General features: G+C 28.8%; 5 protein-coding genes across 7 annotated transcripts; 1 reads left to right on the forward strand and 4 right to left on the reverse strand.

The window, feature by feature from the left end:
- Positions 1 to 1,188: 1,188 nt before the first annotated feature.
- On the forward strand, positions 1,189 to 3,698 carry LOC126907488 (uncharacterized). Of its 3 annotated transcripts, none has more exons than XM_050688816.1 (2): positions 1,189 to 1,306; positions 2,255 to 3,697. In XM_050688816.1, the coding sequence occupies exon 2, from the start codon at positions 2,289 to 2,291 to the stop codon at positions 2,997 to 2,999; it is 711 nt and encodes a 236-aa protein (XP_050544773.1). In that variant the 5' UTR covers positions 1,189 to 1,306; positions 2,255 to 2,288; the 3' UTR covers positions 3,000 to 3,697. The 3 variants fall into 3 exon arrangements, with proteins under 3 accessions (XP_050544773.1, XP_050544775.1, XP_050544774.1); XM_050688818.1 differs by lacking the exon at positions 1,189 to 1,306 and adding an exon at positions 1,307 to 1,409 and having other exon boundaries at positions 2,255 to 3,698; XM_050688817.1 differs by lacking the exon at positions 1,189 to 1,306 and adding an exon at positions 1,380 to 1,484 and having other exon boundaries at positions 2,255 to 3,698.
- Positions 3,699 to 30,335: 26,637 nt separating this feature from the next.
- Positions 30,336 to 52,174, reverse strand: LOC126906669 (uncharacterized). The gene is made up of 3 exons (XM_050687379.1): positions 51,598 to 52,174; positions 32,803 to 33,196; positions 30,336 to 31,774 (listed from the first exon to the last, which is right to left on the reverse strand). The coding sequence occupies exons 1-3, from the start codon at positions 52,097 to 52,099 to the stop codon at positions 30,931 to 30,933; spliced, it is 1,740 nt and encodes a 579-aa protein (XP_050543336.1). The 5' UTR covers positions 52,100 to 52,174; the 3' UTR covers positions 30,336 to 30,930.
- A 2,912-nt stretch (positions 52,175 to 55,086) lies between these two features.
- LOC126906670 (uncharacterized) lies at positions 55,087 to 57,018 on the reverse strand. The gene is made up of 2 exons (XM_050687380.1): positions 56,110 to 57,018; positions 55,087 to 56,012 (listed from the first exon to the last, which is right to left on the reverse strand). The coding sequence occupies exons 1-2, from the start codon at positions 56,985 to 56,987 to the stop codon at positions 55,166 to 55,168; spliced, it is 1,725 nt and encodes a 574-aa protein (XP_050543337.1). The 5' UTR covers positions 56,988 to 57,018; the 3' UTR covers positions 55,087 to 55,165.
- Positions 57,019 to 57,547: 529 nt separating this feature from the next.
- Positions 57,548 to 60,594, reverse strand: LOC126906671 (uncharacterized). Its single transcript, XM_050687381.1, has 2 exons — positions 59,510 to 60,594; positions 57,548 to 58,553 (listed from the first exon to the last, which is right to left on the reverse strand). The coding sequence occupies exons 1-2, from the start codon at positions 60,412 to 60,414 to the stop codon at positions 57,749 to 57,751; spliced, it is 1,710 nt and encodes a 569-aa protein (XP_050543338.1). The 5' UTR covers positions 60,415 to 60,594; the 3' UTR covers positions 57,548 to 57,748.
- A 5,473-nt stretch (positions 60,595 to 66,067) lies between these two features.
- On the reverse strand, positions 66,068 to 67,305 carry LOC126906672 (enhancer of split mgamma protein-like). The gene is made up of 2 exons (XM_050687382.1): positions 67,033 to 67,305; positions 66,068 to 66,928 (listed from the first exon to the last, which is right to left on the reverse strand). The coding sequence occupies exons 1-2, from the start codon at positions 67,129 to 67,131 to the stop codon at positions 66,440 to 66,442; spliced, it is 588 nt and encodes a 195-aa protein (XP_050543339.1). The 5' UTR covers positions 67,132 to 67,305; the 3' UTR covers positions 66,068 to 66,439.
- Positions 67,306 to 68,276: the final 971 nt, after the last annotated feature.

The raw sequence follows: 68,276 nt of genomic DNA on the forward strand, positions 1-68,276 counted from the left end.
AACTAAGCACATAAAACTTTGAAGAAAACTTGATTTTTATCATTAAAATACTTATAGGGTGTACAAAATGGACCATAATGTCTAAGTTCATAAACGGCGTCTATTTCCATATTTCTAATAACTAAAATTAAACTAAAAATGATGAGCCTATACTTAATACTATTAAGTATAGAGGAAATCATTTGCATTTGAAAGTCATTACTCCCGAATTGAAATCTTAGCTTCATGCCTAGACAAAATTAAGGCCATATTATAGTAAATAAAATTTAAAAAATTCTATGAAAAAGTACAATAAATACTATTTTGTGCTTTCTATAGTTATTTTTTCTTTAAGAGACCAGTTCGTGCACTAAATATGATAATATTTTATTATTAAATATGTAAACGCGTATGGTAGAACACATTTAAATAAAACAATGCAAATAGCTACTAAATTTTGAGTGCTAATTCTTTTTAATGAAATGTTAATAGCGGAATTTACAAATAAGAAGATATGAAAATATTTAGTTACTTTAATGATTGAGTAATTTATAATTATAAATATGAATATTTTTCGATGGCATTCATTTTAATAATAACCAATTGAATTTATTTGTCACATTAATTGATAAATTATTATGTTAGGATTTGTATTGATTAAATTTTAAAACTAGAATTTTTACTCGCATTTTATTTTATAAACTTGAAAAATAAAAAATAATTAGTAACTGTAATTATATTTTGTTGATAGTTAAATAATTTATTATTATTGCATTAATCGTAATAATTTAAAAAGTATTTCATTCGAAAAATAATAAGTCATCAGTAGATTGTAACATTTATTTTATTGTAAAATTGAATACTCATAATATTATACATTTGCTAATTTTTAAATAATTAATAAAATACTTTTTCATCTTAATTATTGTCAAACCAATCAAAACATTTTTTTTTTTTTGATTATTATTTATCAATAAAATTTAAAATTTCATATTTTCATTGAAATTATCTCAAATTTCTAAATCTAGATACAACTTTAGAGAAAATTATAAAAACTTTATTTAATATATTTGGTTAATTTATCATAAGTAATAAATCATAAAAAAAATGAGGACACATAAATCTTTTAAATTAACCACTTGGGTCAATAAATTGTACTTTATATGTTGTATTTTTTACGAAAAAAATAATTATTTATCAGACAGTATATTTACTTTTGAATAATTGTATTTTTCTTTTATGAAAACGAACGAAATTATTAAGGATAATATCATAAAATATAAATATATTAATACAATTAATTGTAATACAAAAAATAATTTACGTTGTGAGTATTAATTAAGATTATATGTATTCATATGATTTAGTTTTTAGATTTTTTTAATTAAATATTTTTTTGTATTATATAATGCGTTTTATAGAAGTTTCTGGTAAATATTTTAGCTTTAATGCGGAAATCCATTAAAAATGTTAATTTTACTATTATTTATTTATGCTAACAACATGTAAGTTGACTCGTATACTAAGTTATTTTCTCTAACCGTGTGTTTGGTGATTATTTTCGAAAATATTTATTTTAAAGAACTTTAAAAAAAAAAAGATAATTATCATTCTAATTTATATCATGATGCTTAATATTAATTATTTAGAACATTTTTGGATCCTTAATATTTTAATTTTATGTATATTTTTTAAGGGACTACATATTCTAGATTTAATTTTTGCTGTCCCAGGGGTAACAATTTATTGAATTAAATAGCTCATATAACTTGATTAAATTATCTGACTACCTGTATACTACGGTCAAAATAGAAAACTATTAGTTTTTAATATTTACAAAAAATAATTAATAGACTAAAAATAATTATATACTAGAGTATAAACATAAATTAAATATCGTTAAAATAAATACGAACTAATATTTTATATTTCAAATAATATTTCATTTATATAGATAAACTTAATCAGATCCTATTTATAAATTATCGAGAAAATTATTTCTAGATTATAGGTGATACATGAATATATTGTAGCATCAGATAATTTTTTTAAAAACAAAATTTACGAAAAAGAACATCTGCCTTTAGATAAACATCTTAAATAAAAATTTTCATTTATCATTTAGATAAAATTAATTTTTTGTAATAGTTATAACAAATATTCGATCAATTTACACAAACTTCCAATTGAAAATTTCATTTTATTTGTATTTCTCATTTAAATTCTAAGGTTTAAAAACACAAGCGTCAATTTTTATTTATTTTTTTTTTTTTAGACAAAAACTTTTCAATCAAAATAGTGTCTAGGAAATGTGCATCATGGAATTTAAATTATATGCTTTTGTTATGTTAACTGTATATATTCAAAATTCGTGGACAATTGTTAATGAACCTTCTTATTGGAACTATATAAAAAATGAAATATACACAGACAATAATAAATCAATAACTTTAGAAGAAGCCTGTCATGCCGATGACTCTAGTGCTGCTTTAAAAATTTATTTTACAACGCAGAAAAGAGTGTTTAAGAATTTGTTTGTATTAATATTTTACTGTACATTAGTTGCTTTTAAAGATGAAAAAAATTCCCAAAACAAAGTATTTGACATGATAAAAACATCGTTTAATCAAATTCATTCATTTATGATAAAAAAACGCATTGGTACTGTTGAATTAGAAGATTTGGAATCAATTATTACAGGTATTGATAAAAAAATAACTAAAAGTAAACGAAATATTTTGGAGATTTTTATAAGTATAGTTCAAGTTGTTAAAAATGAACTTGGCGAAAAAACCAAGATTTCCTATGAGTCAAGAAAAGAAATAAATTCGTATGAAGAAATCATTAGACAAAAATACAATTGGAATTTGTACAGATCAGTAATACCCGAAAGCGTAAAAACTTCTTGTTACCTCAATAAAAATGTATCGTATAATGAACTACTTAACGTAGCGGATAACATTTATAATAGTATAAAAAAAGAATACAATTTAATTCATCACCCGTCTTCCAACCCTTAATATTCCTCCATCTGACCTTATTTCATCCCTTAAGAAGACGATATTTCAAGAATGGCAAAAATATCGGTCTTCTCCTTTCACTCTCATCGCAGCTTGACACAAATCAATTTCACCAACTATTCCTAATCACACTTTCTTCCATAAACTTCCACTCTCACGGTTTCATATATTATCCTTTTCTCGGCTAAGACTTGGTCATAATCGCCTTCCTTTTCACGCGTACAAAATGTCCCTTAACAATCCTCCCAATTCTTTCCCAAACATGATGATGAAGTTCTCTGCGATTTTTTATTAATATAATTTTTGACTGCTGTGCTTTTGAAAGAAATCGTTCTATTTTATTTAATTATTTGTCTCATCATAATATCTCTCATATTAATTGTTACACTATTCTTAACTCAACTTCTCTCGATGTAATTTCTTTAGTTATTTCTTTCATTCATTCAGCTGGTTTTTTAATTTAACTATTTTTACTGTAATTTTATTGTAATTTCGTTGATATAAGATCAATTGTACTTTTTTTTTCTCTTTTTAATTAATTGTTAAGCTATAGTAATACTTTGTATTGAAAGCTAATAAAAAAAAAGAATATAACCTTTGATAATTAAAACTATATTTTTGAAGGCAATAAATTTCAGATTTTGGCCTTTTATTTACTATTGTAAAGTTCATAAAATAAAAAATATGCATGTCATTTATTTTTATATTATCGTAGCAATATAACTATTTTATAATCATAATTTTCTTAAGTATATATAATTTAATCATTTAATACTAAAATGTATGTTATAATAAAAATCCTCATATCTACTTTATAAATGAATAAAAATTGAATTTCATAAAATGCAATATTATTATTAATTATTTTCGGTATTTTTACTGATTAATAAAAGAATAAATATTTAATTATAATAGCAGCTTTATTAGATAGATTGACATAATCAGACACGTATTAAGGGATCCATAGGGTTTGCCCATTACCCGAAATTTTCATAATTACATTATACTTTTCAGACTTAACTCGATAAATATAGTTGGGTTAACACACAAGTCTGAACATAAAAAAGTAATTTCATTTTTGAAAATTAAGCAATTGTTAAACAAAATATTATCGTGGTAATCGGTGCAACTAGAATCAAAAAATATTATGGTGTTTAAATTTATTTTTCTCCATACCCAAATATAAATTACATGATTTCCAAAAACTGTAAAATACAATTATTATTAAATATCATTATAATACGTTTAGTAAAGCTAATAACAAAAAATTTCTATAAAAACTAAAAATTAATTTTTAATAATTATAAAATTATTTAGCTCAATAAATTTTAACAATCAATACTTGGAGATTTATGTTTTTAGTAACTTGGTAATAGGTTATAATTATAATTAAATATCATATATAATAAAACATTGAAAGTGGTCGACTTGTCTTAGTGAGTAGAAACGAATGTTTCGGCGCATGAGGTTCCATTTATTTCAAGCCAATGGGGATAGTTTTTTAGACACTATTTTATGTGTGAACAGCACAATTATTGTGATACACACACATATTTACATAAATAGTCAATACATAAATGTTAAGTGCATACTTTTTAAAATATTACTATCGACCCTTTTTAAATTTTACTCATTTTAATAATTAAATGTTGACTATATTTTTGTTATGACGATGTGAAGTAATACTTATTGTGTAAAAAACTTATCCTTAATTAAATCTTAACCGACCTTATCCTACAGGAATCTGTGATCTACCCGTAAGAACGGGTTGTAGGGCCTCGGGTATAGGCTGCAGCCACCCCAGTTAGACGAAGCTTAGTAATTTCTATAATACAGTTAATTTACATGTAAAATAAGTTTAATGAGGATAATGATTTTATTTAGAGATATGTGAAACTTATAGTAATAGTAATAAATTAGAAACGTGTAAAATTTCAATAAATATTCCTTTTCACGCGACTTAAAAGTTTTTGTTCTGCTACAATATTGACACCGAAATATATTCAACTTCGAAGTTGTGCCAATTTTGTGAATTTCATTATGAAATATAAACGAATGCGACTCATCTGTTGATAATGTGACTCGGCAGTACCCACTAGATAATAAACTCGAGTTATATAATGGGCAATGGTTCAAAGGTGAAATTAGGTTAATCGACGACAATAGAAAACTGACGAATTCGCTGTGCCATGTAGCTGATGTGTCACGTGTATCGATTCTGCCTGTTGTCGGGTACTTGAGCTACCAAACCGCGTAAACAACGGACCGACGGAATATTGAATGGCGCACGCCAGTGAATGTGTGTGGGAATTTCGGGCATTTTCCGGCACGGGCGGCGTGCGCGCCTGCCTTCTGTCGGACGCTGCGCCACGATCGTTGACCCTCTTTTGGCTTGGAGGGCGCGAGGCAGTAGGGGACACGTCGGAATTTAACGACGTCCGTGGGAACGTGCGGCGGTCGTTTCCCGTGTAAAACAATTAGTCGGCGCACGCAGAGAAACAAAACAACAATAATATTATTATCGTCATTATGTATATACTTTATACAGTCTCTACGACCAGTGGCATTTGTCGAGGGCAACGTGCGATTCCGGCAATTGACCGATACGCGCGAGCCGCCAACGTCTGGTCACTGGCAGGTGGAATACATTTTGTACGATATTTTCTGATAAATGATAACCGAGAAAGCAACGGAAAGAGTGGGTTGACACATTTTCTTAGATCATACACGATAACATATCATACTATGATTTTGTCACAAAAACGGTCATTTACAAACAGCGGTACCGAAAGTATAAAGACCACTTGACATAGCCTTGAAACTTTATTGACGATTTAATAGATACCGTAGTGTAAATTAAAAAATTATTAAAAGAGTACGAGTAAAAATCTAACACCAAGACTAGAATTGTATTAATATAAAGTATTATATAGCACAGATTATTATTACAGTTATATTGTACTATTGTGTTTTAGTATATGGTATTATATGTAATACGATCAATTGGTGGGCACAGAGAAATTCTGAACTGCTAAGTCTTTCATGTCTAATGTATTATAAAGCAAAAATGTGATGCATATTTCCAAAATCAAAAAAAAAAAAAATGGAATATGTTTAGCTGTAGCAAGATAACTTATTGCTGAATCATCACAAAAGTAATATTAAATCATATCTAATGTTAGTTTTAATTTATTGCTAATCGATGTCTCTATACATTTGATAATTGGCAGATATACGGTTTACACAGTAAATTTAATTGTGACTTTTTTTAGACGGTCAATAATATTGTATTTATATTTTAAAACAGATGGCCATACTATAAAATTCTGTTAATTTGCAGTACAACGTCATGTTCTTTTCTTATGAATCAATATTAAAATAAATTTAAACACAATAAACTAATAAATATTATACATTTTCTTTTAATATTTGATTACCATTCTGTTATAAATTATATGAAATGTTATTTTTGAATTTTATAACGTTTCAATGTAATTTTTGTTTAATCTCTTTATATATTTTTGAACATTCTACGTCAAATAAATCTTTAGAATAAAATAAAAATACATAATTTAAAGATACTTTATTAATTTTCAGTTCATATATGAACTATTTTACTATACTTTAAAAATAGCTTAGCTCTTCGCAATAGATTAATAAATTATAAAAACCATTTAAAATCATTTTACAGGTTAAATTAATTTGTTATAATGCTTTAAAATAAAAAAAAACTGTAATAAATTACTCCTTTGACTCATAATGTTAATTTTAAAAATAAAGATGAAAAATATAATTTTTAATCATTATTAATATCTTATTCTAAACTCACTTTATGTAAAAATAAAACACATTCAATACATATATTTTTATTTATCAAGAGTTGGAATCAAATCATTGAACGCCAATCAAGTGCACCATTATTATAATAATATTATCAGAGCGCTTACTACTTAAAACCACTAAAACTTTTTCAAAAATTTACTACTTGTTTAATATTGTAAGTAATAGAATTGTACCAATAAATATTAAAAAAAGTATTTGTAAAATTTCTGTTACAAAATTAAATATTTAATGATGATTTTTTTGAGTGTTACAATTCATTTTAAGATTATCACATGTATATGATTTATTAACGAAAATTAATAAAATAAAAAAAAGGTACCTCATATTAACATAAAAATTTAAAAAGGTTAAAAATGACTAAAAATAGGTTACTACCTAAATAAAGTCCATCATTATCATAAATATAAAAAAAAAAAAATAATAACTTGAATATGAAATATTTATAAATTATTACAAATATATGCATATTGTTTTACTTCTCCATCAAAAAAAAAAAAAAAACAATTATTTTGAACGATTTCCTTGGTAGAATAACAAGTATTTATAATAAATTGTAAAAAAAATTATTAATATTTTTAAATATCATTATTTTATATAAATAAAAATGGAGTATTATCTATATATATTGTTATCATTTATTATTTAATTAGATGATTGTATAATTAATTTCGATTTTATCACTTTACCAGTGTCAATGATTTATATTTAATTAAAATTCTATCACAGTTAATATGATAATTTAAATTTAAAATACTAAAAAAGCATCTGTGCAAATTATTAGTGGATAAGTTGTTTACTTTTGGGAAATTATTTAATGTCGAGACTCAATAATAAATTTTTAAGTTCTAACTGTCGATTTATTAATATTAGACATTACAGAGTACGTTTAACCGATACGACATGAGACCTTTATTTTGTATTATCAGTTTATTAACTATTTGCGATGAACTTTCGTTGGCATTACAGATATTTGATTTCAACTGGGATATTGTAAAACATGAAATTTATCCTACCAATGGAGGGGAACTCACGGTGGAACAACTTTGTGATAATGATGATAAATACAGAGCATTTTACTATTACATCGCAGTGTATGAAAGAATTATAAAACAAATGTTTTTGCTCTCCTATTATGGCACATTAATAGTTTTTAATGACCAAGGAAAAAATCACGAACAAAAAGTTTTTAAAATGATAAATAAAGCGTTTAAAAGAACTAATAAGTTTATAAACAACATTTTTAGCAGTCCATTCGATTTTGAAATTTTGAATTTTATTATTGAGGAAGTCTCCAAAGATGTAAATAAAGAAGGTATTCTAAAAATTTTTAATTGTATAGCACGAATTGTAAAATGTGAATTTAATGACCCAGAAGAGACTATTAATTCGTATACTCAATATTCGTTTGATGAAATTATAAAAAGAGAATATAAATGGAATTATTACAGATCAGCTATGCCTTCAAATGTTTTGATGTTTTATGAACCAGTTAAAGAGTTAGCACCAAGTATACTATTAAGTACTATGATAACAATATATGATAGAATAGTAATCGAATACGGTGAAGAATATTGGAAAACCCCATAAGAATATCATTAAAAATTCTTAATACATTTTATGTTTTTCGTTGCCATATTTTGCCTAAAATATCTACATTTTTTTTTTTGTTTTGTACGTAATACTTACAATATGATATAAATAATTAAAAGTACATTATAGAATATACTATTCTATTTTTAATACAAAATAAATAAAGAATATAGAGTCAAATGTATATGATTTATGTTAATTATTAAAATATTTTAGAAAATGTACATGTTAATGTAATAATAAAACTCAGCATAAAATTGTTTAGTAACTGTATAAAATATATGTAGTAATTAAAACAATCGATCAATAAAGAGATAACAGTAATTTTTGTGACACTTCATGCATATGCAGGTAACTTTGATTTCATATAAATAGCATTTAAAATTTCATTAAGCTGTTTTGTATAATCTATTAATGACTACTAGCTATACTAATACTTGCACTTCTGAAAAATACAATTCATACACAGATATCCATGGATATATCCATAACACTCAAAATTAAAAGTTATAACAAGGATCAATTATTTTCTAGAACACAATTTAAAAACAACACATACTTACATTAACCAAAAAATTGATAAGGTTTAGAGTTAAGTATTTTGAGTACATAATTTAAATAGGAACGAAAAAAAATTAAGTGGTTATCTAAAACAAAGTATTAATTCAATTAATTAAATCAATAACGTTTGTTCTTAGCCAATCGGCATAGTCCAATCTTTAAATAAAATTGTCTGTTTGGGCACAACAAAAAACTAAACATTTTCTTAACATGTTATATATTTATGTATAGTTTTTTCTACTCTACGCAATATATTACTAACACTACTTCACAAAGTCGACCCAAGCTTACATAATATGCTGGTACTTGTGGTGTTAAAGAAAGACTTATTAGTCATAATATATTTTATATTAAGAAAGAAAGATTATTGTTTTTCTATTTATTTTTCGTTTATATCATTCTAAAAAAAATCTCGTAGTTACACTCATTTGATGGCTATTTTTGATAACTTTTTGATAAAGGCAACTAAAAAATTTGTTTATACTACATAGTACAGTATCTTATTGGCGAATAAAAATGAAGAGAAAAATTAACTCACCTAGATATCTGAAAAGATTAGTAATGCTTTTATATTATAGAAAAATTTATTATGATAGTTTAATTGACACAGAAAAACTATCCAATAAAAAAAATATATATAAAAAATAATTCTGAAAGTACCAATAATAGTAGAATAAAGTTCTTAAAATTTTTAAAAATGTAATACCACTCCTTAAACTTGAAATTTTATTTTACTGGTATAAAACCAGTAACATATAAAGGCTATGTGGAAAAGACAAATTAAATTAATTTTTTTCAAAATTGGGTCACAAATTATTTAATGTGTCTTATTGTATCATTTAAGCCATCATATTAATGAAAAAAGTGGACAATTCGAAAGTAATAGATCTCAATATTTATGGTGTATTTATAAATAACATGATATTTTTAAATTTAACATTTGTTTTACTCAGCTTACAAAAAATAGTCTTAACATTTTTTTATCGTATACCCTTCATATATAGAAATTATTGATGTTCGCGCTTGCCATCGGTGCTCAGATGTCGGGCCTTTGTGCTGTTATCACTCTAGCCGGCGGACCAGACGATGGATAATTATGATTATATAATTATGTACTAGCATGATAGTGAGCCCTTTTGCTTTTTTATTGGTTATTCCTTGTTTATGTATTAATGTATAGAATTAAAGTTCTTGTTCCTATTATTTTTCGCAAGGCAACTTAAAAAATTGCCGAATTTGGCGGTCAGATAATTATGAATGAGAAGAATTATCGTACTTGACGGTAAATTGCGTTTGTTGTCTAACATTAACACCAATTGTATGTGAAGACAACTAGTTTTACTATTGTAGCATCATACATACTATTTCAACCTTTTCCAAAATTTATATTCAGTAGTTTTAAAATATTACTTGTCATAATCACGTTAATAATTTTGATTAAGTATAATTTTTACAATGTACTGATACAAAAATTATAAATAGAGAAGGTAAATAGTTCATCGAAACTCAAAATACACAGTGTATAACATTATTGGAAAAATACTCATACATTAAAAGAGGTCTCAATTGTTTTATGAACATTTTCTATTTGTCGTTAATTTTCACCTCTAATAATTATTATTTTTGTACTGTAAAAGAGTTAAGTTTAATATGGCATACATTGATATGATTTCTTTAATTAAGAATTCTAGGAAAACAATGGTTTTAATTAGGTTAATAGCATATTTGTATTTAAATTATGTAAATATTTCTCCAGTTAATTAGTCAATTTTCTATGAATAAGATTAAAATTAAAACTATTTCAAATGACTATTATTTTTTTATAGAAAATAATTTGTAAGATAGGTAAAACACATATTATACATTTTTTATATACTAAAAGTTTTTTTAATCATTTTTATTGATTAAAATTTAAACTAGTTCCTTTAATATTTATGATTGTGATTAATTTTTGTAAATTTTATTTTAAAACTAACGTCATCAAATAAATCAAATTTGATATATTATTATTTTACATATTCTTCAAGTAGAAATAGAAATGCAAATAATACATTTTTAAATTATAGACTACATTTCAATAGATAAATCAAGATTATAACGAAAATTATTTTTAATAGTCAAATAAAAAAGAAACCCAGCACAAAGGGGTCATAGCACAGTTGTGACGTGGCATATTTGGATCAAGTATAATAATATCTGACAGTGATTAAAATCACTATTATAAAAAACGCTTCGATGTAAATCTGTAGATAATGTTTAATTTTGAAAAATTGGTTGATTATAACAAAAGTTACATGATCTACTATTTCCTTATTTGTATTCTGATTAAGATAAAGTATGTCGAATGAAAGAAGGATAAAAATATTATTTCTCATAAAAAATTGTATTGATCCATAAACTTTATAATAAGTTAAAGCATTATACATTTAAAAATGTAAAAAATAAAATCGAGAATTTTCACACAAAAACAGCATTCAGTAATCATTTTCATTTTCCAGTCCAGAGGTCAAATTTTTTTTCTATAATAAAGAAATTACATTAGCTTTAATTTAAGATATATTTAAAAGTGTCAAACTTTCCGGAACACTTATAAAAGTTAAGTTGAAAAAGTCAATTTTTTGTAAAAAAGTTGCCCTTTTGAAACCCCTCCTGTGGGCAGATTAAGGGTAAAATTTACATAAAAAATATACCAAATGATAAGTAAAAACATCAAGTATCTATAAAAAAAAAATTATATTGATATGTTTATTTTTGAAAAAGTTACAGCAGTTTTTAGTAAAAAAAATTGAAAAAATTGAAAAAATTAGCGATTTTTAAATTTTTAATTTTTTTAGAGATTTCCACCGTTTATGGAGAACGAGGGAATTTTTTTCAATTTTTAAGGGTAACGTCTTCGACAAGAAACAATTTGTGATCTTTTGACGTATCGTTGAAAGAAATCGGTTCGGTGAGAGCTGAGAAAAAGTGGTAACAGACACAAAAAAAAAAAAACACATAATAGTAAAATCAATACCTTCTCAGCTTCGCATCGAAGCTAAAAAAAAAATGGCAATGAGTAACTATAAAATTATATTGTATAAATTTCAAAAGTAGTTCATATTTAGTTACTGTGTGTACTATTTATTTCTCTTTCAATGAATCACTTGGAGTTATGTACTATTATATACAGTACTGACATCGTTAAGGCAAATTATTTATTGAACTTAACTAATTATTAATTATTTTGTTGTTTAATGAGTATTTGTATGTTTTACATAGAAAAAATGGAAAAATTATAGCAAGTACCTGAAAAAGTTAAATGTTATAGATAACAATTACGACGCTAAATTTGTCCAGATTGTTATTTGTATGTAAAATATAAATTAATGTACAGTATTTTTGTAGAAGTTCCAATGTGGTAAACAGTTGAACTTCAATGGCACTGCGAATGGACACGATCCAAGGAATTAAAAATTTAATTTGAATCGTAAAAGATTGTCGTTGAGATACTTAACAAATAAATAGATCGATCTCTAAACAATATAACTGTGCAAGTGGACCACCTTACAAAAAAGAAAAGCGTGGCCGTATTAGAAAAAAAAAGCAACGCGAAATTGGTCTAGAGATCACGTTGGGAGACTACCGTATAAAAAACGCTGGCCTCCTGTTATTAAAACGTGCTCTTTACTGAGATTAAGTTCCGAAATTTTCCTATACTTGCACGCCCTCGTAATACAATGTTATTATTTTCACTCGGACCATATATGTTGATGGTTATCACGCGCCGCGATGTGACCGAGCCAAGTGGATCATCATCGACCAACGGTGGTGGCCTTGAAGGGGAGGGGGGCACTAATAATGATTTAGTGTCGTGAAAATCGTTTGGAGAACCGAGAAATAGAAGTGCCGCGAATATTAGTAGCACACAGACGCGCCGTGATCGATAAGGCTATGGGTTCGTGGGGGCGGTTCTCTTTTTTAACGTTGTAATTGCTATGCACACGGTAGCCGACGTGGCTCATCTCCCGCACGACGTTAATAATTGTCGTAATAACTACACACCGATACGCCATTGTTGTTGGTACCTTTGTGTGGGTTTGCACAATTCGTGACGTGTTAATAACACACAAACGCGCAATGTAATGCACTCGGCACGCATCGCCCGTACCACATACACAAACGCATTGGCTCCATGGGAACAGCCGAAAAACGTCGGGTTCCCATGACGTGCTCCGCACACAGCCGATGCCGCTCACGGTGCGCGTTAAAAACCACTTCACCGGACACGTACAATTATAATAACATTACAATTCGTGTTACCGAACCATTTTGCCAGCGCAACCGATTAATTGATTAATTAGAAGGCGCGACCTCCAGACCAACGTGTAACAACCGACAGCAACAAGAGGAGGCGTCTACATTTTTCTTACAGTGCTCTTAGGTGTTTACGACAAATTGTTGGCTTCGCTTTGGACACTCGTAAAAGATTTACAGTGCCGTCTTACAATATAAGTGTACTAATGAGTAGTGTACACATAAAAAAAAAAAAATGAATTACCGAAAATTAGTTGCTGCTGTTTTTGAGTACAGCGTTGCTACAGTGAAAAATGGCTGCTAGGTCTAAGATAATGTATAAAATTTCCTTGGTTGAGTTTAACAACCAAGTTTAGTTTTTTTTTTATATTTAAGATAATGTACCTTGTAAAAATGAATAGATTAAAAAAATCAAATCTTGTGTCTCCCGAGATATTAGTTATTGTTATTTATTTAATATATTTAAGAATAGATGACCATAGAATGTTTTGCAATAGCACAGTCATAAGTTTTAGGATTATCAATAAACTAGGGGAGTTAAACATTTTTCAAGTGTCACATAACCGGCTCTGACCTCAATAAAGAGCCCCCAATGGATTATAGCCATAACAATGAACTTAATGTTAATATTTCTTCTGATTTTTTATTCAGTTTCAAAAACCGTTAAGTAAATAACATTTGTTTATCTTAAAATATCAATATATGTTATAAATGAAACCACTAGGAGACTTTAACGATGAGTGCCATAATTCGCTAACTGTTACGAGAAATTTAATAGTTACGATAGTTTTCAGTATAAAATATTTAAATAAATTATAAACAACGGGAAATTTAACATGTATTGATAATGACAATATTATTTCCGAAATACATATCCGCGATTTCTTAGTGGTTTTTGTGGCGTTTTGAGTTAAATAATTTTTAGTTTTAAATTGATAATTTTCATTTTAAATATAAATTCTACATATTATTTATTATAATAGAAATCGAGATAATATGTGCGCACAACACGAGTTTGCAAAACGCTACTATTTAAATAAACTGAATAAATTTGTTTAAATGACTATCAACTGTTTACGAAAACAGAAATTTTCATGATTGTATTGTATTTCTAAACTCGGAAACTTTTTCCTAGAATAATGTCTTTTGAATACATCGATTGTTTAATCAAGTTTCAAGTGAGTGTGATAACAATAGAAATAATTGTTGCGTTAGTGGCGTGTGACCCAACAACTGAAGGCACACGACGTTCCCTTATTGCATTTTACCTGAGATTTGCGAATGGCGCACGTCATCCGAGTCATTTATCACGACGAGAGTGTGTTAGACACGAGGAGGGCACGTTTCTTAGATGATAGCCTGAGAATAACGAACGCCCTACGGTCGTATAATGGGGCGATGGAAAGTGAAAAAAGACATCGGGATACCCGTACGCGGGACGGGTCCCGTGTCGGAGCAGTGTGCCAAGCGCGTGTGATGCTCGCGCCTCCTAGTCGGTGGCCGTTTTTTCCAATTTTGTCTCGTACCGTTTTTCCTTTTAGCCTATACCCTCACTCATATTCCATTAAGAGCGCGAGCCTTAATCCACATAGGTGAACACGCATAGCTATTGTATTATTTCGCCGTCCCCTTTCCCCGCCGTACACGCATTATATAGTTATCGCATGTGTGTGTGTGTGTGTGTAACTATACGGTACCTATGTATAAGAGTGGAACGGGACAAGGCGAACAGGTGGCCCATTATCAAACGGCAGCAGCGGTGGTGACGGTTCTCTGCTGACCGTGGGAAGTCGTGGACCGGCATTCTCACACACTACCTACATGCGCGAGACAACCCCCTGGTACACGCACCACCACCGGTAAGGAACGTATTACGGATACAAGACGCATATGTGCACGTTATACGCTATCTTAGGGGAGGGGAACACCGTTGGTGCGTTGCATAACACACACGCCGCTTACAGGCCTACATTTGTAGTAATAGTAATGATAATAAGACGAAAGGGAACGCGTACCTTAACCCTCCCGCGCGTCCTGCAAAATCCGACCCAGATACATCCGGGTGCACTCTTTTTCGTGCATTCAACCGGATTTCATTATTTTTAAGAGCGTTTCTCCCCTCAGCGTTTCTCGTATCGCCCACGCAAAAACCTCCCCCACACTAAAACATTTCAAATCACAACGGTCCAGCTCTACTTGATTTTTTGTCTATGTCCGCATGCTGTGTGTCATGTCTAATAACAACTGGGTTGCCAAAACTGGACTGCGGTTTTGAAAAACTATGTTCCCACGGATCCAGTGCAGTTTGCGAGGCTTGAGAATTTTTTTCGGTACTATCATGAGGTTAATAATAAAGGCTTCGACTCGTTCTATAATTTAATGGGCTCCAACCGTTCATTGAATCAATTATATTTTACTTTTGCATCATAAAACATTAGCAACTGAGCCCCATAGGAAATTTTCATAATAATATTATTTTCTAAAACTTTATAAACTATTTTAATTTTATTATACCAAAATAATCTATTTTTTTAACGCGTTTTATTTTAATATGTTTTAAACTGTTTCAGTGTAGCAAACTTAGTTATTTTATAACCTGTACTTATTATAGAGTACAAGTAAACTATTAATTTTACACACTAGTAACTATAGCAAAATTTAATGAATCACCATCTTTTTCGATGAGATAATAAAAGTATTAATATATTTTTTGAATTTCTTTTAGATACATTCTTTCCTTAATTTATCATTTATAAAATATTTTTTATTTTCATGCCTTTTTAAAAGGCGTCGCCTTTATTCTTTCAAATAGCAACATGTATAATGAACTAGATTATTATTTATACAATGATCTAATTATGAAAATTACTGGTCGATAACAATTTTTGGACCATTATTTTAGAAGTTATTTACGTTTTCATATTATCGGGCTAGGAGTAGTACGGTCAAAAAATGTTTGGTGATAAAAATAGTAGCATCGCGTCTCAAAGCAAAAAATCTAAAAGAAACCAAAAAAATGATCAATATTATTATTTTTTTGTCTAAAACTCTGATGGTTCTGTTAACATTGATCATCCTGTATAACATCCAAAATATAGTAATAAACTTAAAATACTTATTCAAATGTTGAAAAATAATTTTTTCAGTTGAAATATTTGAGTACAACTTAACTAATAATAGAAAAATTCGATTTATAGAAATTTAATTTATATGCATTAATAGAATACTTTTATTAACAATTACACTTTTAAATATTTAATGAACATGTATTTGAAGTACTTGTAATATTGAAATAAATCATATTAAATTTTATTAAAGTTTTTTCACTATGTCACCTTATCTATTAAGCTAAAACAATTTGCAAAAAGCTTAAATTAAAATATCTGTATTTTTAATGTTATACTATGTTAATATATTTTTATAAATAACATAGTCCAATAAAAGCTCATATAAAAAAATAGCAATTTTTTTTCAAAAAAATAATTTATAATTCAAGATTTATCAATTGTTAGATTTTAAATTAGCAATAAAGCTTTTTATTTTGACTATCTAATTACTATGAGATTACGGTTTTATGAAAACTTATTTAAATACTTATTAGTACAATTAGGCAACCAAATTACATTTAAACGAAAGCAGTAAACAATTTAGGCGTTCATTTAATTTTCTCGACATATTAGTAAATGTCAAATTATTATATTAAATTTATAATTTTTTGATTAGAATAACCCATAACAATAGAAAAACATATACCAAAAAAATATTAATATAATATTTATGAGAAAAATATTTCTAAAATTACATTACACTTGTACCATTTTTTAATTAGTAGTAGGAATTCCTTCTTATTAAAAAGCAAATATACTTAAGTAATAAAATTACTTTTTGAATTTGCATTAAAAACCATTTTTAATATATCAAACAGCATCAGCTTCGCACGATACGAATACTGTGAATGGCTTTATGCAATATTGTTGAACTATAAAATGTCAAAAATGTATCCGGCATTGCTGTTCGTGTGTAAGGAGAACAGATACTTTATCGGTGCTGTGCTGTCGGTAAAAGGAGTCTGTCATTAATTCATTTGGTTTCTAATAGTGTTATTGTGAAAGACATAAAAAACAGAATCTTCGGCGGCGACACGGTTATTGCTGGCGCAAGGCTAAACTATTAATGATAATAATAATGATAGCCATATAAGACATTACGAGACTGTGCCGGGACGCCCAGTAACACCACCGTCGTCTCGGCCGCCAGTGGCCACCCACGGAGACAATACCCTGGCTACCGGGCGGCGACCGCTTTAGTCGTCCTGGAGAGCTGTTATTGTTTGGCTTCGGGATGTTCATTAACCATCGGCGACGACTGCCGTCGATAGCGCGTGCATGGCTACTTAGCTCGATAATTAGGAGCGCCCCCAACGTCAACAGGCAGTCCTTTAACAATATGAGTAGTACTCTAATTGTCAGTGAACAATATATAACATTGCGTACACACCGAGATGACATGGAATAGTACCTGACATTTTTAATGGTTTTTCTTAGGTACGTTTGTGATTTGGTTAAAACAATTATCTTTAAATACATATCGTCAGGGATAGTTATGTTCAGTATGGTTGATTAATTGAATAACAAAATCGATCAGAACTAATATGAGCTAAGGATAAAAATAAATCATAGATCTACTCGCAATAAAAAAAGAGCGATAAGAATGTATAAAAATATTAATCGAACATTCAAAAAGCTCGAACAAAAGAACTATTCAATGCCGACATTCATCATATTATTCCATACACATTTATATGATACAATTTCCTTCTCACAAAAGCGAAACCTTATAACCTATTAATTAATTTAAGTAGGTAAACTGTCTAGCGATGCGGTAGGTCTTGTACAAAATCAAGTATGTTATTTTACACTTATCTGTGTATAGGCAACATAGCTCTTGTAATACTATACAAAGTGATTATTTTATCATTGACCATTAAATATATCCTAAAATAACAATAGTTTTGTTTAGAATTATTTATTTTTTCATTTATATATAATTAAATATTCCCTCATCTTATATAATGATAGTAACATTATTTTATTAAATGGTAACATACGTATTTCAATAGATTTAATTAAAAAAATTATTTAACTAGAAAATGGCTGTCCGATAACAGTGTTTGAATCAGCAGTTCTTAATATTTTTATACTTAGATGGCAGAGAAAAGTATAATGATAAAAATAATTTAACCCGCACCTCCTTTTTTTTTTTTTTTTTTTTTTTTTTTTTCCTCCGACCGGCGCAACTGTGGACCGCCCTGGAACTACCGTGAGGTATTACTTCAGGGCGGCCCACGCCGTCTCTAAAACTCACACCACCACGTTATGAATCAGCCCGAAATTAATCAAGAGCTGATTCACAACGTGGTGTGGCCTCCTCCGTTAAAAGCGAAGGGGCAAAAATAACTCACAAAAACATAAAACATATAAACACTAGTACCTAAGGCACCGGCCTAAACCAGCGCCTTAGGTCCTCCTGTACCGGGCGGCGCGGCTGCCTCTGTCTCAGGCGTTCAGCTTCCTCCTTCTTTTTCAAGATGGATTCGGCGAACACCTGGACGAGCCTCCACGCCTCCCGGCTCCTCAACATCAGGTCCACCATGGACCCGACTCGGAACGTGGACCCTAGTCGAGACTCCAAAGAGTCCCGTTCCTGGGCCCACGCCTCGCACCGGAAGAGGGTGTGCAAAGCGCTATCAGCCTCTCCCGGGCGATCCGAACAGTGGTCGCACGTCGGCGCGGCTGCTTTACGAATACGGTGTAAGTACTCGTTAAAGCAGCCGTGGCCGGACATCACTTGGGTGAGACGATAAGTCATCTCACCGTGAGTCCGGTCCACCCACCTGTCCAGCCGATCGGGTCCTATGAGGGACCTGGTCCACTCGCCTCTCGTTTCCTCCGAGAGGCGAGTCCGCCACCGGAACATGGTCATCCGCCTGAGCGCTAGCCGGTCCTCGGGTTCGAGGGACCGGTTTCGCTCTCGGCGGAGCTCATGCCCGGCGGCGCGTTCCTCGGCGAGCAGATCGGCGGGCGGCAATGACGACAGGATACCCGCCGCCACTCCGGACACCGTTCGGTAAGCCGAAACTGTCCGGATCGCCGCCCGCCTTTGCACCCTGAGCAGGGCTTCACGGTTTTTGGACGAATACTCAAGAGTATCCGCCCAAACCGGGGACCCGTACAGGAGAACCGAGTGTACGACGCTGACTAAAAGTCTACGCCGCATCTCTCTCGGCCCTCCCAGATTGGGCATGAGTCCCGCCAAGCAATTCATGACTTTCTGGGCCCGCTGGGCCGCACGAGTAATGTGCGGCCCGAACTTTAGACGTTTGTCTATGACAAGGCCCAGATAAGTCATGGAGTCCTTAAGCGGGATCTCCACCCCCAGCACGGCGAGCCGTGGAGGAGTGAACTTGTACCTGCCCGTGAACAAGACCGCTTCGGTCTTGTCCAGGGCGAGGCTAAGTCCGCTCCCCTCCTGCTGGATGCAGGCGGAGACTGCACTGAGCGCGCAGTTCGCCCGAGATCCAGCCTCCTACGCGTAGCAGACGACACACACGTGCGGTGGTAGCGGAACGCGGAACACCGCGTCGTACGCGATGTTCCACAGCAGAGGCCCGAGAACTGACCCTTGCGGGACGCCTCCCGTAACAGGTAGGATTCTCGGGCCCGCGGCGCTCTCGTAAGAGATGACCCGATCGCTAAAGTACGACCGGATCATCCGCCCGAGGTAAGGAGGCACCCGAAACGCGTCTAGCGCTCCGAGGATGTGTGACCATCGCACGGAGTTGAACGCGTTTCGGATGTCCAAGCTCACCGCCACCCCGAAACCCTGCTCAGTTTTGGCCTTGAGGGCCAAGTCCCTGAAGAGGGAGGCCGCGTCATCCGTCGACCTCCCCCTCCGGAAGCCGAACTGGCCCTCGGCCAGTCCGCCGACGTCGGCCAGGTGGGCTTCGATCCGGGTGACGAGCAGCCGCTCGAGGATCTTCCCCAAGTCGTCCAACATGCAAAGCGGTCGGTACGACGAGGGGAGACCCTCGGGCTTGTCACCCTTTCTCAGAAGTACCAGCCTGGCCTTCTTCCATTTCGTGGGGAATTCACCCTCCGAGAGGCAGAGGTTCGCGACGGCGCGTATCCAATCCGGGGCGAGGTCTTGGACCAATCCCCACACCCGGTTTGGAATCCCGTCGGGGCTGGGAGCTGTGTTCCGGCCCCGCACACGCGCCACCGCGTCAGCTACTTCCTGGCTGGTGAATTCCACCACCGACACGTCGTCCCCAAACGCCGGGGGAGGCAGGGGCAGATGTGTCGGAAAGAGCGTGTCTACCGCCCTTTCCAGCACTTCCGCCTCCAGCTGACCCGAAGCCGGTGGACCGCGGAGCTTCCGCATTACGACCCGATAGGGTTTCCCCCACGGGTCGTGGTCCACCGACTTTACGAGTTCGGCCCAGCATTTCGCTTTGGCCCGCCTGATGGCGAGCTTCAGCTCCTTGCGGGCCAACCTCAGCGCCTCCCTCGGGTCCGGGGAATCCAGGTCCCGCGGCCAACGGTTGGAGCGTGTCATCGTCCTCCTGACTCTGACGCACTCCTCACGCCTGGCCGCCACCTCGGCGTTCCACCAGTGGACTGGCGGTCCGCGAGTCGACGGCGGTCGTTTGGCCGGAAGGGCGAAGTCGCAGGCTGCTACCACCCTCCGGTCCAACTCTTCCGCCGAAACCCGCATCTCTCCACCAGTCAAAATTTAAAAATAACTTCCGAAATGATTGTTCAAAAGTTATTAACGCCAAGTTTTTTTTTTATTGGATTATTTTCTATTATATCAAAAAATGTATATCAAATGAAAGAAGAATACCTAAGGTTCTTATATAAAAAAAACTGTATTGATCCATACATTTTTGAAAAAGTTATGGCAGTTTGAAGTAAAAAAAATTTTAAAAATGTCAAAATTTACCAATTTTAAACATTTAAATTTTTTTGAAGATTTCGTCCATTTAAAAGGGAACGATGGAATTTTTTTCGTTTTTAAGAACAATTTCTTCAACTAAATACGATTTGTGATCTTTTGTATCGTTGAAAGAAATCGGTCGGGTGAGAACTATTAAAAAGTGGCAATAGATAAAAAAAACAATTCATAGTTGAATTAATACTTTCTCAGTTTCGAATCGTATTTAAAAAACAAAATAATTTAATATGTTATTAAGAACTGATAAATACATTAAAAACAAAAATATATTTCTTTTTACAAAACATAATGTTATTTATTATTATTGTTCTTAAAAGTTTATTTTATTTAAAATTTTTTCAATATAACAAATATGCAATAAAAAAATTTTATAATTTTTATCATTTCCTTTTAAGATATAATTAACATTTAATAACCCTAATAACGTCAGTGTTAGTTTTCTGCACTGCATATTTTAGTATTGGTTTACTGTTTTACGTCTTTTATTGTATCTATGGAAATAAAATAAGAAAGATTGATATAATTATAAAATATATCACTTAACTCGAAAGGATAATGTGCTTAAAAAAAAATATATTTAAAAAATATTTTATATATAAAATAAGTGTATAAAGCAAAATAAAAAATGATTTTATCTTCTAGCTTCAATAAGGTACCATTACTGGTTGGCCTTTTTTATCAAACCTTTTGTCTCTATTTATTATTTTTTTGTATTTGCTTAACATGAACATCACTTGTGCCTATCGTAATTAAATTTATTACAGATTGTATAATGTCAAATAAATTAAAAAAAAGCTTAAGTGCGAATTTGAAAAGGTATTAATTTACTATGTGTTTATTCTTTTATTGTATTTTTTTGTGTCTGTTCCTTTAACCAGACCACAAGGAGCAATTGAAATTAATAACTTAAAAGTTAACGTTTTCAATTTATCTTTTGAATATTTTCATGAATTCACCAAGCTTAAAATATATGTTAAATTAAAGTTTATTTATACATAATACATTTATTCTACCTAAAAATTGTCTTCTATACATAAAAAGTCCCACAAACTATATAAAAAATGTTGTTTTTGTATAAAAATTACTGTTTTTTTGTGTTGTGATAGTTTGTTAATTTTACATTTTACATTGTTTTTCAATAATTTATGCCTATATTTTAGGTTAAACAGTATATATATATATAAGAGATGAAATGGGAAGTACCTTCCTTCCACAAAAAAAAAAATATATATATATAAATAAATGAGAATTAAATGTTAATTATAAATATTTTTTTTTTATAAAAATTATTTTTTGGATTTTTAATGTCTATCCAATAAGTATATAAAATTAAAAAGGGCTGCCATTTCCTAAAAAAAAAAAAAAAATGTTTGATTTATCAATAACTTATAATAAATTACAGTTTCAATTTCATAACTGAAATTATTGTGAATTACCGAAGATTAGTTAAATCATTAATAATTTAATTTTTTAATTTTTATATTTTCGTAGTATGAAAGTTATCTAAGTTAAACAACTCTGCCCTCTATTTCTACCAAATAAATACATCACTAATTGTTTCACAATTACATTAAAAACCTAGCACAGTTGGGATGTGGCATAAAAGACATTAGTATAGATTGATATCTCAGAATTGATAATCGATACCCCAGTTCCCCTCTCTTGTTAGACCTGTCATTAGATACTAATTTTTACCAAACCAAACCCAGCTTTTCTTATCATTTTTTTTTTTAATAAAATAAAAATAGATTTTGTATTTTTTTTTAAATTTTACAAAATTACAGTTTACCAAAAAAAAAAAAATGCATAAAATTATACATGTAATGTATTCCCTTCGCAATTATCGTATCAATTTACACATTTTCTAAAAAAAAAACGCACAATGCAACAGGTGTAAGATAAAATTACATCGATGTTAAAATGAATATTATCAAATTTTAATCTATTAAATGAAGGCTTTTATAATTTAATATATTTTTTATTTTATTGATGAAAATTATTACCTGATAAATAATATATTGCTTAAGTTAATTTTTATAAAATTAAACATGCTAAATAATTTTTTAAAACTATGTCATCTGTCACTGAATGCCATAAGTTATAACATAACTAAATACAAGCAAAACAAATTGTACAAATTTTATGTAAATATATCTTTTAAAGTAAGAATTATTGAAGCAGTTATATATTTAAGCAATAACGTATCTTATTATTATTATTTTTTAAGTTGCTTACTACAGTAGAAGTTATAAATAAATTTATAAAATATTAATTTAGAGTTATTGAACACATAATATACATTTCGATTAATAATGTATACCCCTGATAAAGTTATTCAATACTTTGGTGTTTCTGGTCAAATCATCAAAAATAAAGCCACGTGAAGTGTAGCAATTTGATATAGTTGTATGTATTGCTCCGGTAAAATCATAATTAAGCGCCTCGCAAAGTTTCGACTGATTTTGACCACTTAGAGGTATTGAGTTATATATATATTTTTTTCGATTCATAAATTCTTGATAGTAGTCTTCGGTGTGCGCTGTTGGGACACAAACTCCATCCATGCTTGAATTTATATCAACTAACCATTTAGAAACTTTGTCTTGAAATTTACTAGAATCATATGAATTTTCCAAATAATAAATCATGTTGAATATAATAGTCTGAGAAACAATAAATTTTGATTCGTACATTAGGTGTCTAATGAACTCCATAGCACTGACCATACGTATCAGTAACGGAAGTAGTTTCATGGCGCTGGTTGACATTAAATCAGCACAAAAGCTTTGATTAACAAAATTATATTCATGGATTAAATATATTACCCATGTACACATTTTTTGGATTATCTTGGAGTAATTACAATGCAATAATTTGTAAATACGTTCAATGGACAAATTGTAATTATACACATCAATGTTTGGTTGCTTGTTCGCCAGGAGGTACAAACTATTGGCGTCAATCCAATTACTATTTTCAAAAACTGGACAATTGTACGTTAACCATCCAACATTTAACAACATTTGCCTTACCATAGTGATCCTATTATTTAAGATGACACCATTATTATCAATTCCTACTGATAAAATAACTAATTTTATGAGTAAAAATAAACTTTTGAGAAACATTTTTCTGAAATAAAATATTATGACTTAATAAATTGTTGAACTATAATAACTGAAATAAATTGTTCTACTATTTAAATTGATTTATATAAATACCATTGAAAGAATATATTAAAGTGTTCAGCATACATTTATATTATACTATTTTAAGAAAAAAAATCAGAAGTTTAAAATTATAGATCCATAAATGTTAAAAATTGAAAAACTGTATAAAAAATTATTTATCATGTACAAATAATAATTATCTATAAATACATATTTATACTCGAGCATACGTCAGGGGTAAACATTGTTGTGGGGAGGGGCGAATATCATATATGTTTATTAACTAGTATGGAAATAATTAACGTAAATAGTCTTTTATTATTGGGGTGTTTCAGTTCCAAAAACCAAAATAAAATTTTCTTGCTACGTTCTATATATGTCCCCTAAGTTATTATTATCTATTGATAGATGTGACTTACATATGTGATATTAAAAATAAATTGTTTTAATAGCCAAAATTTTATTAACAATATAATATAATTGTATTAGATGAAAATATATATTTTGTTAAGAAACATTTTTTATCGATTGCTATTTTGACAACTCTAACTTGTATTCATTTTTAATTTATATCCTTAAAACACAATGATGAACATCCAGCATAAAAATAAACTATTGCTAAGTTAAAAAACAAAGATTAATACTTTTATAAAAAAATTCCATTTATCAAAGGCACCATATATTCAAATGTGAAAAATATATACCTATATTGTAATTTTTTTTTCTAAGTTATGGTAGTAAAATAATTACACACACATTATTTTAGCTTCGATGCGAAGCTGAGATTAGNGTTATGGTAGTAAAATAATTACACACACATTATTTTTACTATGATGTCTTTTTATTTTTGTGTTTTGTTATCACTATTTCTCAGCTCTCGCCGAACCTATTTCTTTTAACGATACGTCAAAAGATCACAAATTGTATCTAGTCGAAGACATTACCCTTAAAAATTGACACAATTTTCCCGTTCCCCGTAAATGGTGGAAATCTCCAAAAAAATTACAAATTTAAAATCACAATTTTTTTTACTTAAAACTGCCATAACTTTTTTAAAAATAACCAAATCAATATAATTTTTTTTTATAGATGTATGATGTCTTTAACTATTATTTGGTATGTTTTTTTTATAAATCTGACCCTTTATCTGCCCACAGGTGAGGATTCAAAATGAAAACATTATCAACTTAACTTTTGAAAGTGTTCCGGAAAGTCTGACACTTTTATGTATATCTTAAATTAAAGGTAATGTAATGTACTTTATTATGTAAAAAAAATTTGACCTCTGGACTTGTCTTCACGGTGAAAATGGCTCCCAAATGCAATTTTTGTGTAAAAAATCTCGATTTAATTTTTTACATTTTTAACTTTATAATGCTATAACCTAATGAAAAGTGTATGGATCAACACAATTTTTTTATGAGAAATAATATTTTTTAATAATCCCTTTTTTATTCGACATGCTTTATCTTAATCAAGATATTAATAAGGAACTAGCAGATCATATAGCTTATGGAATAATACATCAATTTTTGAAAATTAAACACTATCTAAAGATTTGCATCGAAGCATTTTTTATGATAGTGATTTTAATCACTGTCAGATATCATCTATACTTCACCCAACTATGCCACGTCACCACTGTGCCGCGATACCACTGTGCTGGGTTTTTTTTATTGGAAATATTTTATAGGAATGTATCATCCCCATTTCCCTTAAACTCATCTGATGTACGTAGTATAGTGTAGGAGAAGGAATAATATCTCTTAGTTTAATTTTTAGTATCTTTGGTTTATTAATAAATATTGTGACATTTATACTTAACGTTCTCTCTAAATATTTATTGATTGCATTAAAGAAATTGAAAAACCTTCATAGTTAAAACTTATAAGTTTTAACAATAATGTAATGTTCTCATAATTATTATAATAACTATAACTATTAGTCATACTAAAAAATTAGCCTCCCAAATTTGTTATTTATTTTTGAAAACAATTGTATTCTGTGTAATGTTACAGAGAAATCTTAGTGAAAATAAATTTTATTTTTTACAGTATGCTTAGACTTTATTAAATATTGTATGATAAATCATTTCAGGAATTTTTTTTTTTATTTCACTATATTTAATACCAAAAGGAAAAATATTTTAATTTTAATATAATAGTTGACTTGCAATTTAATATTCAAATGCATAAATACAGTATTATTTAATCATGACTCACGCCATATATTTAAGAACATAGAATATAACATTGCTATTTCTTTTTAGCTATTTATAGTAACATGTTTTATAATTTCAAAAAAAATTACTCCTTCTATGACTTTTAAAATTGTATCAAATTAAGTTTTTTTATATGAAAACATATATGTTTAATTAACTTAAAAATACAAAAAAAAAACCGATTGATTTTTCCAACCCAACCGGTATTTTGGAATTTATTAATATTTTACTATAATAACTAGATGTGAAGCATAAGTTTGTTTATTTTATCTCTAGGCATTTATTAAACCACATTATTTTTCTCATCTTGTTATAAAAATATTAATATCATTTAGATTTCTAGTCCAAAATTTGTAATTAACCAGTTTTTTTTTATATAAATCAATGTCTAGTTTGTAAGTTAATTAAAAATATGTTTCCATTTATAAACGATTGCAGATTTTTATCTGTAATTTTTCTCTTTAATATTTTTATTAAAGAGAAAAAATGGAGAATAGGACAAAATTGTCTGGAAATTATAGAACATAGGTTACTTTTAACTTCTAAAAGGAAAAAAAAGAATATATTACTTTTTTTTAATTTAAAGATATTGCGCTAGTTATAATTAAACAATCACACTTAATAACAAAATGTGTTCGGTTTTAAAATTTTAATATATTTAATAGTAATTTTATAAAAAGTTGGCAATCATTACTGTATATTTTTAAATACAATATATATATATATATATATTATAGAATATAAAATGAAAATACGTCATTATGCCTATGAATAATTTACAAAAACAAACATAGGGTTGTTTTTTTTAAAACGCAGTTGTTTCTTTGGGCGAATAACTTATATTTGAACAATGTAAAACAAATCGCTTCTAATTTAGGTAACATTTTTGAGCAAACTTAATATATACTTATTATTAGCTTTTATTCGAATCTGAAACGTATTAATTTTAATATGATGTTGATTTTTTTTTTTCTGTTTTTTTCTTGAGTTCTCAACTCCTATTGGACCAATTTCATTGAACGATACGTTAAATAATCGCAAATCTCATCCAGTTGAAGACATTACCCTCGTTTTCCGTAAATGGGAGAATACCACAAAAAAATTGTGACTTATGAAATCAACAAATTTCAATAATTTTTATATAATAATAATTTATATGCTGTTAATATTTTTGAAAGTTGGATATATCATTTTATAAATAACTTTTTTAACTGGACTTTTGAAAATATTCCGGAAATTCTAACCCATTTAAAAATATCCTATATAAAACCATTTAATACATTTTATTTGAAAAAAAGTTTGACCTCTAAACTTGTCTTGATGGCGAAAACGGCTACTGTATGAAAATATCGTACAACATTTTGTAAAAATGGTCAAATTTTTATTTTGATTTCAACTTTATATTGCTATGAATTTTTTAAACAATTTATTGATCAATATAGATTTTTTTTTTTTAATTCATAACTTGAAACAGGCGTATAAATAGTTAGTTCAACTTAAATTTTAAAATCGTTCCTGTCGTCTTCAAATATATCTTCACTTAAAGATCATGTGATATACTTAATATTGAAAAAAATAATTTGATTTCTGGACACATTTACTAAGTGTCTAACTTTTGACCAATATTTTAGAAGTTATTAGCATTTTAAATTTTCCCCTGTCCCATTGTGATACACGATGCCCCGTTAACCGCACTATGTTTATCAGCTGTCGCCCTACTATGAATTCGACTGACCAACATCGCGTGCCATACGCCACGGTGTAACGTCCAACAAGTGCCACACGACCAACAATGAACCGCCGCAAATGATTCGTTAAGTCTTCTTCCCGTCTTTATAGTGACGACGACGAGAATATAGGCCATCGACTCCGTACGACCTGACGACCGATCCGCACTCACCCAACCTTTGCCATCAAACGCTGCTAACTTTCGACGCTCGAGGACCACACCAGACACCACGTCACCGAAAGTGTCTCGATACTCAGAATAAATGAGCTTTCTTAACTAATTTAGCTTCGATGCGAAGCTAAGAAGGTCTTGGTTTTACTATGATGTGTGTTTTTTTTTTTTTGTCTGTTACCACTTTTTCTCAGCTCTCACCGAATGGATTTCATTCAACGATACGATAAAAGATCACAAATCGTATCTTTTCGAAGACATTACCCTCAAAAATTGAAAAAATTTCCCTCGTACCCCGTAAATGGGGGAAACCTCCAAAAAAATTACAAATTTAAAAATCGTTAATTTTCGAAGTTTTTTCAATTTTTTTTACTAAAAACTGCTGTAATTTTTTCCAAAATCATATCAATATAATTTTTTTTTATAGATGCTTGGTGTCCTTACCTGTCATTTGGTATATTTTTTTTGTAAATTTGACCCTTTATCTGCCCACAGGGGGGAATTAAAAGGACAACTTTTTCACAAAAAATTAACTATTTTAACTTAACTTTTGAAAATGTTCCGAAAAGTCTGATACTTTTATATATATCTTAAATTAAAGCTAATGTAATGTAATTAATTATGAAAAAAAAAAATTTACCTCTGGACTTGTCTTCATGGTGAAAATGGCAACCAAATGCTATTTTTGTGTGAAAAATCTCGATTTTATTTTTACATTTTTAACTTTATAATGCTATAACCTAATGAAAAGTGTATGGATCAACACAATTTTTTTATGAGAAATAATATTTTTTAATAATCCCTTTTTTATTCGACATGCTTTATCTTAATCAAGATATTAATAAGGAACTAGCAGATCATATAGCTTATGGAATAATACATCAATTTTTGAAAATTAAACACTATCTAAAGATTTGTATCGAAGCGTTTTTTTTTTTTATAGTGATTTTAATCACTGTCAGATATCATTACACTTGATCCAACTATGCCATGTCACCACTGTGCTGGGTTGGGTTTTTTCATATATTCTGGTGATGATATCACACTGTTACAATATTTTAAAAGTAATATACAAAGATAGTGTAATAAAAAGATAATATAAAAATATTTATTTATTTTTTTGTTAAGTTTAGCAATGGTATATTAGTTTCAAAAAATGTAGTAAGGTTACGGGTTTGGCGCTCACTTAAGGGAATGCAATTATAATATNATAAAAAGATAATATAAAAATATTTATTTATTTTTTTGTTAAGTTTAGCAATGGTATATTAGTTTCAAAAAATGTAGTAAGGTACGGGTTTGGCGCTCACTTAAGGGAATGCAATTATAATATCTTAAATGATGTCAGTTGGTTTGATGCTTGGAAACATTAACTTAGAAGAGATAAATTTTGATTATAAAATTAAAACGTGTTCGATGATAAGATTTATTCGGTTTTAAATGTTCTAGAAACATTTCTTTAATTTAAAAATACAGATTTTTTCAAAAATATATTTAATAATTTAAGTTCTTATGGCAAATTTAAATTTACATTAAATTTCACATTAATCTTATATTTTAACGTCTTCAAATAAAAAATACATATCTGAGAAATAAACTGTTATTAGAAACTTTGATTACGTAATTTGAAATTAATTTAAGTCGCCAATAAAAAAAATTGCTGTGAATTAATACAAATACAATATAATATAAGTTTTAATAATTTGAAATGTAAAAAAATCAATTAGTCAAGTAATATTAACAACTGTTTAATTTAAATACAATAAAGATTGATTATATAATATGTAATTATAATATTGATTTAAATAAAACTATTAACTAATTTAGATTTTTAAATGCTTTTTTTAACCTACTCAGCTCATACAAAGCTGACTGTTTTTTTATTTGTTTATAAAATTCAAATGTTAGTTCTTTTAGCCTGCTAAAATTTGTGTTAGGTTAATAAAAAAATTGAAAAGGTTACTAGTGTTAAGTGATTACATACATAATTGTATCATGTATGTAGAGTGGGTTTCATTGAAATTAATAACTCATTTCAGCGGTGACAAAAAGTTGATTCCAAATTATTATTATAATCAATTTTCTCTGGCTTTTGAGAATGAATTTAAATTCTAAAATGTGCATAAGAACTACTTTAACACCTAGCGAAAATTACAAACTATTTCAATAATTGAAATAATTTGTAGTGACAAATTTAACTTTGCTGAAGGTCAAAATTTGATCTTTAATGTACAAAAAAATCAAAAAAACGTTGTTGGAATAAGAAAATAATATTTTTTTAAGACAAATATAACATTAACTAATGAATTTTCAAAAATCAATAAATAACATAATTCATATTCATAAAATTTTATCGAATCCCATGTCTTTAAAATCAATGTCAATAATGTTTATACAAAATGTGGATAATTTAATACAGGCATTTAGATGATCATCGATTGTATTAATTTTCATTAAATCATCATTTTTCTCAAAAATCTCTTCTAGAATACTAACAAATGGTCTAGATTTCTCTGTATATTGACAGCGTATAATTCTCGAATGTCTCGAAGTTTCATGTAATTCTGCTTTAAACATTGTTCTTTTATGTATCATATTTTTTAGATATTTATGTGCCTTAATTATGGGAAATGGTTCTGTATTTTTATTAAAAACATCTTCATACAAATAATTATCATTAAACGTATTAATGAACAATTCTAAAAATTTTTCAATGGATGGTAAAGACATACGTACACTAGAAACTTCCCAAATTGATACATCTTTTAATCTTTTCACTACCGAAAAGATTTTATTGAAAAAATATTCGGAGCTTTTACTTGTTTCAAATAAGTTGTTTATACAATTAATGTATGTTAAGATATTTTGTTCAGAAGATCTGACTACTTTTGTTTTTTTATTGTAGCAAAACTGTATAATTGAAGTAAAATACGAATAATAACATGAAAATATTTCATAGAACCTGCACTTTAACAATTGTAATATGTAATTTTTTTTGAGATTAAAACCATGTACACTAACTGGATCTCTTACTATGCGATTTGCACTTATATTTAAACCTTTATGTATAATTGATATGTGATCGACAGTTTTCCATTTTCCTTCGTCGACAAGTATTTTTAAAGTTGTTACTTCAGTAAGAAGAGGTAATGGTTCTTCTAGTGGAGGTATCAACTTTTCCATGCTACATTGAAAAATAAGTAGAAATTAATTTTAGCAATTTTAGTATTTATATATTATCATAATTTTTTCTCATATTTTATTTCAATTTTTCGTTATATAAAGTACAATTTATTGGGAATACTAATCACAATTTTACTGTCAAACAATGTTTTTTTTTTGTAAAATTGTACGATGAAAGTTTTATTTGTGTTTCATGATCTATGATAAAAATCTAATTTTATAAAATAATATTTAAGAGTAGTTTTTATGGGTAACTTTCGAAAGTTAAATGGCAGCCAATCATTATTTTAGCACTATTAGATAGAGTGAGCTAAATAAATCTTTGACTGATCGATTACCAGATTTGTAATATTATTACGTAACAAAAATTGTTTATAAAAATAAAAATATGAAATTATTCTGTATTGATTAATAAAAAGAATATTTTCAAAAAAAACGAATCAAAGTGTTGTCGCAGCACAGTGTGAACGTAGCATTGATGGAACAAGTATCTGACAATGATTAAAATTACTATCATAAAAAATGCTTCGATGCAAATCTAAAAAAGAGTGTTTAATTTTAAACAATGGGTGGGTTATTCCAAGAGCATTATTATCAAATTCTATTGCTTAGTTATATTTTAATTCGTAGTTATTTGATTTATAAGTATGATAAGTTAATAAATACTTATTATGATAATAAAATTTATTATAAAATATGATAATCAATAATTTTATGTTATAACTTTTACCGATATATCATGTATCTATAAAAAAATTATTGATTTGGTGATTTTTTTAAAAAAAAAATACTTGACCTATATATGCCATGTGCCGCGAACCCACAGTGCTGGGTTTTTTAATTTTAATTTCATGACTAAAACACTGACATATATAAATTGATAATTATTTGGTAATACTCGTAATAGTATACCATACGTTACTGACTACAATTCATAAACGATTATCATTTTTGAGAGGAGATTAACAACCCCTAACATTCCTTCTTTTTACAAACTTTTAAGATAGCCAATGAAAAATATTATCTTACTTATATGCGTCAGGGTTCAGTAATATATCAAAGTTGAAATCATCGTAATAAATTTTTTTTGTATGTGTATAAAATTTATTTAAATTATTTAACACGAAATTAAAAAAATCATTTTCAATACATTCTTGAGAATGATATTCCCTTTCGTAATTTAACTTCAAATCGAGTCGCTGAGGTATAATTAATAATTTTCTGATTTCATTTAAAACAGAAATTGCTCTTTTAGTCACATTCTTAATAAGTACTTTTGTATTAAAAATTACTAGTACTGCTTCATTGACTTTGGCCATATATTCTTCCTGAATGTTAGCAAGACCCGTCTCATCTTTTATTTGAATAGAATCTATAAATTGCTTAACCAAATAAACTTCATCGACTACAGTATATGGGTTACCTGCAACTTTTACAAAAACGCGTTTAACATCTAAATAACTCAGAAACCACATTACTGTGTATATACTATTGAACATTTCAGTAGATTTCTTCATTTCGGTTTCGAGAATTGCTGTGCACATCATAAAATTACCAAATAATTGTGCGGTTAAATAATTTTCACATTCTTCTATTAATATATTAACATGTTCAACGAAAGTCTGTATTATGTCTATGCATTTATAGTTAAATATATTCACAATGTAATTAAAAATAAACAAAACATTTTTTTTCTTAATTCCTTGTTGCAACAACACTTTTTCTGAGTCCCAAATCAATAAATTGTTTTTCAATAAATTCCATCCTGTTTGTTCACAAATGTGTTCTACTATGTGAGTCAAATATTTAAAATAATTGATTCTAACTATGTCAGATTTTATGCATTCACAATTTTGAATTAATGTCAATTGAATTGATATTGCCAGAATGATGAAAATTACTTTACACATTTTTTATGTAAATAATTTAGATACAATCTTATAATAAAAAATATTTAACTATAATGCATTAATAATTTCGTATTTATTAGGATTTTTTCTATGTATATATGTCGATTCAAATTCATTAATTTTAAATATATTTATTTAATAAACACTTTTTTCTTTTTACAAAAAAAAATAATTTAGTCAAGTTAATATATAATTTTAATATCAATTTTTACTCTTTACGTCATACTAAACTAAAATATGAAATAGAATAAATAAATTGTTGGTATCATTTTACATAATTTTTCTATTTTTTCATATTTTATAGAGTATTTAAACTGTATATATATAAAATGAGTAGTAATTTTCATAAGTGAAGATCCTGTTAAATATTAGGAGACTTAAATTTTCAGTAGCAAGCAGAACGGTAGTGCCTTTGCCTTCACACCTCTAACCACATATTAAATAATTCAACACATTTTATATTTTTACAATGTCATTTTATATATTATTAAACTGAAACAATAAATTTTGAGAAAGATATTGAAGGCTAAACTAATATCAACAAGTCTAACTTTATAAGAACCCCGGGGTGGACCCACTATGGGTTGAGGCAAGCCAAAAGATAGAAGACTCGTGAAATGTCTGAAATTATAAATTTGACTGAAAAATAATTTTTTTTAATTATATTTAGTAACCAATATCCAATTAATATTCCTTTTTCTTATAATATCATTTTGAGTGCTAATCATTAAGTCCAGATAAATGTAGGATAGTTCTATGTGATCTATCACAATGATATAAAACATGCTGTCTATAGACAGTTAGGCATCGAAATGGCCTATGAGTTATTTAACAAGAGCAACTAAAAGTCGATAATGCTATATTAATGATGTATAAGTATTAGTGAATGCTATATTCATACAACTCATATTTAATTTTTTTATTATTTATTTATTTATTTAGTTTACGGGATGTATCCCGTATGCTTTTTGTATGCTTTTTTTACAAGCATACTATGTTTACACATTTAATTTTAACTAAATTAAGAGAAAGACACAAAAACAAACAAAAAATACATAAAAAAAAAACAAATAACAAAAGACAAAATCAAAAATGTTTACAACTAATAAATCGACATATGAATAAGATATTACAAAACAATACAAATATTATGATAATATAAAACTAGGATCTGCATTAAAACTTCTAAGTAACCGGCGGAGGGGTTCGTTCATTAGGTAGTTCGTGGGGGCATGCGTGACTCGGAAAGGTACATTCGACCTGGTATTAATCAGTGGAACCCTAAAAAAGATCAGAGATAATAGCGCAGGACATTCTACCTTCCCATCAAGCAAACCCCCGAGAAACCTAGAGCCCGCAATACTACGCCTCCATGACAGTGTGGAAAGGCCTAAATTATTTGCCACGGGGCTATAATCATGGGGTGGACGTGGTAAACCCAGCGCCCGCCCAGCAAAACATAGAAATTTATTCTGAACCCTTTCTAACTGGCGACAGTTGTCTGCCGTGTGGGGGTCCCATACCATGATTGTGGCTGAATTTAAATCCAAGGTCTATAATATTGTTAGATGCGCGAGGGATTTCTTCGCTACCAAGGTGATATGGGAAAGTAATCGGAGAGTGATTCTGTGGCGGTCGAATATTCTAGAATGTCCGGCCGCCGCCGCCTCTAGAAGATTCGTCGCTCTACATAAGCGTGTGGCGGTCGAATGTTCTAGAGAGTTCCGCCGCCGCCTCTAGAAGATTCCTCTGACTATTTAAGGGCAAGATCGTCGCTCCAGTCAATCAGTCGATCAGTCAATCACTTACGCATTCTGTCTTACACGCGCTTCGTCTCTCGCTGTTATTTATTAGTTCGTTGTAATACAGTTCGTCTCTCGCTGTTATTTGTTAGTTCGTTGTAATATAGTATAGTTGTTATTAAATCTTAAAAGTGTTTATTACTTCTATATATTACACCTCGCTACAATTCCTAGAAGATGTAAAAGCTTTGAATTTGGATAGATTAAGTGTTAAACCCAACTTAGTTAACCCGTCAACAAATTTATCTAGGTCTGCTTGGAGCCTTATACAGTCACTAGGAGATTGAATTTGCATAAATATTTTAATATCATCCGCAAAGCAGAGAACACGAGAGTGTTTTAGAGTTTGCTGTATACTATTAACAAATATAAAAAATAGTAAAGGAGATAAGTGCCCCCCTTGAGGTACACCTGATTTAGTATGGAATAAGTTAGATTTTATTCCGAAAACTCTAACCCATTGATACCTATTGTCTAAATAAGAACTGAACCACGATAGAAGAGGCTCCCCGAAACCAGTTTCTTTGAGCACAAGAATTAGAGCCTTATGATTAATAGACTCAAAAGCTTTATTTAAGTCCGTATAAATTACATCTGTCTGAAATCCATGCTGAAATGAGTTAAACACATAATTACAAAAGAGGACATTGCAAGTGGAGGTAGATCGACCAGGTCGGAATCCATGCTATTCATCTATGAGTATTTAGTTAAAAGATGGTTGTATTGCATTGAGGACTATTTTTTCAAAGATTTTTGATAAATGTGATTGTATGGATAATATATATTATAAGGATATTTAAAGCGAGAGATAGACAGCCAGATTTAGGGACTGGTGTAACTGAACTTATTTTGAACATAGAAGAAAAAATACCTTCCTGTAGCGAGCGTTTAAAAATAATCCACAAAGGATAGGACAAAATTGATGTAAACTCGATAAAGAACGTACCTGGTAAACCGTCAGGGCCAATAGACTTGTCACTCCTTAGATCTAAAAGACAATTAAATATATCATCAACATTAATGTGAATGGTATTAGGCAGATAAAAAAATGGTATTTTTATTGTATCCGATATAGTATCAACAAGCGGAGGTGAATTAGAATATATTGAGGAAAAATATTCTGCCAGAAGATTGGCAGAATCAAGCTCATTTAAAGAGGTTTTATTATTAAGAGACAATACTCTAGGAATGGCTTTTTCGGAACATTTGTTTTTTATAAATTTCCAAAAGTATTTAGGATTACTTTTAAGTGCATTTTCAACACGCTCCGTGTAGGCACGGTAAGATTTTTTTGACTCATACTTAAACTTGGCACGAAGTATATAAAATTCCCTATAATTAATACTTATAGATGCTTTATATTTTTTATGTGTTTTTTTTTTTAAGGAAATAATTTGATTAAAATTTTTATTGAACCAAGGCGGAAAGGGAGAATCATTATAGTAGTATAATAGCACGAAGTCTATTACAGACTTGTGCAAAGCATCATAAAGTACATTTACTGCTGAATCAATGTTCCATAACTGAAGTGTGGAAAACCAATCAAAAGACGATAAAAATAGACGTATACTGCTGTAGTTGGCTTTTTGAAAGTTATAGTAGCTATGGCTCTTTTTGCAATTGGGGAATTGAGTATCTACTGGTAGTGATAAATTAAGCGCGGGGTGATGTTTGTCCATTTGATTTTTCAATTATGAGATGCTTATCATTACAAAATATTAAATCTAAAATAGTACTGATTGAGTTAAGGACACTATTGATTTGATAAAATCCGTTTGTAGCAAACATTTCAGGAATAAAAGGAGCACGCGTAGAAGAGGTATATGAGTAACATAGGCCATTGTTATCACAAGACCAAGAAATCTCAGGTAGATTATAGTCCCCGCAAATGATAAATATATCTTCAAGAAAAAGGTGCATTAGATGATCAATGCAATTAGCGTAGGATTCATAAATTAAAGGGGAGGAAAGTGGGGGAATGTAGACTCCACCGACAACAAAGTTAAATGTTCCTGAATAAATACGCACAAATAAATGCTCAACATTAAACGCACTTACAGGAATGGGGATTACTGGGATATCTTTATAAACACCAATAAGAACACCACCCCCCCTCACAAACAATTACTAGAAGCACTACATCGATCATATCTAAAAATATTATAATTGACAAATCCTAGCTCTGAATTCGAAAAGCTATCAGTAAGCCACGTTTCAGTGAGTACAAAAAAATTACAAGAAATAGTTAATGAATTACAATTTAAATTAAATAATTTGCACCTAAGACCACGGCAATTTTGGTAGAAGTCGGACAGGGGTTGACTTCTTGATATTGATTGTTATAAACGGGTGAATGGAGGTTGGCTGAATTCTCTTTTACGTGATGCAGCATCCTGTATTTTCGGTAAACCATTTTCAATGTTGATACGTAATCCGGACTCACCAGCCGCTGTTCGCCGCTCAAGATCCATGTAGCAATCACGCAAGAGTTTGCGCTGCAACTCAGTTTTGTCACTAGTCATGCGAAGTCCCTCGAGAAGCGGCAGCCCAATACGTTTTGCAGTGTTAAACTCAGACAGTAATCTTAAAGCTGATTCCTTATTGTTACAAATAATTTTTATTGGACTAGGTACTTCAGAACGTGGTTTACCAAGACGAACAAGTTTGCATTTGCAGGTAAAACTTCACCAAGTGGCCTAAGTAAATCAACTAGGGTTGCTTTGTCATACGTGACTCTAACAGATACTTCAGTAGAGGGTGATTTAGGAGCTCCATAGATAATTAGGTTGGATTGACAAAGCTGCTTTGTATACTATCGTTTAAGTCTCCAAAAACAAACAACTGATAGGACAGCACTGAGATTGTTGAAGTGATAAGTATAGAAAATTGATTGTGATTACGTACCGATCGCTAAACAAAACAGCAACAGAATACAGGTCTGAACTTAGCTATTCAGGCATAGAACACACTGAATCGATTAACAAAGTAGGTATAGCACCTAGGTGAAGAAATGCATCAATCAGATGAATTATTTATTCAGTGATTAAAAGAAAATAATGTAAACAAAAACTAGCACATGTGAGCAACTGTTATCAGTTTTAANCATGTAAAGCGACTTAAGTACGTAAACGTATCATGCACGAGGTATAGCTGTGTTTTGTTGGCGGGCGGGGCGCGAGGCATATATGGCGGTAGCGGCGTCGGCTGTGCGGCACTTGCTGGACTTTGCACCGCGGCGTATAACGCGCGGTGTTGGTCAGTCAAATACTCAAAATTATACAGAAAAAAAATAGTGTAGTTGCCGACTGGTGAGCGGGGTGGGGTGAATGCGTTACGACGGTCTAGTCTCAAGGTCATAGACGACGGGATACGCGACATAATAACACGTGCCGCGTGGAGTTACAAACTTACAACATACAAACAACATACAAACAACATACATGTGAAACTAATAAAAGCGTGTTAAAAAAAGATTATAACAACAATAAGCTTGCATACAGAAATATTAACTGGATAACAAAAACTACCTACTTAAATATACTAAAATTTCACTTTCATACACAGAATTAAAAGTCAATTTGGAGTACCAACAATACAGAATAAAAGAATAAGGGAGATACTTGAGCATGGTAGATCCAATGCGTGTGTCAGGATAAAATGGACATGTCACCAATGTCAATGGGTGTTCTATACATAAATGCAAAATCCACCCAATGTTAATGATGTCCATTCTGACCACACCCGAGGTCTTTGCTATTCCATCTTTGAAAGTATTTACAAGATATTAGTGAACTCTGCATTGCCGTATTAAGAAAGAGGTGAAAAAGAACCAATCCTTTTTTTTTATACGAAAATTATTTTAAACTTAAACTTATATAACTTTAAGAATATTTTTTTTATTTTAAAATACCTGAAAAATTATTATCTATTGACAAATGCGATGACGGTTGCGGTATTGGTAAAATTTGTCCTTTATTACAAGGATACAAGGTTCATACCACGCGTGTAAAATTTATTTTTTTTTGCATTTATCGTCGAATCACGTTTGATATAATAATAAATTTTAATTAAAAAATTAATTAATTTTTTGTGTGTTACTACCAGTCTATAATATTCCACATTTTTTGGTAACATGTTGCCTTAGAAATAATTTCAAAAAAATAATGGTTTTTAGTTTCATTTAAATTTAACAATGAATTTTACAATTATAATCAAATATAATATCATGCTCAATTGAGTAGATTTTTTACAACTATTTAATTCTTTTTTTAGTTTAAGTAAATCTATAAAATTAATTAAGTTCTGATTATTTAAAAAATTTTCATAATTGTAAAAAAAGGGTCGATAAAAATACTCAAATGCGTAAAACATAATAAAAGAATCCAAAGTTAAATCGATAAGTTACTATTCTCTCATGGAAACACACCATCAATGACTACTGGTTATATGTCTTCAGAATATAAATTTAGTTATAAACCTAAAACTCGTTTATCTATACTTAAGCCACCCAAAAAATACAGCAGTCGTTATGTCACTTATTGTAGATAAATTTTTAGTGGATGATATTGTTTTGATTGAAAATCATCAGAATAGTCAAAAGTGGTTAGTTTACAAAATAGTAAAAGTATCAAAGTAATATTTATATCTGACACTATCTTATGCATTGAAAAAAATGACTTAACTTTTAATGTAAATGTAATTAAGATTCTTTAGTTTTTCAGTATATTAAAGCCACATTAATTTATTTCACTGTATTTGTTTTATAATTACATATTTAGTATTAAACTTCAAACATAAAACAATAATAAAACATATAGTCTAAGAATTTATTTATTGATTTATTTGAATTGAACAAAAATCAGTTGAGTGCAATATGATAAACAATGTTTTTCGTTTTGTTTTCTGGCGCAAAAACAAATAACGAAGACGGTTTGCCAACACGCGAACTGGCAATGAAAATTTTAAATTGATCCCACAGACTTTCAACGATTGGCCTTGCGATTTATTGATTGTCATCACAAAAGCCAATCAAACGGAAAACTGAATCCGCTTGAATTGAAATGGAAGATCTGTTGGAATAAACAGAATTCGTGGGATAAGGATTTCCTCTTCTTTAAATTTGCCCTTGATGATCGTTGCTTGTATTACATTGTTCATTCCTTATTTGTCAGATTATAATGGATTTCACTATCCAAAAATACCACAGCATTTACCAAAAATATATAGATTTAAACACTGAAAGGCTTATTTCTTCTCGTATTCTTTTTATGCAAATAAGAAGATTAAGACATGTTCAAGAATAATTTGGCATATATGGACAAATTATCAATGTTCCTATTGCTGTTGAAACCATGGTCCGGTCACTTCCCAGAAATGTTAATGATGAACATTACATTTACTTACATATCATAAATGTAGTTTTGTTTATAGTTTAATTAACATCGGACCAGTAAAAAAATGATAGAATTATTTGATTAATAGTCCTTTATATCAGCATTACAAAATAACAATTGATGAATCATTTTTTAATCAAGAAACACCACTGATTACACAACAGAACATTGACGAATACAGTGAAAATATTGATATTGAAGAAAACCTTATTGCTCAAAAACAAACTTTAGTATGGAGTGAAGAAAAATATTTAAGATTAGCACCAGGGTAACAAAATATTCCACAAAGTTCATTATATGATGAGCATGCTGAAGAGTTATCATTTTCCAGTATTTATATGGAACACTGTAGGAAATTTAGGAATACAGTCAAAGTTCCACCTTTTATGATAGCATCTAGTGGCTGCGACTCGACTGGATCTTCAAGGAGTCGATCCCTATCATTTGTTATATAAGGCTGTAAAAATAATGAGACTGCGAGTTCGTGACAAAATTGCTGATTTGAAGTAACATTCTGCAATAATTTTAATATCGATGGAAAAAACAAATCCACTTTACAAAGAATATTTGAAAAGATATAATGAAATTATAATCAATTTAGAAAGTAATGATTATGACAATATTGATGATTATTATGAAAGTAATAATTTCAGATCATATGAAGAATATAAAAATGTACTAAGATCTAGTATTAATAGACTAAAAATATTTTATAAATGACATTTATCAGAAAAATGGCACAATACTTTTAATCTATTTGTTTTTAATGTCTTAAAGTAAAATATGGATTTTCAGATAATGACTTAAGAATATTCTTGCACATCATATATAGTCGAATATTTAAATAAGAACAACAGAGGCATTAGCAATTTGCAACGCAAAATAATAGAAGTTATGAATGGGAATCCAGAATTTGACATCGTTGAAATAACTCTTTAAAGGAACATGCTGAATACTCTATTGAGATGAGTAGTCAAGAAGCGGCTTGGTATCTTCTGAAGTTACTAATGTCTAAATCATCAGTTTCGGTTCAGTATATTAACACTTGTTGGCCGGTTGAATGACCAAAAACGTATCAAAAACAGCCAGAAGAATTGGAAAAAATTTCTTTAGCACAGTTTGTTTCAAAATATACTAAAAACAGAAAGGGAGATTATGTAACAAAATAGCACCCTCAAGTTATTCATTTCAGAAATTTTTATATGACTCAGGATTACAATGAGTATAGAAGAGAAATGGTTACCTTACATATACTATTTAGAAATGAAGACACAGAAATTTTAGCAGATATGAAATTCACAACTATATACGATGAACACGAAAACGAAATTTTAGAAAATAGAAAAGAATTTGAGTCAATTATTGATATTCACAAGACAATTGATATATGCCATGAGGATGAGCTGATAGAGGACGAATAAAAAATTCGAGACTTTGCTACAAATATTCCAGAGCCAAACCCCTTTAAGAATTATACAGAAATCCGAATGCCGCTGTAAATGATGATTGACGTATGGCTACGCTTAACAACTTAGGAGAAATAGCCAGAAGAAGAAAAAATATCACGAGTAATGATCGTTTTTGCGAACTCATGAGAAACGCTAATGAAAAACAAAAATAATAACTTTTACACGTCATTCATCACAATTTATTCACAGAGAAGTCACCTCTACAATTATTTTTTACTGGGCCAATTGGATATGGAAAAACCTTTGTGATAAAATTGATAATGGAAATATATAATAGATTTTCTGATAACGATGGATTCTGCAATTCATGATGGAGGTTTAAAATCATAATTAATCACATTGTTTGGTTTTCTAACACTTCTATCTTAATAATTCAATAAAGATTACACTAATTTCTTAAAAACACTTCAAAAAAATATTTGTACAACAATTTATTAAATTTTTCTGAATTTTGTGATTTTCACATAAAAATCAAACTTTTTTTTTGTAACTTTAATATCGATTTTCATCACAAACACAAATCCTGAAGATAAAACTTATTTTTCAAAATAGAGTATATTACATAAGGTTTATTTTATGATATATTTCAAGGTGTCAAGATTTCTGGAACATTTTCAAAAGTTTTGTTGAAATAGTTCTACTTTTTATACGCATATTTAAAATTTTTAAATGTGAGATGAAAATGATTTGTAAATAGGTTTTTATAAGAAAAATTCTATAGGTCCATACGTATTTCAAAAAGTTATAACAATATAAATTTAAAAATACATAATATAAAATCGTATGTTTTTCTTCAATTTTGACATCCGTTTTACACCATAAAAACACATAGCTGCGGACAATGTGAAAACCAAAAATTTTCTCAAAAAGCAACATCATGTTTTGGATATGACTTTCAGGAAAGTTTAGTACAAGGAGTTATTAAGAATAATACAACCATAAATAAAGTCGAAATTTATCTATATTAAAAATCAAAATTTTACAGGAATTTCCCTCAATCACAACGAACACATTGATTTTTTCAATTTTATAGGTTAATGCTTACAACTAGATATGATTTGTGATCTTTTGACGTTAAAAAACGTTCCAGCGAAACCTTTGAAAAAATCTCGTTAAAGTAAAATTAATACCTTCCCAGTTTCACATCCAAGGCAATATTCAAAGTGGATGAGGTCCATATAACTTTTATGAAAATCATTGATCCCATTACTACAGCCTCCTAAACATTATTTAAAACAAAATGATTCTTATTATATAAATTATATTCAATAAAACCCAACTCAATGGGGTCGCAGCACAGTGGGGACATGGCATGTTGAGACATGTTTAATTTTGAAAAATTGGTCGATTATTCCAAAATATACATGATCTCCTATTTCCTTATTTATATTCTGATTACAAGTTTTATGATTTATAAGTGTAATATATGAATAAATAAATATATAATATATATTTATATTTATATTATAATTATACAAAGTGTTCAATAAGTTCGGAAACGCCGATTTTTTAAAGCCGCTTTTGATTTTTTTAATTTTTTTTTTTTTTAGAGGATAATTTATTAATTAAATGTATCTTTTACGATTAAAATTAAAGTTCAATCCTAATCTACCCAAACTTAAAAAATTTAAATGGCAAAAATTACTTTTTTTTTTTATTTCAATTAGGTAACTTTATTTAAAACAAAAATACTTTATATGAAATTTTAAAATTGGACATTTTAAAATAAGTCCTTTTTGATATTTTGTTGTTAAAAAATTTGTAACTTTTAAATTGCTTTAATCCTTAAATTATACTATGTAAAGATGCATGATAAAGATAAATTATTTAATAAGTACTCGACAATGTATGCCATGTACAAAATTTTAGCAAATATTAAATGAAAACAATTTTTGAATTGGAAAATTAGAAAAAAGTTATGAAATTAAATATAACTTCATGAGGTTATACCTTAACAAATATGAAACACAAAATTTCAAAAATCACACTTAATGTATCAAGATATTTTATTAAAAGTAAAAATTATAAATAATCATAAAATTTTCTAACTTATTGACTGTCAATACAGTTGTAAAAATGTTGATTAAATTTGCTAATCTAAGTAATGAAAAAATGTTAACTATAAAACTAATCCATCAACAATTAATATTCATATTTAACTTGAATTCTAAACTTGTCACTTAAATAAAATATCAGTTGTTCAAAATTTTAGCAAATAGTAAAAAAATACCATATAAATTAGAAGATTCTATAAATATTCATTCGTTATGAAAATAAACTTGAACTGTGAATTAAAAATTAGTATGATAATATTAACTGCTATTTTTCATTTGAATAACTAAATTTATAAACACTATTTTTTAATAACATAATATTATTACATCTATCAGTTGATAAATAGTCAGTGGTTAATCAACGACGACCAATTGTTGCATTACTTACACGGTAAGTGCTGTTTCACTTACAGATAAATTAGAATTGAATTTAGGCACTAATAACAGATACAGCTCGTGATAAATTTTAATGTAGATAAATATATTAAATGTTTCGATTTTTGTAAATGCTCTCGCTGTTAATGTGTACACTTGCATGCTAAATTTTCTCTAATTGTAGTATACAAAGCAAAACAACCATATGTGAAACTAAGGAAGTGGCTTAGTCTTTTTAAAAATTAGAAAATTATGCTTATTGTTATTTAAATTATTTTTAGAATGGGGACATTTAGCCCTTTTAAAATATTCTTTATAATAGCATCTATGAATTAAAATCTAGAAATTTTTATTAGACTTTAGACAAAAAACATAAATAAATACATCATGGTAAAATTAATACCTATTCAGCTTCGCATCGAAGCTAAAATATAACTTAATGAGTTATTAAAAATTATCTTAAGTTTGCACAGGTTAAAAACTTAAAATTAATTTCGGCATGAGTATAAAAGTCAAAATCGAAAAATTATGCGTCACAGAAACTATTTTATAGTCTTTAATTTATCTCATACTATCCCTTAACTGTCGATAGATCAACTGTAAAGGTGGATTACCACGACTGGTGTACTTGACAAGTACAGCAATAATTGTATACTTGCCAAATCATCCAATTATTAACAAGTGGAGCGTTCCCATGGCTGTCATACTTGACAAGTATACCAGTACTTGTACATTTGTACAATAAAAGCCAAGTATACTATTTCTACGACTGGATCAAATGCCAAATAATTGTATTGAGGTTAGTATCTGAAAAATATGAAGTCATGTATCATTTGCTTTTTTAGTGCTGCAGTGTTTGGACGTTTTAGTAAACGATTTTAAATATATTTTTTAGTTTTGCTAGTTTTGATATCTTTTAGTTTAATATTTTTTTAGTTAAGACAGTTCTTTAACTTTTACCTATAATTTTTAGTTTTTATTTATCTAATTAATCTTAAGTTGATTATAATGGCTATTTATGCTTCATACATAATTATGTGTGGAGAGTACTTCTGTTTCGAGCTGGTTCAATACGTATAATAAATAAATAAATAATTGATAAATACGAATATTAAAAATAGTGGACTGTATCGTTTTATTATAATTTACTTGTAAGCTGGCGATTTGTCCGCGCGCGTACGTAGATCGAACATAACTACTTCATATATTGTTCGGCGACCATCATTATTATAGATATCTCTTAATAGCGCGATAACGAGCGCGAACAACTTCAATTACAAACAATTAATTGAAAAGAAATAAGAAGATGGTGAATGACCACAGCAACTACTTAAAAATAGAGTTTTAATAGTGAAACATATTAAATTTATAACATTAATACATTTATCTACTTTTTTTAGTAATTTGGCATTTCCAGTAAAGCCTTTTATTTATTTAATACCTATATACATTTTTCGCTAGCATTCTTATTATGATTTCTTAAAGGTGATACTACTGATATAAACGTAAAGAGGTATCATTTTACTTAATTTCTAAGAGCCGGGTTGCAAAAAGAAAAAATTGGCTGATTAATTTATTTTCATTTAATTATAGCTATCGAAGATTGAAATAAAACTGTTTTTACACTTAAAGTTCTATTAACTTACATATTATAAGTTTATAAAATAGAAAATTTTATTATTAAAAAAAAAAAGGTATGTCAAAGGAAAGAGGTATATAAATAGTATTTATCATACAATAATTGTATTGATACATTTATTTTTCCAAAAATTATAGCATTATAAAATTTAAAATATAAAAAAGAAATTTTTTTACAAAAATCGTATTTTTTTATTAACTTTGATACCCATTTTCACCATGAAAACAAATTAAGTAAAAAATTAATAAATAGCATAATTCTTATTCAAAAGATTTTATCAAATCCCAGATCTTTAAAATCAATTTCTATGAAGTTTTTGCAGAATGTGATTAATTCATTACACACTCTTTTATGATCGGCTAATGTATCAATTTTAATGAAATCATTATTTTCCTCGGCAGTTTGAAGTTGATTACTTATAAATGGACTAGATTTCCCAATATATTGACAACGTGATTTCTGATATAATAATTTTGCATGACGTTCTTTATTTAACATTATTCTTTGTTTTATCATATTTTTNATAATAATTTTGCATGACGTTCTTTATTTAACATTATTCTTTGTTTTATCATATTTTTTAGAATTTTATCTATCACAAACATGGCAATTGTATTATTTGTATAATTAAAAATATTTTCATACAAATTATTATTATTAAATGTATCAATAAATTGTTTTAAAAAAAATTCAATTGATGATAAAGAGACACGTGCTATAGTAACTTCCCAAATTGATGCATCTTTCAATTTTTGCATTATCAGAATAATTTTATTGAAAAAAATTTCTGAGATGTTACATGTTTCAAGATAGTTATTTACACAGTTCACGTATGATAATATATCCGCATTAGAAGCTTTGACTAATTGTAGTTTTTCATTATAACAAAACTTTACAATTGAAGCTAAATACAAATAATAATTTGAAAATATTTCACATAACCTGCACTTTAACAATAATAATATATATTGTTTTTTGAGATTAAAACCATGCATAGTACTAACTGGATCTCTTACTATGCGATTTGCACTTATAACTAGACCATGATGTATAATTGATATGTGATCTACTGTTTTCCACTCTCCTTCATTGACAAGTATTTTTAAAGTTGTTACTTCAGTATCAAGAGGTAATGGTTCTTCTTGTGGAGGTATCAGCCGATCCATGCTACATGGAAAATTAAATCTAAATTTGTATTGTGTTTTAGCCACTATTTTTATTTATATATTATTTAAATTTTTTTTCCATATTTTATTATAATTTAACTACATATAAAGTGCAATTTATTGAAAATAACACTCCCAATTTTATTGTTAAATAATGAGTTTTTCGTAAATTTGTAAGGAGAAAGTTTTATTTGTGTTTCGTGATCTATGATAAATATCAAGTTATATAAAATAGCATTTAAGATTAACTTTCGATAGTTAAATGAAAGCCTATAATTACTTTATCTTTGCTAAATGATAAAAATAAACATTTTTGCTTTTATTGACTGCGTTAAAAGCATATTTATTATAATTTTTTTCTAGTAAAAAAAAAATAAGTATAATTTTTATTTAAATTTAAAATGTTCTCAACATTTTTAAATAGCCTATTCCAAGATCATCTCAACAAACTCCAAACTTGGTTCAAATTATGGAGAATAAAAATTAATGAAGGAAAATCCTCCCACGTATCATTTACTCTCCGTTCCACCAATGGCCCTCCTTTATCGATAAATAACAACATAATTCCTCAACATGATTACACTAAATATTTAGGCATCCATTTAGACAAAAAACTAAATTGGGCCTACCACATAAAAAACAAACGAAAATCATTAAACCTACGTCTCCATTCTCTGAGACATCTTCTCCGTTCTAATATGCCACTTAATATAAAACTACTAATATACAAACAAATCATACGCCCAGCCATGACCTACGGTATTCAAATTTGGGGATCCGCGAAAAAATCAAATATCTCTATCCTTCAATCCTTTCAATCAATTAACCTAAGAATTATAACAGGAGCACCGTGGTATGTTAGTAACCAAACTCTCCACAAAGACCTAAAAATTCTAACACTTCCTGAACTTGCTTCTTGCTATTTTAAAAAATTCCACAGTGACACACAAAACCATCCTAACCCTCTAATATCTAATCTCCATAATCCCTCTAACCCTATTAACCCATTACGTCGACTCAAAAGAAACTGGGCTAGAGACCTTCTCTAACTCATTTTAGCACAAATTTAGTTTCACAATTTTAATTATTATTCTTTTATTTTGAAGTGGTGTCAATGGGCTCCTTCTTCATGCACGATATTCATGCGTTGTAACACATTGTTCAGTCATTTTTACTTATTGTATTATGTATACAGATTGTAATATTTTCTTAATAAAAAAAAAAAAATAGCCTATTACTTTTCTTGCAATAAATTTTATGGGTAGATAACAATTTTAGAATAAATAATATAAGGCTACTAGAGTATAAAGAGTGATCGGTGTATCATAAATCAATCGATTACTCTCAAAATACATACAATATTGAAAAAAAATTTTCATTTCTTTTGGCGGCATGTGAAATATATGCAACATATATGTAAACCATGTATATAAATATTGATTTATCAGCTAATTTTTAGAACTATTGATTATAATGAATAGGGATGACAAGATTATTTATTTTAAATGGCAACAGACATATTTAACAAGTTTATAAAATAGTAAATGACAATATTTAACACAGTACTTCGGAAGTTATTCTAATTTCTATATCTAGTCAAGAAGAAGAGTACGGTCGAGAAATAACTAGTGATAAAAATAAAAGCGTTATACAAGAACAATATGTTAGTAAAAGAAATCAAAGATTTCTTTTGTGAGTAATTGAGTGGTTTATGATAAACCTTGTTTATGCTTTAAATAATTCATTGAAAATTGATATCAATTTGTCAAAATTTTAAATAATACTTTTTTGAAAATAACACCATAAGAAACGATCGTTTGTATAAAATTTTAAAACTAATGGATATTTATATTACTTATACACTTGGATTAATAAATAAAATTAAAGTAATTTTTTTTTTTAATCTAAAGTAATTCTAAAAATATAAAAATATAAAACATGGTATTAAACAAATATTTAGACTCATGGTCAATTTAAACAATTATTCCTCCATTGTTTCTCGTAGCAATGTGTTCAATAAATCACCTTATTGTAAATTCATTATGTACCCAAAACTGTGTCAATGCTGTAACCCTCGAAACACAATGTGAATTTTTTGATAATTTTGAAGGAGGAAACAAAAAGCAAAAAAATGAAAAAGAAAATAACTATTCAAGTGTGTTCTGAAAAAAGAGATTGCTTCTAATATTGATATTTGTAGAGTGACAAACTAATTTTATTCTTCTTCAATTATAATTTTTAGTTAGAAATTACTGTTTGTCGAAAGTTTATGGAAACTTTGTTTTGCATAGTTGTGAAACGTTAACGTGTTGCACAGAAAACAATTTTGAACAGTTTTGTTCAAAAAAGGAGAGGAAGACATAGAAACTAATAGACAAAAAACCATTCCTTTCATATATTACAATTATAGTATAACATTTAAATATATTTCCTACTGTGACATATTACGATTGGTTTGGATTGAGTAAGATCTAGCAAATCTTCATCTACAAAACTATATTTTGCAAAATGGTTATAATCAGTGAAGAAAATATACCAATTATTATTATTATTCCGGGTATATTATCAGAAGAAACCTACACGTACAAACCATACTTGTATTGTATGAATACCCAGTTTCCTCAAAAATATGGTTTTCGCTGACCTCAAGTAAACGTATGTGACCAGTGTACTGAGTATAAATTACAAATTAAAGCATAACATACTATTATGGGTTATCAAAATTTATTGAGAATACACAAAGAAAAGTTACCCAATACAATTACATAAAGCAATATATTATAAAAAAACAGACAAGATAATTTAGGACAGTCTTTCTAATTTGATTAGGCTCAGAGTTTACCGCTATCAGGATGTCTGATTTCTTCAGTTTTTTACAAACGACTAAAAAAATTAGAAAATATATCTTATATCAATATAAATTTCAATAACTCTGCTTTTAAAAATATTTAAAAACAATTGAATGATTTGATTAAAAAAATTTTTCATGTAGAAAAACAGTTTTGAGATAAATATACTTTTATAAAAAAAGTGTTAATTTTTTTAATTAGTAACTCCAAAAAATACCTATTGAGGTAATTATTTCGACGACTATTGGCGGGTCGGGTTGGGTTATCTATATGAAATATAAAAAGTAGAAAAATGGTGCTACTAAATGGAACAAATCAGAACACACTAAAATATTTTAATCTAAAACATAAATATACATTTACTGTTTTTCTACATAAAAACTTTTTGAATTAAACCATTCAAGTGTTTTTAATATATTTATATGCAGAGTTATAAAATGTTCTAATGTTATAAGATATATTTTATAATTTTTTTTGGTGATATTTCATAATGACGATTGGTTGACTTTTTTTAATTTAGAAGTAATGATTCTCAATTTAATTTTAATTTCATCCCTAAAACACTGACATATATCAATTGATTATTATCTGTTATTACTCGTAATAGTATACCATACGTTACTGACTACAATTCATAAACGATTATCATTTTTGAGAGGAGATTAACAACCCCTAACATTCTCCCTTGTTAAAAACTTTTAAGATAGTCAATGAAAAATATTTTCTTACTTATATGCTTCAGGGTTCATTAATATGTCGAAGTTGAAATCATCGTAATAATATTTTTTTGTATGTGTATAAAATGTATTTAAATTATTTAACACGAAATTAAAAAAATCATTTTCAATACATTCTTGAGAATGATATTTCCATTCGTAATTTAACTTCAAATCAGGTCGCTGAGGTATAATTATTAGTGCCCCCAATATATTTAAAATAGAAATTGCCCTTTCAGTCACATTCTTAATAAGTTCTTTTGTATTAAAAATTACTAGTATTGCTTCATTGACTTTGGCGATATATTCTTCCTGATTATTAGCAGGACCCGTCTCATCTTTTATTTGAANTCTTCCTGATTGTTAGCAAGACCCGTCTCATCTTTTATTTGAATAGAATCTATAAAATGCTTAACCAAATAAACTTCATCGACTACAGTATATGGGTTACCTGCAACTTTTACAAAAACGCGTTGAACATCTAAATAACTCAGAAACCACATTACTTGGTATATGCTATCAAACATTACAGTAGATTTCTTCATTCCAATTTCAAGTAATGTTGTGCAATTTATAAAATTATCAAATGATTTGGCTGTTAAATATTTTTCACATTCTTCTATTAATATATTAACATGTTCAACGAAAGTTTGTAGTATTCCTATATATTTATAATTAAATATATTCACTATATAACTAAAAATATACAAAAAATTGTCTTTATCAAATTTATGGTTTAATAGTTCTTTAATCCTTCCAATATTTTTTGAGTTCCAAATCAATAAATCGTTTTCCATTGAGTTCCATCCTGTTTGATCACAAATGTGAGCTACTACTCCTGTCAAATATTTTAAATGTTTGTTTCTTATCGGAGTAGTTTTAAAACATCCATAATTATAAATTAATATCAATTGAATTAATATTATAAAAATTACTTTACACATTTTTTTCATGTGAATACTTATGATACAAACTTAAAATGAAAAATATTATTAATTTCGTATGTATTAGGATTTTCTTTATGTATATAAATCGATTCCAATCCAATAATATAAAATACATTTACTTATAAGTACTTTTTTTTTCAAAAAAAAAAAAAATGATTTAGTCAAGTTAATATTTAATTTTAATATCAATTTTTACTCTTTACGTCATATAAACTAAAATATGAAATAGAATAAATAAATTGTTTGATGTTAATATGCGAATTTTTTTAATGTTTTGTAAGGTGTTTGAAGTAAATTTATTTAAAATATGTAGTTATATTAATATTTTTATATCGTGAAATATATGCATTAATTGTATGATAACAATTTTTTAATATCAGTATTGACTATGGAATTAGCATAACGCCCATGAGATATACAATGTTTATCTACGCGTAAGTAAAACCTTTAACAACCTCAATTGATGTGCAAAACCAATTTTTTTTTATCTAATTTAAAGGTTTTTTTCTAATCTTATAATTGTATCATCACTATTTCCCTGCCAAAATTCTATTATGAACGATATAATGCATCACAAAAAAAGTAGTAATTTCGTATATCTATAATATTACTAAAGATAACATAAAATCAGATAGTGCAATTTTGATTTACTAATAACTTGAACCTATCTCTATGCGATGACACCACATATAAGAATTTTAATTTATTGTGATTGTAACTCATTTGTAATACAATCATGTTCGCATGAAATCGACTCGATTTAATTATAAATAACTCGTGTACATCAACAAAAAAATTTGCCTCAAATAAATACAAAAATAATAATATTTTAGTTTAAAAACTCAAGATGTAAATAGAGTAAATCAATCAAGTAATTTAAAAACCAGTATACTATGAATACAATAAAGATTATAGTAAAATTATTAACTGATTTAAATTTTTTAGTGTTTTTTCAGCTAACTCAGTTATATAGAGCTGATTTTTTACATTAATGGAAAAAAATTGGTCATAAATAACAAAAATGATGTATAAGTTCCATAAAATTAATTATGACACAAATAGTTAGTTTCAAATTATTATTATAACCGATTATTCCTGACTTTTGCAAATCAATTTAAAATCTAAAATTTGCATAAACACTACTTTACTTAGCCTATCCAACGTTAATCAAGCAACAATATGATCTTTCAATAGAGCTAGAAATGAATACAGGATGATTTGTATTAATAATGCGAAATCAGGTAATTTTCTCAGAAATTATTAAACAATTTAAATTTTTGTAAAGAGAAATAAAATTCGGTTGAAAAAACTTTACAGTAATATGTAGGGAAATCGTGTTTTTATTTCATCTCTTCTGGGATAAAAATCCTTATTTATAATTTTCTTAAATGGAAATTCCTACTTTTAACTTTATAATATAACAGAAAAAACAGTGCACAGTGCGGACGTGGTATAAATGGCACAAGTATAGATGATATCTAACAGTGATTAAAATCACTATCATAAGAAACGATTTGATGCAAATCTGTAGATAGTGTTAATTTTAAGAAATTGGTGGATCAAAGGTACACGCGAGCTTAATTTCAGTTCTATGCACAACAGATTATACTAGTGTCCTACACTCCGATGGCCCGTACTGTGGAAGAGATCAAACTGGGACAAGTGGAGAGACACTTTCTAATTGCTTAGGTAATTAGTATAATATTTCGACTCTAATATATTTGTATTACGTTGCTGGTTGTGCCAACATGAAATCATAAATAATATATTTATCTTTATGCAAGACGTTTATGATATGTGGCCTACGTTTTTTCAATCAGCTGAATGACGACCTAGGATAGATGCGACTATAGATTTATACAAAATAAGTTATGTTAGTGCTCTACACTACTATGGCTTGCATTGTAGTAGAGATCAGACGGGTTAGTCGACAAGTTGAGAGACACTTAAAAGAAATCTTATGGTTAATTAAATTTTTTATTGTGATATTATTACACTAGTACTCTGTGTAGCCTGGTTATGGCCTATCAGTAGTAATAGAACATAATGTAATCGAATCAAGTATTTTTTTTTTTTTTTGAAGGGTGTTAATGTGTATAATAAATATAAATAAAACAAATATCAATATGTTTAATGTATTGAAATGTTTGTATCACCAAAAAGTGTTCGGACGAAAATAAGATGTATTCCTCTAAGTTGCAGCGATTAAAAATGAAATGTAAAATGGCGTAAATTAGATATAGAATTTTAACCAAGAACGAAATATATATATTTATTATTAATATATTTATTATAGAGCGGCCTATACCGTGTCACATCACGTCCTTAATACTAGAAACCTATATTAGGAAATTATTCTTCTCGTATACATACTGCTGTTGATATTATAAAATATTCTAATTTGTTTTGAATCTTTTCATCGATTATTCATCAGTGTACTTAAGATAGTTATCAAAAACCAATAATAATTACGTATTGAAATACTTTTCAGCCCAATATCAGCTTTCTTCGCTTAATTCAAAAACACATAAATTAATTTTTCAAGACTTATTGGTGTTTATTTTACAATTATATTTCGATTAATTATAATATGTAACGCAATCAAAATATAAGTCCACCAGTATGAACTGTACCCACTCGCGCTACATACCCACTCTATATATTAAAATGCTTGTAACTCAATAAATAATAAACCTAAAAATGTTATCAAAACATCAAACTTTTCCAATTTTCTATAATTTTTTAAATAGTGGCCAATAATAAGAAATGCTTTAAACTTAGTCTAAAATAAAATAGTTATTTTTAAACAAAATAATAAATGTATCAATGTTATAAGCATTGTCAGTTAGATTGAAGTACTCTGTATAATATCTGATGTAAAATTATTGTAAAAATAGAATCTCAATAAATTAAAAAATTGATAATAAAATTTGTAATTTATTAAAAGTATTACCACTAAATTATTCGTAGATAATCTCAACTTAACATCATAACTATATTAAATAGATAAAATTATGGTACTAATCATGTAATATTAATTGTGAACAATTTATCAATTTGTTAAAAAATCGTTTATATTTTATCAAAACCAAGATTATTGAATTCAATAGTAATAAAATTATTACAAAGCATAAATAATTTCGAACATAAATAGTGGTATTTATAAATATTGTTTTGAGATGTAGTAGTTTCATTGGATATACTAACATTATATTCAGCGGAGTGAAGTAAGATGTTTTTTTCAATAATTTTGTTTTCATTAGTAATGCACCGCGAAATTTGTAGTAATTTCAGATTATTAATTGAAAATGTAAAATCTCGTTTAGCTGTGCATAAATCCATTAAATATTTATCTGCTTTTACCATTAAGTTCACATCATTACTGTCTACAAAAGCATCTGCATTTAAATTATATTCAACTAGATTTTTGAGAAATTTTTCTATCAATTTGAATAAAATGTTTAAAGAGTTTTTTTTTTCCGATTCACACCAAACTGATAGTTTTTTAAATTTATCCATAGCTATTAGCATAGAATTTAAAAAAATCTGAGAACTTTTTACATTTAAAAATAAAAGGTGAACACATTCGATAAATTTGTACGAATTAAGAAGGAATTTAGTGTGTGATTTTTCTTTTCGACATTCTTGTATTATTACACTTAAATATATATTATAGTTGCATAGTAACTCATAAAATCTACATCTCAAAAATAATTGAAAGTATTTTCTCTTAAGATGAAAATTATTATTATCCACTCGATTTCTTAGAACTTGATCCATGCTAACTTCTTGATCATAATACAATACATGAATGTGATTCAATGTTTGCCAATTGCCTTCAATCTGTAGTTTGTTTAATGTTGCAATTCCAGTTTCTTGGTGTAATTTATTATCTATCGGCGGATAAAGTTCTTTTTTACTAAAAAAAAAGAATCAATATATTAAATAAATGTAAGAAAAAATTGTGTATTATAATAAAATTAAAAAAAAAAAAATTTAATTTATATAATGCTTACTTAAATGTAATGGGATCTAATAATTCACTAAATCCAAGTCCTATAAAATCATTTTCGATAGTGAAAGTGTAAAAATCATTTAGTTTCTTAAACAAAAAATCAATAAAACATGAATAATCAGTTTTGTACATATCATATTCAGTGTTTAATATTAATTTAAGTTTTAGAGGAACATTGTTTTCAATGTTAAGTTTATTTAGAATACCTTGTACGACATTAGCTACTTCACCAATAAATTGCTTAATGTTAGTTATGACAGCTTTCATTATATCTACTGTGTAATTAGTTAAAAGGTTAGTGTCACATAACTGGTTATATAATTTTAAGTTTGAAATAAAGTTTTTCACGAAATAGATTTCTTCAACAATGACATATGGATTTCCCAATCTTTTTGTGAATATATATTTTAGATCTAAATAACTTAAAAATGAAACTGCTTTATACAAATGCTCAAACATATATTCAGATTTTTTCACTTCTACTTCAAGTAAATTAATACAAATATTGAAATTTTCAAAAGATTGAGCTATAAGGTACTCCTCACAATGATCTGTTCCTATATTTATGAATTCAACAAACTTATTTAATACTTCAGCATACTTAACATTTATCAAATATATAATGTTTGTAAACATTACTTCAAGTTGATCACTTCCGTAATTGTAAATAAATGCTTCTCTGATACTAATTTGTTGACTTGATTTATTATTTAATGATAGATGGTGCATTGAATACCATCCTTCTTGTACACGAATATGATTAACTACATTAATTAAGTATTTCATGTAATGTTTTTTTAATACTTCACAATTTACAGCAAAAATGCCACTGCATATTAATATGGTGTATATTGAAAAAATAAATAGTCCGAAATTCATTTTAATAAAAAAAATTATTAGGTATACAAAAATGTATATGTACGAATCATTAAATCTAAAATAATCATCACATTATATATGATATATATTTTTGTAATTGATTACTAGTATATAAATAAATAGTTATTTTAAAAAAAAAATTTTTATAGTATGTCTGCGTAAAACTTTATTCAAGTGAATAAATAAAAAGAAAATTATACATTTTGTATATATTTTAAGCTTTTAAAACTTGGTATTATTATATTGTAACAATTAACGATTTTTAAAACTATGACAAATTATATTTAATTAAAAAAATAACTCTAAATTTGATAAGATTTTTCTCTTTCTCCGTAAATAGAAGAGATATTCAAAAAATTAGTTTTTTAAATTAAAATTTTTTAATTTCAATCTTATAAAATTTCTAAGCTATAAAAGGAAATTTACTGTTATTGTAAAAAATACAGGAAAATTCTGTTAACACTAGCCACTCAATTTCTCTTAAAATAATATATTTTTGTTTGACTTTTTTAGTTATATATATATATGTTTGTATTAGAATTATTTGGAATTGTGTTGTGCTTAAAATTATTAAATTTTATTGAAGGTCAAAATTTAACCTTTAAAACAAAAAAAATCTATGGAACTAGATTATAATTTTATAAAATTTATATAAACCGTATAAAACAATTAGATTATTGGAAGAATACAGTTATATATTTTTAATATAAATGACAACAACTAATACAGTTTAAGAGATTAATAAATAGCATAATTATTTTTCAAAAGATTTTATCGAATCCCATATCTTTAAAATCAATGTCAATGAAGTTTTTGCAGAATGTGGATAATTCAATACAGGCATTTAGATGATCATCAATTGTATTAATTTTTTTAATATAATTATTTTCCAATGCAGTTTCTTTTGTATTACTAATAAATGGATTAGATTTCCCAATAAATATACAGCGTCTTTGACATTTCATTTTAAAATATAAGTGCTGGTTCAAAATTGATTTTTGTTTTGACATATTTTTTAGATATAGATTTACCTTAGTCATGTAATCTATTTTTAATTTATTATTAAATAATGCTTCATACAAATAATTTTCCTTGAACGTTCTAATAACAAGTTCTAATAACTTTTCTATGAATGATAATGAGATACGTACACTAGTAACTTTCCAAATTGATGTATCTTTTAATTTTTTCACTACCGAATAGATTTTATTGAAAAAATGTTCTGAGTTTTCATTTGTATCAAATATGTTTTTTATACAGTTCATGTTTTGCTTTTTATTATTGCAAAACTGTAAAATTGGAGTTAAATAGAAATAATAATTTGAAAATATTTCAAAGAACCTGCAATTCAACAGTTGTAATATGTATTGTTTTTTTAGATTAAAACCATGCATAGTACTAACTGGATCTCTTACTATACGATTTGCACTGATAACTAGACTATTATGTATAATTGATATGTGATCGACAGTTTTCCATTTTCCTTCATCGACAAGTATTTTTAAAGTTGCTACTTCAGTAGAAAGAGGTAATGGTTCTTCTTGTGGAGGTATCAGCCAATCCATGCTACATAAAAAATTAAATCGAAATTTATCAATAATATCTCATGCATTGTTATACTGTTTTTGTATACAGTGAGATTTATCAGGAATATTATCTCAATCTTTTTATAATATAACGACTTTTTTGTAAAAGTGTACGGAAAATTTTTATTTGTACTTAGTGATCTATGATAGATATCAAGTAATATTAAATAACATATCTAAAAGTAGTTAAAGGTTAATAGAATTGGCAAAAAAGGTGGATGGAGTCAAAAAATATTTCCTAAATATTAGAGGAGTGGTGTATGGGCGACATGGATTGAAAGGAGGCAGCAGAAAATAAAGAGGAATGGGAGAGGATTTGTTCTACGGCAAGATGTTCTCAAAGGCGTTAAAAATAAAAATGTGGTTTTTAGGGATAACTTCCGAATGTTAAATAGATGGCTATAATTATACTAAGTAAATGTTTGACTGATCTATAGCCAGATTTATAATATTACTTTTTGATTTACTAACTTTAATGATTTAGAAAAGTTAAAAAGCTGCATAGTTTTTAACAACGCATCATTTATATCTCAACGTACAAATAAGAATACTACTACTTTTCAACATTACAGTAACTTAGGAAGTAATACCAAAAAAAAAAGTTTTAATTTAATTAGTTAATTTTCCATACACATGATTCAGTTGCAGGCGTTTAAATTCATAAAGTAATCAGGTTAAAGGGGGTTACTTTTTTTGTAATTATTCAATAGTACTTATATAGTTGTCGCACAACTATTTATTTCTACCTTTAGAAAAAAATGCATGCCTTTGCTATTTATTTTACATGATATGTTACATATTATAGTATAATAAGGAAGTGTTTAGTTTATTTTTAAAAAAAAGGGTTAACAACCTCTGACATCCCGCTTGGTTATGCCACTCCCAAGTTATTTCATTGCAAATTTTTATGATAGCAAATGATAAAATTTCACTTACCTATGTGCAATAGGGTACAGTAATATGTCGAAGTTGAAATCATCGTAATACATTTTTTTTGTATGTGTATAAAATTTATTTAAATTATTTAACACCAAATTAAAAAAATCATTTTCAATAAATTCTTGAGAATGATATATCCATTCGTAATTTAACTTCAAATCAGGTCGCTGAGGTATAATTAATAATTTTCTATTTCTATTTAAAACAGAAATTGCTCTCTTAGTCACATTCTTAATAAGTTCTTTTGTATTAAAAATTACTAATATTGCTTCATTGACTTTGGCGTTATATTCTTCCTGATTGTTAGCAGGACCCGTCTTATCTTTTATTTGAATAGAATCTATAAAATGCTTAACCAAATAAACTTCATCGACTACAGTATATGGGTTACCTACAATTCTTACAAAAACGCGTTTAATATCTAAATAACTCAAAAACCACATTACTTGGTATATGCTATCAAACATTACAGTAGATTTCTTCATTCCAATTTCAAGTAATGTTGTGCAATTAATAAAATTACCAAATAATTGAGCTGTTAAATATTTTTCACATTCTTCTATTAATATATTAACGTGTTCAACGAAAGTTAGTAGTATTCCTATGTATTGAGAGTTAAATACACTCACAATGTGACTAAAAATACACGAAAAATTATTCTCATCAATTTCAAATGTCAATAACTCTTTTACGCTAATAACATTTTCAGAGTCCCAATTCAAGAATTCGTTTTCCATTGAGTTCCATCCTGTTTGATGACGAATGTAATTTACTACTCGAGCCAAATATTTAAAATACTCTCTTCTTACCGGACTATCTTTTAAATATGCTGAACTTTGAATTAAAGTCAATTGAATTAATATTATAAAAATTATAAAAACTCTTTTACAGTTTTTCCTCATTTGTAAAACTTAGATACAACCTTATAACGGAAAAAAATCTATGTTATTGTATTTTTAGTTTCGAACTTATTAAAATTTAATTTTGGTATGTAATTTTATTAGACTTAATTAATTTAAAAAAATTATTAAAAATCACCTCTTACTTATTACAAGAAAAAAAATTATTTAGTCAAGTTAACAGTTAGTATTTAACATAAATTTTTAGTTTTAACGTTGTATCATCAATTTAAATATAAAATAGAATAAATAAATTATTTTTTGACACTATGCGTAGTTTTTCTAACTTTTAATAATTTGTAAGTTATTTAAAGTAAATTTATTTAAAAATAGTAGTTTGCAAGTAAAATATGCATTAGTTGTTCGTTAGTTAATTTTTTTTTTTTATCCGCAATGACTTTGAAACTAAGATTGTGTTTAGCAATGTATATCTATGCACAAGTATGTATATTTAAATAATATCACGAACTATATTAATGAACAACACCATTTTTTTTTATAAAATATAAAGAGTTCTATAAAATATTTAGGACTGGAGTTCTGATTTTTGACAAGGTTGATGATTTAAAACTAACTTCTTTTAATATGTACGTTAATAATAATAGATTAATTATTGCATGGTTGAAAAATTATTTTTAAAACTATTAAGTAAACTGTTTAATTTATTTAAATGTGTTATATCACTTATGTATCTAAAAGTTTAACATGTTTTATACCTATTATTTAAATTTAAAATTTATTTATTTGGTGAAATTATATTAGTAAAAAAATGTATTATAATAAACAAATAGTTTTTTTTTTTATATTTCTTACAACTTTGATCATTTCATTAGTTACAATATTAATAATACAATGTTACATTATTTATAATGTTAAAATGTTACAGTATTTACATTATATTAAATTTGTTTGTACGATTTAGTGTTTTGAGAAAATTTAACATTAATTTGGTTTGCATTGGGTTGGGGCGAATTCTATGTAGAAGGAATATCTTGTTTGGTCCACTCAGTTTTGTATTGGAGGCATTTAAATATGATATGCTTTATCGCAATGTTCATTCCGCAGGTTTCACATTTTTTTGGATCATCATTTTACATATGGTATCCGTGAGTAAGTATTTTGAGATTAAAATTTGTCCATGGAATCCCGTTATCTTAATTGCGTTATCCAAAGAACGGTTATCTATAGAATTGTGGCGGTTTCTTCAAGTTTGTTGTTAATGAGGCCTGAGATGTTAGTTTGGTGAGAGTTATTTTTTAAATCGTTGATGAAGCTCAGTGAATCGCTTAGAATTATATAGAGGAATGTTCATTATCGATTATTAGCTGTACAATATTTGTTTTGTTTCTGTTATAATGAAGATGCCCACTCCTTTTTACGTTTTTGATGCGTGAGTATATACTTTTAATAATTTCTTCTTCAAGGATTGATTTCCAATGTATTTTCAATATTTCAGGTTATGTTTGATGTTTTTTAATGGCGTTTGTTTTATTTGATATAATCCAAGGTGGCTTTATTTTTTTTTTTTTTTAATTATTTCAGAAGCGTTAATATTGATTGCTTTAAAAAATTAATAGTGTTGTTTTTTACGTTTGGTTATCGGGATTATTACTAATTTATTTGGCTATTTTTTTAATGATATTTCCAGCCTCTTGATATGGGATATTAGTTCGCCGGCTAAATTGAAGATACTATGACTTGGGCTGCTTTGAATTAACAAAAAACTCGATAAAAATTCAATAGCTTTTAGCTTTGATGCGAAGCTGAGAAGATATTAATTTTACTATGAAGTATTTTTTTTTTTTTTATGTATTTAGCCACTTTTTCTCAGCTTTCACTGGGTCAATTTCTTTCAACGATATATTAAAAATATCATAAACCGTATCTAGTAGAAGAAATTTTCCTTATAATTGAAAAAATTTCCCTCGTTCTTAGTAAATGGAGGAAATCCTCCTAAAAATTACAAGTTATAAAATCGGCAAATTTTGACATTATTTTTCTTAATACAGCAATAACTTTTCAAAAATAAATAAATCATAATAATTTTTTTATAAAATCATTAGATGTTTCTCTTATATTTGATATCTGTTTTTTGAAAACTTTTACTTGCCTATAGGGACGAATTCAAAAGAACAAGTTTTACATAAAAGTACATTTTTTCAACTTAACTTTTGAAAATTTTCTAAAAATACTGCGTTATTTAAACACATGTTAATTTAAAGCTTATGTGACATATTATAAATTAAAATATATATATATTATCCCGACTATGTGTACAGTCCAAGTTATTCAAATATATTAAATATTTATTCATATATTATACTTATAAATCATAAAACATGTAATCAAGATATAAATAAGAAAATAGGAGTTCAATTTTTTTTAGAATAATCCACCAATTTCTTTAAATTAAACAATATCTACAGCGTTTCTTATAATAGTGATTTTAATCATTTTTTTTATTTATATTGAATGATCATGAGAATATTTGAAGTATGGAAAGATTTTATTACTTCATTGTTAACAATATAAAAAAAACAATTACAATATTAATTGTTTTAAATAATATTAGTTACAAGTAATCAATTCTTATTTTTTAAGTGGTATATAACTAAAGTCGTTAGTAGAAACGGTACATGAACTTTTCTGAAAAAGTCACGTTCATGGGGGTCCCCCCCATCTATAGATGATAGATTCTCCCCATCTATCACCCTTTTGTTTTGTGCTACTTTGCACATTAACAATATTATATCTTAAATTTATATTGATGTATTTGGTTACCTAATATTAGCAATGAAATATTATTATCTCTTTAACACTTTGACACTGAGTAATTATGTGGCTGCATTAAATACAAACAAATATTTCAAAATAGATTTTTATTATTATTTTTTAATATAAACTATTGACCACTGTTAACAAACCGTATTTTTTTGTCATGTAGATTTTGTTTTTAGGATTATATTATAATAAAATTGTGCCATTATTTTTCATTTAAAAATGACAAGTATTTTAGTTTCAAGAATCTAGAAATAAATTTTTCATAATAATTATATTATTATGAATGATATTTTCCTAATCCAGTACTTTAATTTATAATAAGTAATTGGAAATTTAATCATATGTTATACATCCGGATTATAGTTTTATTGCTATAACAATATTATTATTTCCAATTATTAAGTTAATTTTTATAATTAATATATATTAAGAACACATATTTTCCTCACAGTATTTTTTTTTCTGAAGAAATTTTAAAAAAGGTTTTACACGTGTCAGGTAAGCAGTGCGTATTTCGAACTAGCAACGCACAAAAATATCTATAAATCAATTAGTTTCACGTACGTCAGGTGCTACTTTTTTTTTATTGAATTTTCCATAACTATCCTTGAAATATCAGAATAAACGGTTAAAAAGTCGCAAAACATAGTGTCTTTGTACACGGGGCACTCTCGCTGAAAACCAAATAAGCACAATACACTTCGGGTAAAAAAAAAAATGAAAACAAAGTCATAATTGACGTTCAATTGCACGTGTATTAGTAGGTATTTTTATAGCGCAGAGCCGTAGAAGCTGAAATCAATAGAGCAAAACCGAGAAAAAATAACAAGTACAACAAAAAAGATGTCCAACTACGGTCTGCATAATTTCCGCACAATTATATGTTCTTACCCTCCTGAAAATGCACGAAGCTCGATTTCCTTCTGAGGCCAAAGAAATCCGATGCCAACGAAAACAATAATATTGTGGGAAAGTTTTTTTTACAATTTTGTTATGAGCAAAACTACTCACAACGCGCACACGCGTACAATCAATACGCTGTCATTGACACACGATCAATGGAATTATTATTGAAAACATAATGTTGTTATTTCCATTATAATAGGTGTTACGTTCTAGTATTATTCCTGCCGTGTAAAAATAAAAAAGGATTTAATGTTCTTTCGACAAGACAAAAGATCCGCCGTCGGTCTAGACTCGAGGAAACGCGTTTCCTGTTTCGGCCGGCGTTTACACGGTTGCCTAGCAACGCAAGAGAAGCAGTCACACGAACCGAACACATCTCGGGCCGTACACTAAACTCGCAATGGGAACAATGTGGCTGTGTTCGCGACCAAGGAAACGGGTCATCTCGTCGCCAACACGATGACATGTAATCAACGGCAGAAGCGATACAATACAAAATAGCCGTTGATTAGGAGGCGCATGTCACGGCCGCTGTTGACTCCGGCCAAGCGTTTCCGGTCCGCTCATGTCCGCCGGATGGGGGCGGCCGTAAGTGACGGATTTCACTGATTTTTTCTTCTTCTAAACGCCTCGCCTCTAAACACTTTTTTTCTCGACTCTCTATTATCGTCAATACACACGGTAGACGCATTGTCCGAATGTGTTCACAAGAAAGTCACGATCTTCCTTTGTCGTCGCCGTTATTATGCCCAAGGCGTTTTCGTGTGAAAATATACATGAACGGCACATACTAGTGCCGGCCAAACATATCGATATCGGCACAAAAATTCGTTGCCGATATCGAAATGTAATGATTCAATAACGATTTTTTGATTTTATGTCACTTTGATAGTATATTAAAAGAATTTCAATTGTATGCGAAATCGTACCAATGAATACTTGAAATGAATGCTTAAAATTATGTCATAATAGTTTTATATTTATGAGTACAAGCGTTAAAAGTTGAACACGAATAGCTATTAGTAGCTCGCATTTTAAAGTTTAAAAAAAAATATTCCAGCTTTTTTCTTTCTTAAACATTAAAACAATTGTATTATTTAAATAACGATATTGTGTGTAAAAATGACAAAATCTCTAAAATAAAAAATACCGTTTTATGAAATCGAATATACTATGTCGTTGATTGGTATCAAATCAACAAACGATTAAAATAAGTTTTTTTGTTGATCACAAACAAAATTCGCGCAAGTGTATTAGTCGGTATCTGCCGGAGCCGCGTACACTTGTGTTCTGATAAGAGCGCGTCTCGTTGACAGTGACCCTTTCTGCACACTGACCGCAAAAATGATACGCACGCATCCGTTTACGGTCGATTACACGCGTAATTCAATATTTTTTTATATTTATTTGTATAAATATAACGTGTGGTCATTAGCGGACGTGACAGGATCGTTTATCACGTACTGCGGTGACGTGAACACACACACACCGGTCGATCACCGAACAACAGCACCGGAATCGAATACGCACACGTCTAAATCACCGATCCGATAGGATATCTGCTCTCGGTCCGCCGTCTTTACCCGTTGTGACCACTATACGTGTACAAATAATATTATCTGTTGTACCGTCTGTCTTTATAACAACAACAACAGCAGTAATCGGTCACGGTTTCTGCGCGCCGCCTTACCGTGAGAATTTGCTGTCCGGCACAATACCAGTGAATCGTTATTATATATATATATTATCGTCGTTATTGTTTCCTTTTACCCAGTGATGTATACATTTCTTATTTTTTTACTCATTCCTTTAACTGGTTCCCAGAACCAAACGATTTAGTCACGTATCTGAACACAAATTGACTTATCTCGCTCGACGGCTCCCGTCGAGATAGACTTGTCACACGGTCTAACATCTTACCACCGGCGTAGAGGATTAAATTAATCAAATGATATACTCAACACAGGAATCAACGGTAATAATAAATTATCATTATATTTTTGTACACACAATGTTGTTATCACAGATAAGCTTAAATAGTAGAAAAAATATTTTCAAATTCTCCTCTACAGCTAAAAATGTACACAAAAAGAGTAAAACTAATGCTACGTCCAATGAGTTACAGTGTTTTAAGTCGAATTTTGGTAAATAGCTGTACTCGATCAAAAAATAACAAAAAAATAATAATAATGTATAAAATATAAATATTACAATCAAATGTCAATAGGCGGCAATGAGCGAGCCAATAAAAACGAATATATACTTAAAAATAGCGGGAAGGACCTAGTTTGCAATCAGTCTTGAATGGCGTTTTCGCGTGTAATGCTGGACGAAGGATGTTTTACCAGGGCCTCCACACGTTTTGGTCGTCCTTGAGGTCACTAGGAGTGGCTGGAGGAGTGTACGGCCTGTACTGTTGGTTGTATTGGTGCTGATCAGGGCGAACTGCGAGCACAGCAGTGGCCGAGCTGTCTGGGGATTCTATTTTGCGCATACAAGCGCCCAAATGATGGAGCAGCTTTACGCCGGACGTGGGATCGACGGGCGGTGATCGGACGTCGGCCGTTAGGTAGTTGGACACTTCGGCGGCGCAGTGGGCGAAACCGGCACGGAATTTGTCGGCGTACACCGAGTCGCCGTTGAGACCCAGAGCGTTGTGTCGCTTCAATTTGTGCAAATGTCTGACCGTCAACTCGAGGATGTCGGCCTTTTCTAATTTGCTAACATTCTCGCCCTCGGCTTGAAGAGCCACCACCATGAGTTCTTTTAGTTCGTCCAAACAACGGTTGATACGAGCTCGGCGTTTGCGTTCCAACATTGGTTTCATAACCTGAATAACCAAAAAATACAAATTCGTTAGTCAAGCCGAACGAAATTTAATTGAAAAATGTATTTGCTTCGATGCGATATTTTTTTTTTTTAACTTTTAATTACCTTTCTGTACTGGTAGGTGCGAGAAACTGGCTGTTCGTCAAATTCAGACGGTCGTTGTGTCATCATGTAGGCAGAACGTCTGATAGCTTCAGGATGCATATTCGATTGGATTTGATGGAACGGCAAAAACGCGTTGATTGAAATAATAAAAATTTATCGAGTTTACACGAGTACGTACGCACACGAGACGAGCGGTGAACGTAGTGATTGCAGCAGTAGCGGTAGAGACGCGCACGACGGTACGGTACGTGGTCAAATGGTTGCATGACCCAAGGGCACGGCGGGTTTTATACGGATGCCGGTAGGTGAGTAGGGGCCTGGCCAGGAAGGGTGGAGTGCGAACGCCCGTGGGAATCTTGGTCGCATTCCCACAGTGTGCGGACACGCATCGGCATGCCCCAGAGGGGCGCTGAGCCGTTCCACGTGAGTGTGAGAGAGACAAGACATCGGTAAACGTGCACAACACGCGCGCACACCTGCCACGCGCTAATTTAAAGGTACCTGGGCTCGCGCTTCACACGCGCAGAATATAATAACAATATCGCGCGCCTTTTGTCCAGTCACCGCATCTTTTGACTGAGATTTCTCATTATTGTGCTTTTCCCTCGTCCGTTTTTTTAATTTAATATGCCACCGCACCTTTGTGAACCCGACACGTACATAAACATTTCGTCGTGTCGCGCGACCAGCCGACTATTTGAAATTTGTTCGATGTAAAATCAATATAAATACACGACTGTTACTGCGAATCATTTCAATAATTAGAGAAATATTACATCTGTCGACATCAAAGTCGCAAATATGTATAAAAAAACAGCTAAGCCAACTCTTTACTTGACGCATTGATTTTTATTTCATCCGTTAGTTTTAATTGTGAATATTAGTTGAATCTGCAACACCCGTAGAATACATTGATTTTGAAAAATTAATTAATATTTTATGAGTTAAATGACAGAATTAAAAAATAAATAAACAAAAATCAAATATTTTAAATATAATAACATAGAATTTTGACAATTTTTTTATTATTCCCCATTTTAAGAGTAGCCATGCAAGTATTAATTGATTTATAAAACATTGTAGATGGATGCAATTAATTTATTATCTGTTATATAAATTCGAATTGAGAAAATAGCAGTAAGCTCTTAATATAATTTTAAAAATATTACATCGTTAGGTCAATAAAATTAATTTTTGCGATATTGTTTTGACCTAAAATAATGGCAAAAACCGTTGTTGTCTTT

This window comes from Daktulosphaira vitifoliae, unplaced genomic scaffold (genome assembly GCF_025091365.1).
Source record: "Daktulosphaira vitifoliae isolate Bord-2020 unplaced genomic scaffold, ASM2509136v1 Scaffold_5, whole genome shotgun sequence".
Classification (NCBI taxonomy): Eukaryota; Metazoa; Arthropoda; class Insecta; order Hemiptera; family Phylloxeridae; genus Daktulosphaira; species Daktulosphaira vitifoliae.

What these genes read in the sequence shown, in the direction of transcription:
- LOC126907488 (XM_050688816.1), top strand. Translation starts at nt 2,289, where the DNA reads ATGTGCATCATGGAATTTAAATTATATGCTTTTGTTATGTTAACTGTA.
- LOC126906670 (XM_050687380.1), bottom strand. Translation starts at nt 56,987, where the DNA reads ATGAATTTCGGACTATTTATTTTTTCAATATACACCATATTAATATGC. An exon ending in TTAGATCCCATTACATTTAA is followed by an intron (nt 56,013 to 56,109) that starts GTAAGCATTATA and finishes CTTTTTTTTTAG; the next exon opens with TAAAAAAGAACTTTATCCGC.
- LOC126906671 (XM_050687381.1), bottom strand. Translation starts at nt 60,414, where the DNA reads ATGAGGAAAAACTGTAAAAGAGTTTTTATAATTTTTATAATATTAATT. An exon ending in CTGTACCCTATTGCACATAG is followed by an intron (nt 58,554 to 59,509) that starts GTAAGTGAAATT and finishes TTTTTTATGTAG; the next exon opens with CATGGATTGGCTGATACCTC.
- LOC126906672 (XM_050687382.1), bottom strand. Translation starts at nt 67,131, where the DNA reads ATGCATCCTGAAGCTATCAGACGTTCTGCCTACATGATGACACAACGA. An exon ending in GCACCTACCAGTACAGAAAG is followed by an intron (nt 66,929 to 67,032) that starts GTAATTAAAAGT and finishes TTGGTTATTCAG; the next exon opens with GTTATGAAACCAATGTTGGA.
- LOC126906669 (XM_050687379.1), bottom strand. Translation starts at nt 52,099, where the DNA reads ATGAAAAAAATGTGTAAAGTAATTTTTATAATATTAATTCAATTGATA. An exon ending in CGTTTTTGTAAAAGTTGCAG is followed by an intron (nt 33,197 to 51,597) that starts GTAACCCATATA and finishes TAAAAGTTGCAG; the next exon opens with GTAACCCATATACTGTAGTC. An exon ending in CTGAACCCTGACGCATATAA is followed by an intron (nt 31,775 to 32,802) that starts GTAAGATAATAT and finishes TTTTCAATGTAG; the next exon opens with CATGGAAAAGTTGATACCTC.